Source organism: Chlorocebus sabaeus, chromosome 25 (genome assembly GCF_047675955.1).
Source record: "Chlorocebus sabaeus isolate Y175 chromosome 25, mChlSab1.0.hap1, whole genome shotgun sequence".
Classification (NCBI taxonomy): domain Eukaryota; kingdom Metazoa; phylum Chordata; class Mammalia; order Primates; family Cercopithecidae; genus Chlorocebus; species Chlorocebus sabaeus.
The window spans coordinates 3,503,699-3,575,602 of NC_132928.1; the positions used below are offsets into that span (position 1 = coordinate 3,503,699).

At 43.9% G+C, this 71,904-nt stretch overlaps 1 protein-coding gene and 1 long non-coding RNA gene across 2 annotated transcripts; both read right to left on the bottom strand.

The window, feature by feature from the left end:
- Positions 1-16,689: 16,689 nt before the first annotated feature.
- On the bottom strand, positions 16,690-26,067 carry H3-3A (H3.3 histone A). The gene is made up of 4 exons (XM_007990155.3): positions 25,936-26,067; positions 24,272-24,422; positions 22,944-23,097; positions 16,690-17,352 (listed from the first exon to the last, which is right to left on the bottom strand). The coding sequence occupies exons 2-4, from the start codon at positions 24,397-24,399 to the stop codon at positions 17,224-17,226; spliced, it is 411 nt and encodes a 136-aa protein (XP_007988346.2). The 5' UTR covers positions 24,400-24,422; positions 25,936-26,067; the 3' UTR covers positions 16,690-17,223.
- Positions 17,871-22,937, bottom strand: LOC140710227 (uncharacterized). Its single transcript, XR_012091166.1, has 2 exons — positions 21,423-22,937; positions 17,871-18,270 (listed from the first exon to the last, which is right to left on the bottom strand). It is a non-coding gene; the product is annotated as an uncharacterized lncRNA (long non-coding RNA).
- Positions 26,068-71,904: the final 45,837 nt, after the last annotated feature.

Genomic DNA, 71,904 nt, shown 5'->3' on the forward strand with positions numbered 1-71,904 from the left:
ATTCTACAAATATTTTAAACTCCTTATGTCATTGCAATTATTGGCTTATCCACATATTTACCTTTCTGTGTTTATGTGTGTTTTTTTGTTTCTATGTCTCTCTGGTATCATTTTTCCTCTGCCTGAAATATTCTCTTTCGTAAAAGGTATGAACCTGCTTGCAACACAGTTCCTCATTTTCTTTTCTTTCTTTTTTTTTTTTTTTTTTTTTTTTGCCCCCAGTCTTTAATTAACCTTCAGCTCGAAAGGAAAATATTGAGGCCTATAGAATTCTCGGTTAGCAGATGTCTTTAAAGTGCTCAGAGAGATGTTATTCCATTGTCTTCTGCATTCCATTATGTCTATTTAGAAGTCAGCCATAAGTCATATTATTGTTCCTTGGTAGGTAAATGTCTCTTTTGTTCTTAAGCTGCTTTTAACATTTTCTCTTTGGTTTTGGTTTTCCTCAGTTTGACTGTGGTGTCCTCAGCTGTGTTTTTCTTCACATTTATCCAGCTGGTGGTTTGTTGAGCTTTTTGAAGTAATAGGGTGAATATCTTCCATCAGTTTTGGAAAATTCCTGGACATTATGTCTTCAAATATTTTTTTCCTGCTCCATTATCACTCTCCTATCCTTCTGTGACTCCACTTTCGTACATTCTCTTACCTGATTTTTTTTTCCCATTCTTTATTCTCATTGTGTTTTACTTGGGGTGTTTTCCATAGATTCATATTCCAGGTCAAAAATCCTGTATTCTGCTGTGAAATCTACCTAAGAATCTGAGTTCTTAACATCAGATGATAAGTATTTCAGTTCTGGAATATTCATCTGATTCTTTTTTATAGATTTCTTTTTTTTCTTTTTTTCTTTTTTTAAGACAAGGTCTCACTCTGTCACCCAGGCTGGAGTGCAGTGGCACAATCTCAGTTCACTGCAACCTCCACCTCCCGGGTTTAGTCAATTTTCATGCCTCAGCCTCCCAAGTAGCTGGGATTACAGGCGCATGCCACCATGCCCAGCTAATTTTTATTTCTATTTTTTGGTAGAGACAGAGTTTCACCATGTTGGCCAGGCTGGTCTCGAACTCCTGACCTTAAGTGATCCACCCACCTCGACCTCCCAAAGTGCTAGGATGACAGGCATAAGCCACTGCACCTGGCCTTCTTATAGATTTCAAATCTCTCGTGTAATTCTCTCTGCTTTAATCTATCTTTCATTCTATTTTCTTAAGCATACTAATCTTACTTATTTAGAGACAGGGTCTTCCCAGGACAGAATGTAGTGGTGAGATAACTCACTGTGGCCTCAACCTTCCAAACTCAAGTGATCCTCCCAGTGATCCTCCCACCTCAGCCTCCCACGTAGCTGGGACTACAGGCACATTGCACCATGCTCAGCTAATTTTTGTATTTTTTGTAGAGACGGGTTTCACCATGTTGCCCAGGCTGGTCTGCAACCCAGATCTCAAGTGATCAACCCACCTTGGAATTTGCTGGGATTACAAGCATGAGTCACCATGCTTGGCCATCTTATTTATTTACCAATTTATTTATTTATTTGAGACAGGGTCTCACTCTATCACCCAGGCTGGAACGCAGTGGTGCAATCACGACTTACCGCAGGTACCACCTCCCTTGACTCAAATGATTCTCCCACCTCAGCCTCCTGAGTAGCTGGGACTACAGTTGTGCACCACCACGCCCAGCTAATATTTGTATTTTTTGCAGAGAAGGAGTTTCACCATGTTGGCCAGGCTGATCTCAAACTCCTGAGTTCAAGTGACCTGCCTGCCTTGGCCTCTCAAAGTGCAGGGATTACAGGCGTGAGCCACTGCACCCGGCTATCATGTTTATTTTAATATTCTTGTGTGCTAATTCAAATATCTGGATCCTCTGTAGTCTGATTTTTCTCTTGATCATCACTTACATATTCTTGCTTCTTTGTAGGTCTAACAAATCAACAAGCAAAAAACAACCCAATTAAAAATGGGCAAATGGGCTAGGTGCAGTAGCTCATACCTATAATCCAAGTACTTTGGGAGGCTGAGGTGGGTGGATCATGAGGTCAAGATATCACAACCATCCTGGCCAACCTGGTGAAACCCTGTCTCTACCAAAAATACAAAAATTAGCTGGGCATGATGGCACATGCCTGTAGTCCCAGCTACTCAGGAGGCTGAGGCAGGAGAATCCCCTGAACCCAGGAGGCAGAGGTTGCAGGGAGCTGAGATGGTGCCACTGCACTCCAGTCTGGTGATAGAGCGAGACTCAAGAAAGAAAAGTGGGCAAATGACACTGGAGGAAGAAAATGGCAAAAAGTAGAAAAGAAAAAATGGGCAAAGAACATGAACAGAACACTTCTCAAAAGAAGACATACATGCAGTCAACAAGCACATGAAAAAATGTGGTCGGGCGCGGTGGCTCAAGCCTGTAATCCCAGCACCTTGGGAGGCCGAGATGGGTGGATCACGAGGTCAGGAGATCAAGACCATCCTGGCTAACACGGTGAAACCCCGTCTCTACTAAAAAAATACAAAAAACTAGCCAGGCGTGGTGGTGGGCACCTGTAGTCCCAGCTACTCGGGAGGCTGAGGCAGGAGAACGGCGTAAAGCCGGGAGGTGGAGCTTGCAGTGAGCTGAGATCCGGCCACTGCACTCCAGCCTGGGCGACAGAGCGAGACTCCATCTCAAAAAAAAAAAAAAAGAAGAAAAAGAAAAAGAAAAAATGCTTGCTATCACTAATCATTAGGGAAATGCATATCAAAACCACAATGAGTGGCCATCCTATACCAGTCAGAATAGCTATTATTAAAAACTCAGGTGGGGTGCAGTGGCTCACACCTGTAATCCCAGAATTTTGGGAAGCCAAGGAGGGCAGATTGCTTGGACTGAGGAGTTTGAGACCAGCAAACCCCATTCTCTAGAAAAATTAAAAAATTAGTCAGTCATGGTGGTGTGTACCTGTAATCCCAGTTACTTGGTGGGCTGAGGCAGGAGGATCGCTTGAATTCAGAAGGTCGAGGCTGCAGTGAGCCAAGATCGTGCCACTGCACTCCAGCCTGGGGAAGAGAGGGAAACCCTGTCTCAAAAAAAAAAAAAAAAAAAAAAGTCATCCTATTGTTGCCACATCCAGTGAATAAAAAAATGAAGTCAAAAGATAACAAATGCTGTGGAGATTTCAAAGGAAAGGGAACACTTATACACTGCAGGTGGGATGTAAATTAGTTCAGCTATTGTGGAAAGCAGTCTGGAAATTTCTCAAAGACTTAAAATAGAACTACCATTCAGCCCAGTGATCCCATTACCAGGTATAGGTATATACACAAAGGAATATAAATCACTCTACCATAAAGATACATGCATGCATATGTTAATCACAGCATTATTCATAATAGCAAAGACATGGAATCAGCCTAGATGCCACCCATCAACAGTGCACTGGATAAAGAAGATGTGGTACATATATACCATGGAATACTAGACAACCATAAAAAAAAACAAAGCCCTGTCCTTTGTGGCAACATGGATGGAGTTGGAGGCCATTGTTCTAAGTAAATTAACGAAGGAACAGAAAACCAAATATGCATGTTCTCACTTTTAAGTGGGAGCTAAAAACTGAGTACACATGGACACAAAGAAGGGAAAAATAGATACCAGAAACTACTTGAGGCTGGAGGGTGGGAAGAAGGTGAGTATTAAAAAACTACCTATCAGAGCTGGGCACAGTGGCTCATGCCTATAATCCTAGCACTTTAAGAGGCTGAGGTGGGAAGGGTTGCTTGAGCCTAGAGTTTGAGACCACCCTGGGCAACATGGTGAGACCTTGTCTCTATGAAAAAATTTTAAAAATTAGCTGAGTGCCGTGGCGCATGCCTGTAGCCCCAGCTACTCAAGAGGCTGAAGCAAGAGGAACCCTTGAACCCATGAGGTCGAGGCTGCAGTGAGCAGTGATCATACCACTACACCCCAGTCTGGGTAACAGAGTGAGTCCCTGGATTTAAAAAAAAAAAAAGAAAAAGAAAAAGAAAAGAAAGGAAAAGAAAGAGAAAAAAGAAAAACTACCTATCAGGTATTATGCTGATTACCTGGGTGACAAACTTGTCTGTACATTAAACCCCTGAGACATGAAACTTACCTGTGTAACAAGCCTATGCATGCACCCGTGAACTTAAAAGTTGGAAAGGAAAAAAACAGGCTTCTTGAGTTCCCACTTTCTTCTTTAGTTACTGCCCATTTCTCTCCCTTTTTTTTTTTTTTTTTTTTTTTTTTTTGAGACAGTCTCACTCTTGTTGCCCAGGCTGGAGTGTGGTGGCGCAATTTCCGCTCACTGCAACCTCCACGTCCCTGGTTCGAGCAATTCTCCTGTCTCAGCCTCCTGAGTAGCAGTGGTTATAGGCGTCTGCCACCATGCCCAGTTAATTTTTGTATTTTTAGTAGAGACAGGGTTTCACCATGTTGGCCAGGCTAGTCTCAAACTCCTGACCTCAGGTGATCCACCTGCCTCGGCCTCCCAAGGTGTTGGGATTACAGGCATGAGCCACCACGCCCTGCCCATTTCTCTCCATTTTAAACAAAACTACTGGAAAGTTACCTATGCTTGCTGTCTCTAGTTTGTTTTCTCTAATTCTCATTCTGTCTCTTTTTTTTTCTTTTTTGAGACAGACTCTCCCTCTGTCGCCCAGGCTGGAGTGCGGTGGCATGATCTCAGCTCACTGTAGCCTCTGTCTCCCGGGTTCAAGGGATTCTTCTGCCTCAGCCTCCTGAGTAGCTGAGACTATAGACGGGTGCCGCCACGCCCGGCTAATTTTTGTATTTTTAGTACAGACAGGGGTCTCGCCATGTTGGCCAGGCTGGTCTGGAACTCCTGACCTCAGGTGATCCACCCACTTTGGCCTCCCAAAGTACTGGGATTACAAGCGTGAGCCACCTCGCCAGCCCATCCAATTCTCTTTTTAAAAGCATTTCCCCTAACTGCTTGCTTTGAAATCTTCTTTGCTTCCTTTCCTTTTTTTTTTTTTTTCTTTTTGAGACAGGGTCTTACTCTGTCGCCTAGGCTGGAGTACAGTGGTGTGATCTTGGCTCACTGCAGCCTCCAACTCCCAGGCTCAAGCCATCCTCCCACCTCAGCTTCCCAAGTAGTTGGGACTACAGGCATGCACCACAGTACCCTCTTTTTTGTTCATTTTGTTGTTGTTTTCTGTACTTTTTGTAGAGATGGGGTTTTGCCACATTGGCCAGGCTGATCTTGAATTCCTGGCCTCAAGTGATCTGCCAGCCTTGGCCTCTCAAAGTGTTGGGATTGCAGACATGAGCCACTGCACCTGGCTCGCTTGCTTGCTCTTTCTTTCTTTTTCTTTTTTCTTTTTTTTTCTTTCTTTTTTTTTTTTTTTTTTGAGATGGAGTCTCCCTCTGTCGCCCAGGCTGGAGTGCAGTGGCTGGATATCAGCTCACTGCAAGCTCCGCCTCCCGGGTTTACGCCATTCTCCTGCCTCAGCCTCCCGAGTAGCTGGGACTATAGGCGCCCGCCACCTCGCCCGGCTAGTTTTTTTGTATTTCTTAGTAGAGACGGGGTTTCACCGTGTTAGCCAGGATGGTCTCGATCTCCCGACCTTGTGATCCACCCGTCTCGGCCTCCCAAAGTGCTGGGATTACAGGCTTGAGCCACCACACCCCGCTCGCTCGCGCGCGCGCGCGCGCGCGCTCGCTCTCTTTCTTTCTTTCTTTCTTTCTCTTTCTTTCTTTCTTTCTTTCTTTCTTTCTTTCTTTCTTTCTTTCTTTCTTTCTTTCTTTCTTTCTTTCTTTCTTTCTTTCTTCTTTCTTTCTTTCTTTCTTTCTTTCTTTCTTTCTTTCTTTCTTTCTCTCTCTCTCTCTCTCTCTCTCTCTCTCTCTCTCTCTCTCTCTCTCTCTCTCTCTCTTTCTGTCTTTCTTCCTTTTCTTTCTTTTTTTTGGGATGGAGTCTCGCTCTGTCACCCAGGCTGGAGTACTGTGGCATGATCTCGGCTCACCGCAACCTCCACCTCTCAAGTTGAAGCCTCAACCTCCTAAGTAGCTGGGATTACAGGTGCGCGCCGCCACACCTGGCTAATTTTTGTATTTTTAGTACAGACGGGGTTTCACCATGTTGGTCAGGCTGGCCTCCAACTCCTGACCTCATGATCTGCTTGCCTTGGCCTCCCAAAGTGCTGGGATTACAGGCGTGAGCCACCACGCCCGGCCGGCCCTTTCTTTCTTTTTGAGACAGGGTCTCATTCTGTTGCTCAGGCTGGAGGGCAGTGGCATGAACTCAGCTCACTGCAGCTTCCGGCTCCTAGGCTAGGTTCAAGGGATTGTCCTGCCTTAGCCTCCCAAGTAGTTGGGACCACAGTTATATGCCACCATGCCCGGGTAATTTTTGCATTTTTTGTAGACATGGGTCTCACTATGTTGCTCAGGCTGTTCTCAAATGCCTGGACTTAAGCAATCTACCCGCCATGGCCTTCCAAAGTGTTGAGATTACAGGCAGGAGCCACCATGCCTGACCTCTAAATATATTTTAAACTGCAGCCGTTACGACCCTTTACCCCTTCAGCATCTACCTCAAAGAACAAGGGCATTCTCTTTACAATCATAATACTGTTATTATTATACATTCAGTAAATTTGAGAGTAATATGTTATTTAATATACAGTGCTTATTAAAATCTCCTCAATAATTTCCTTTTAATGTTAAAAAAAAATCCAGACTCTTATACACACTGGGCTCTCAGAAAAAAATAAACCTAGAATCCAATGAAGGATTGATTAATATGCAATTAATTATCATGTCTCTTAAATCACCTTTAATCTAGAACAGTTCCCCTGCCTTGTTTCATGAAATTGACTTTTTTTTTTTTTTTTTTTTTTTTTTTTAAGTTGAGATGGAGTTTCACTCTTGTTGCCTGGGCTGGAGTGCAATGGTGCAGTCTCGGCTTACCGCAACCTCCGCCTTCTGGGTTCAAGTGATTCTCCTGCTTCAGCCTCCTGAGTAGCTGGGATTAAAGGCATGCACCACCACACCTGGCTAATTGTTTATTTTTAGTAGAGACAGGGTTTCTCCATGTTGGTCAGGCTGGTCTCGAACCCCCGACCTCAGGTGATCCACCCACCTCAGCCTTCCAAAGTGCTGGGATTATAGGCTTGAGCCACCATACCTGGTCAACATTTTTTTTGTTTTTTGTTTTTTTTGGAGTTTAGGCAAGTTGCTTTGTACGATGTCTTACTTTTTTTTTTTTTTTTTTGAGACAGAGTCTTGCTCTGTCGCCCAGGCTGGAGTGCAATGGCACAATCTCAGCTCCCTGCAACCTTCGCCTCCCAGGTTCAAGTGATTCTCCTGCCTCAACTTCCTGAGTAGCTGGGATTACCATGCTGTGCCACCATGCCCAGCTAAATTTTTTTTGAGATGGAGTCTTGCTCTGTCACAGAGGCTAGAGTGCAGTGGCACAATCTCAGCTAACTGCAACCTCCACCTCCTGGGTTCAAGTGATTTTTGTGCCTCAGCCTCCGGAATAGCTGGGACTACAGGCACACACCACCATGCCTGGCTAATTTTTTGTATTTTTAGTAGAGACTGGGTTTCATCACATTGGCCAGGCTGGTCATGAACTCCTGACCTCAGGTGATCCACTGGCCTCGGCCTCCCAAAGTGCTGGGATTACAGGCGTGAGCCACTGCACCCAGCCCAATGTCTTACACTTTGGATTTATCAGGTTGTTTCTTTATCCTTATTATTATATTCAGTTTAAACATTTTGGCTCAATGTTTGGGTGATGTTGTGTCCTCAGTATGATGTCGGTTTGTCTCCTTTTTGATGACATGAAGTTTCATCATTTGATTAAAGCCCTAGTTTCTCTTGAATTCACTCTAATCAGGTTTTGTTCCCTCTATTTCATCAAAACTGTTATTAGGATCACCAATGACCTCTACAAATTCAATGGTCAATTCTCAGACCTCACACTCCAGTTGACTTAGTAGTATTTGACACCGTAGATCACTTTGTCTTCATTGGATCACTTAGACTTAGTAGTATTTGACACCGTAGATCACTTTCTTCTTTTGAATTCCAGATGATCACATATGTTGGGCTTTCTTCCTCTCTGCCTACTTCTTCTCAGTCTTCTTTGGAGCTGTCACTCAGTTCCTAAACTCTAAATGTTGAGTTCCTTTGCCCTTGGAGCTCCTCTCTAATTTCTATCAGCACCTACTTCCTTGGTGATCTCGGCTAGTTTTAAGACCATGTTGTTGATTTCCAAATTTATATCTCCAGCCCAAACCTCTCTCCTAAACCCCAGGTTCATATCCAATAGTCTACCTGAAATCACTAAAAAGTCTAATTAAGCATCTCAATCTTAACACATCCCAAACTGAGCTCTTTATATTTCCGAAACCTGTTCCCTCACAGTCTTCTCTATGTTAAGCAATAGCAACTTCATGCAGTTGCTCAGGTGAAAACCCTGGTCCCATTAACCACCACCACTCCACACTTTTTTTTTCTCATGCCTATATCCATTAAGTCCTAGCCATCTTCTTATCATTGTAAAATATCCAGAATGCCACTTTGCACACCTCCACTGCCATCACCCAAGTCCAAGCCACTATATCATGTCGCACTTAGGTTACTGCAATAGCTTAATTGGTTTTCCTTTCTGCTCTACCCTTATTGCCCCCAGTCTATTCTCCAGACAGCAGCTGGAGTGATTTTGTTCAAACATTCGTCAGACCGTTTTTATCCTTCTGCTCAAAACTCTCCAGAGCTTTCCCATCTCACTCAGTGTCCTTGCAGGACCTATAAAGCACTACATGCTCTGGCTCCCATTACATCTCTGGTTTCCCACCATGCTTCTCTGTTCATTTGCTCCGCTGTAGCATGCTCACCTCCCTGTTGTTCCTAGAACATACCAGGCTGGCTTCTCCAATGGGACCCCTCATAGGACCTGAAATACTCTTCTCTCACATCTATGTGCCTTGCTGTCTCATTTTTTTCAAGACTTGACTTGAAAGATACCTCAGTGATGTCTCCCTGGCTACCCTAACTTCCAACATCTCCCCACAGTCCACAACACTTGTTATCCACATTCTTTTTTTTTTTTTTTTTCCTAGCATTTGCCACTATCTGATAAACTATGTACAGATGGTCCCAAGTTATGATGGTTCCACCTACAATTTTTCAACTTTTCGATGATGCTAAAGTGACACACATTCAGTAGAAACTGTCCTCGGAGCACCCATACAACCGTTCTGTCACTTCGTTTAGTATTCATGAGCTCTTCAACATTTTATTTAAAAAATAGGCAGGGCACAGTAGCCCCCGCCTGTAATCCCAGCACTTTGGGAGGCCAAGGCGGGCAGATCACAAGGTCAGGAGTTCAAGACCAGCCTGGTCAACATGGTGAAACCTCATCACTACTAAAAAAAATATATAAAAATTAGCCAGGCATGGTGGCATGTGCCTGTAATCCCAGCTACTCAGGAGGCTGAGGCAGGAGAATTGCTTGAACCCAGGAGATGGTGGTTGCAGTGAGCCAAGATTGCACCACTGAACTCCAGCCTGAGCTACAGAGCAAGACTCCGTCTCAAAATCAAAAAACAAAAAACAAAAAGGCTGTTAGATGGTTTTGCCCAACTATAGGCTAACGTTAAGTGTTCTGAGAACTTTTTTTTTTTTTTTTTTTTGAGACAGGGTCTCACTCTGTCACCCAGGCTGGAATGCAGTGGTAAGATCTTGGCTCACTGCAACCTCCGCTTTCTGGGTTCAAGCGATTCTCCTGCCTCAGCCTCCCAAGTAACTGGGATTACAGGCACATGCCACCACGCCCAGCTAATTTTTGTTTTGTTTTAAGATGGAGTCTTGTTCCCGTTGTGCAAGCTGGAGTGCAGTAGTGTGATCTCAGCTCACTGCAACCTCCACCTCCCAGGTTCAAGTGATTCTCCTTCCTCAACCTCCCGAGTAACTGGGATTACAGGTGTGTGCCATTACGCCCAGCTAATTTTTGTATTTTTAGTACAGACGGGGTTTCGCCATGTTGGCCAGGCTGGTCTCGAACTCCTGACCTCAGGTGATCGATCCACCCACCTCGGCCTCCCAAAGTGCTGGGATTACTGGGGTGAGCCACTGCGCCTGGCGTAATTTTTGTATTTTTAGTAGAGACAGGGCTTCACCATGTTGGCCGTGCTGGTCTTGAACTCGTGACCTCAAGTGATCTGCCCATCTCAGCCTCTCAAGGTGCTGGGATTACAGGCATGAGCCAACATGCCTGGCCATTCTGAGAACATTTAAAGTAGGCTAGGCTAGACTGTGATGTTGGGTATGTTAGGTGTATTAAATGCATTGTCGATTTAGGATATTTTCAACTTAGAGCCAGTTTACTGGGAGATGGCCCTATCCTAAATCAAGGAGTGTCTGCATTTGCTTCATCTTTATTGTGTTTTTTCCCACTACAATGTAGCTCCATAACAATAGGGAACTTTGTTCACTTCTGTATCCCCACAACAGTGTCTGGCACATAGAAGGTACTCCATAAATACTGAATGAATGAATGAATGAATGAATGAATGAATGAGGCATAGGGGGACTGGGTGATTTGCCCAAGGTCACTCGGCTAGTACAGAGGCAATATAATTCCTGAGTGTGAACTGTTGCTTTTTGAAGACAAGGTCTCTCCTGCCCAGGCTGGAGTGCAAGTAGCACAGTCATGGTTCACTGCAGCCTCAACCTCCTGGGCCCAACAGATCTTCCCTCCTCAGCTTCCTGCGTAGTTGGGACCACAGGTGGGTGCTACCATATCTGGTTATTTTAAATGTTTTTGTAGAGACAGGGTCTCACTATGTTGTCCAGGTTGGTCTCAATCTTCTGGCCTCAAGTGACCCTCCTGCCTCAGCCTCTTACAGGCGTGAGTCACCACGCCCACCTCAGAGCCTAAACTCTTAACTGTGGAGCTACACTGCAAATAATTATTTCCTTAAAAAAATAATTTTTAGGCTAGACGTGGTGGCTCAGGCCTGTAACCTCAGCACTTTTGGGAGACTGCAGCAGGTGGATCACCTGAGGTCAGGAGTTAAGAGACCAGCCTGGCCAACATGGTGAAACCCTGTCTCTACTAAAAACACAAAATTAGCTGGATGTGGTGACTCAATGTTTTTGAGACCGAGTTTTTTTTTTTTTTTTTTTTTTTTTTGTTGAGACAGAGTCTCGCTTTGTCGCCCAGACTGGAGTGCAGTGGCCGGATCTCAGCTCACTGCAAGCTCTGCCTCCCGGGTTCACGCCATTCTCCTGCCTCAGCCTCCCGAGTAGCTGGGACTACAGACGCCCACCACCTCGCCCGGCTAGGTTTTTGTATTTTTAGTAGAGACAGGGTTTCACCGTATTAGCCAGGATGGTCTCGATCTCCTGATCTTGTGATCCGCCCGTCTCGGCCTCCCAAAGTGCTGGGATTACAGGCTTGAGCCACCGCGCCCGGTTGAGACGGAGTTTTACTCTTGTTGCCCAGGCTGGAGTGCAGTGGCGCCATCTCAGCTCACTGCAACCTCCACCTCCCGGGTTCAAGCGATTCTCCTGCCTCAGCCTCCCAAGTAGCTAGTGGTTAAAAAAAAAAAAAAGTATTCATAATGACTTTGAGAATGCCTCTTAAGTAGTTTCACTACTTGCATTGTTACTGATTCATTTGCTATCATGATAAAGTTGAAACCCACCTAGTTCTATTTCACTTTTTTCCATAAAATCCAGCTCCTGCATGATCTATTTCACTTTGAGACTAATATTCACTGCCATAAGAATTATAGCTATTCAGTAGGGATGCTACTTGGAAAGATAAGTTTGAAACCAGGTTTTGCCCTTCGATTCTGCAAGGAACAGTATGTATGCTGGCTTGCTTTATCAGAATTTTAGATTCTAGTTCACTTACTATTGTATCTGGCCTTTTTTTTTTTTTTTTTTTTGAGACAGAGTCTCGCTCTGTGGCTGGAGCGCAGTGGTGTGATCTAGGCTCACTGCAACCTCCACTTCCTGGGTTCAAGTGATTTTCCCACCTCAGCCTTCTGAGTAGGTGGGATTACAGGCATGCACCACCATGCCCAGCTAATTTTTATATTTTTAGTAGAGATGAGGTTTCATCATGTTGCCCAGGCTGGTCTTGAACTCCTGACCTCAAGTGATCCTACCACCTTGGCCTCCTAAAGTGCTGGGATTACAGGCATGAGCCACTTTGCACGGCCAGGCCCTGTGTTTTTGTATCTACTTTCATTTAGTCCTCAAAATAACAAATCAGTTACCATATATTAAAGTTACAGAAGCTTAAGGTTGACATGGAGGTGAGCAAGACCACTCATTCATTCTAGCATTAATTTGACAAATTTTTATTCAGATTTACTATATATCAGCACGGGGGCTATAATGGGAAATACAGCGAACCCCCATTCTTGTAGCATTCTAGCGGGAGCAGTCAATAAAACAGATAAATGGGCAGCGCAGTGGCTCATGCTTGTAATCGCAGCACTCTGGGAGGCCGAGGCGGGTGGATCACCTGAGGTCAGGAGTTCAAGACCAGCCTGACCAATATGGTGAAACCCTGTCTCTACTAAAAATACAAAAATTAGCCAGTCATGATGGCATGTGCCTGTAGTCCCAGTTACTTGGGAGGCTGAGACAGGAGAATTGCTTGAACCCTGAAGGCAGAGGTTGCAGTGATCTGAGATAGCGCTATTGCACTCCAGCCTGGGCAACAGAGTGAGACTCCATCTCAAAAAAAAAAAAAACCGACAAATTAACAAGGTAATTTCAGATTTTGGTAAATACTAAGGAATGTGAAAAAGGGTGTGTGAGCAGAGGGTTTGGCTGGAACTTAAGTGGTGGAAAAAGATTGGTAAGGTCAGATCACATTAGGTTTCTCCTGAGTCAGTGAGTAGTTTAGATTTTATTCAGTGTGCAATAGGAAGCCATTCGAGATCTTTAAGTGGGGAAATGACCTGAAACAATTTATGTTTTAAAAGTTTATCTGGAGACTGTGCAGTGGAGTCCAGAGGAGAGTAAGATGCATGGATGGATGCAGATAGATTTAAATTATTTCAAGAGTCCAGGTAAGAAAATAGCAGCTTACGCCTGTGATCCCAGCACTTGGGGAGGTCAAGATGGGGGGGATCACCTAAAGTCAGGAGTTTGAGACCAGCCTGGCCAACATGATGAAACCCTGTCTCTACTAAAAATACAAAAAAATTAGCTGGGCATGGTGATTGGCGCCTGTAATCCCAGCGACCTGGGAGGCTTAGACAGAATTGCTCGAACTCGGGAGGCGGAGGTTTCAGTGAGCCGAGCCGAGATCACATCATTGCACTCTAGCCTGGGCAGCAAGAGCAAAACTCCGCCTCAGAAAAAAAAAAGAAAGAAAGAAAAAAAAAGAAAGTGGCAAATAGCAGCTTGGATTAGGGCAGAAGCGGTGAGTGAAAAGTTTTGGATGCCCCTTTGAAGGAAGGAGCCTAATGGAATAGGTGATGACAGTGGAATTAAAGGGGGTAGGTTATGACTGAGCAGGTGATGAGCAGCATGGTTTTGACTGCATACAGGCTTTTCTTATGATTTCTAAAATATCACCCTCAATCCTAATTTTGTCTTCCCTCCCAACCCCCATTTGTTTCTACTACTGCCAAGACTTCAACTTCTACAATTCCTGGCAAAATTAACTGCTCTAATTTATTCTATGTATCACTTAAGAGAATGGCCTTCGATTTAGCCTACATGGGGACAAAGTCTACCTCCTTCATTTGCCGTTTCTTTACCTGTAAAATAGGGCATAAAACAGTACCCACTTCATAGTTGCTAAATTTTGAGTTGGGGCAAACTTTTGCATCCTCAGCATTTAGCAGGCCCTCGATATATTTGCAAATTTGAACGTATTTCCTCTTAAAGATTCTAGACTGTCAAAAAGGACAAGAGCTTGGGTATTGTTCAAGCACTTACTCACCTACTTGTAATATAATAGCTGAGATTCCCCCCATTTGCTTAAGAGGATGTTTTCAAATTCCTAAAGATTCTTCCAGTCATAGTATTCCCGATTTTCCTAAGACATTTACCTGAAATTATTATTATTATTTTTTTTGAGATGGAGTCTTGCTCTGTTGCCCAAGCTGGAGTGCAGTGGCCGGATCTCAGCTCACTGCAAGCTCCGCCTCCCAGGTCTACGCCATTCTCCTGCCTCAGCCTCCCGAGTAGCTGGGACTACAGGCGCCCGCCACCTCGCCCAGCTAATTTTTTGTATTTTTTTAGTAGAGACGGGGTTTCACCCTGTTAGCCAGGCTGGTCTCGATCTCCGGACCTCGTAATCCGCCCGTCTCGGCCTCCCAAAGTGCTGGGATTATAGGTGTGAGCCACCGCACCCGGCCTTACCTGAAATTCTTTTAATCTTAAAATATAATTTTCTGGGGTTTTTCATCTGTTAACTTACTTTAGTGAACTTTTCTGGAATCTTAAAAGGTGTTTATTGGCTATTTACTTTGCTATTGAAAAGTTGAAACAAAGTGGTGATTCTAGCTAGTCTCCATACATTTTGGGCCAAATTCCAATTCACTCTAGGTTTTTTTTTTTCTGGGTGGGATTGTCATATAGCAGCTCTGAAGCATCATAGGAAAGAGGATTATCAGCCTAACAGTTACTGAGCATTAACCCAGGGATTAAAGAGCTGGCAGATCCACTTACACCTGTCAAAGGATAGCCCTGAGCTCAGAACTACTATGCATATTAGTCAGGTCCTAGTAAATTAAAAATGTCTTCCCAAATTCCGCCGCCTCATTTGTAAATAGTAAAAAGTTACCTACTTCATAGGAATATATAAGAATACATGCCCAATATTAACATAGCATTGTATGAGACAAATTTAATAAATTGATCAGGCATCTGTGTACATACACTGAGTGCCAAGTTTATCTGTGCTTTTTTCTATCTGGCTCATTTTATAATGTTCAACTTTACACCTGGACAGTGAGCACATAGTACTACTTGTTTAAACAAATTGAAATTTTGTTTAAACAAGGGATTGTTAACAACCACTTCGTGGGGCAATTTAAAAAAAGGACTTTTAGAGCACTAAGACTTTTTGAGATTTTAGGATTCCAAGAACTCAACCAACCATATCGTCTACTTGTAAATAACTGGTCTTTATCAGATTCCAGCAGGTAACATAACTTTCTCCCTTACTGGAGACACCTGTTTCTTCTGAAGTGTTTTTCATGAAAAGGCCATTTGGTCCTTTGCACTGAAAAACTGAACAGAGAACATTCAACTACAATTGGCTTTTAGTAACTTATATTTAGGAAGTACCAAGTGTTACCAGTACTTCCCTGTACAAGTATATGCAAAAGATCACACTGAAAACTAGGATGCATGCTAATAAAATCAGACTCTTAAAATAATTAATTCTCCCATTAAATAATTTTGTAGTCACCTACAGTCAAAAAGATTAAGTTACGACTAAAAATGTTTTTTTTTTTTTTTTGAGACGGAGTCTCGCTCTGTCGCCCAGGCTGGAGTGCAGTGGCTGTATCTCAGCTCACTGCAAGCTCCGCCTCCCGGGTTCACGCCATTCTCCTGCCTCAGCCTCCCGAGTAGCTGGGACTACAGGCGCCCACCACCTCGCCCGGCTAGTTTTTTGTATTTTTTTAGTAGAGACGGGGTTTCACCGTGTTAGCCAGGATGGTCTCGATCTTCTGACCTCGTGATCCGCCCGTCTCGGCCTCCCGAAGTGCTGGGATTACAGGCTTGAGCCACCGCCCCTGGCCCTTACTGCTCTTAAAACATTTTTAGCCGTGCCGGGCGCGGTGGCTCAAGCCTGTAATCCCAGCACTTCGGGAGGCCGAGACGGGCGGATCACGAGGTCAGAAGATCGAGACCATCCTGGCTAACACGGTGAAACCCCGTCTCTACTAAAAAAAATACAAAAAACTAGCCGGGCGAGGTGGTGGGCGCCTGTAGTCCCAGCTACTCGGGAGGCTGAGGCAGGAGAATGGCGTGAACCCGGCAGGCGGAGCTTGCAGTGAGCTGAGAACCCGCCACTGCACTCCAGCCTGGGAGACAGAGCGAGACTCCATCTCAGGATGAAAAAAAGGGGGGGCGGGGAGTAAGAAGGCAAGCCCAATGTTGTATCTTATTGAAATTAGTCTATTCTTGGCATAGTTACTAACATTTCATATCACTTTCTAAGGCAGTTTCAAACACTCAAATGTTACAACTAATGGGATGTGTTTAAAGTCTTAGAAGGTTTAATTATCCTCATTTCACATTAATCGTACCAATACTAAATAAAACAGGGCTAAGGATTACTAATGCTTAAGTTCAGGGTTAATACAGAGCAACTTAAAATGGCCCGATCTTGAATGCATTAATTTTTGAGCTAAAGACTGTTACACACTTCGTTATTAAACATTCATGAAAGTTGAATCTGCTTACAGATTCCACTATTTCCAGGTGATCCTGTTGATTACCTTGCGAATTACTGGTTCAGAAGACAACATATCCAAAGAGTTAAGACCACTGGGTAGTGGCAAGCTTCTAAAAATCAGAAATAAAGCCAGTTTCCTTTTGCCACCAAGTCTATACTTTGCTCACCTCTCAGTAAGTCTTGTCTCAGATATATGTGACTTTAATAGCATTTAATATTGAAATTATTTTGAATGTAATTGTAGGGCAAGGTTGATAATAAAGACCAAAAGCAGGTATAGTTTAATGTATTTTAATAGCAAACTTACAGGAACAGCACAGAAGACAGACAACATTAAAAACATGTACTTGCATGTAGGACAACTCAGTTAGAAAAGTATAGTGAATGGATGGAATCTACTGTATGATAAAAATGCTACAAACACCATTTAGTTGCCGTCAATAAGAAATTTACTTGTTTTAAAAAAATCCAAATGCTGGCATTGTCCAGAAAAATTTAACAGGTTTATTTATAATTATTATAAAGTTGAACCGCTGAAACTTGTTCACTGAAACATTTTAACTTGCATTAATGCTTTACGCCTCTGCATTTATATTAAAAATTCACACACAAATGAAAATGGAAAAACTGCCAATACCTGATTTCTGTCCCCTATTTTTCCACTCGCAATCATATACTTAGGTACCTTTTGACCCCATGGAAAAAAAAATATCTAACGTTCAGAACTACCAATAACAGGAAGAAGAGAATTTTTTTTTTTTTTTTTTTTTTTTTTTTGAGAATGAAATGTTTCCCATCATAGCGGATTCTTAAGCACGTTCTCCACGTATGCGGCGTGCTAGCTGGATGTCTTTTGGCATAATTGTTACACGTTTGGCATGGATAGCACACAGGTTGGTGTCTTCAAAAAGGCCAACCAGATAGGCCTCACTTGCCTCCTGCAAAAGGAAAGAAGAAAAACTTATTGATGGTGTTATTTCCAATAGTTAAGACCCAACTATATGAATTAAAACAAAAAGGTTTTTGAACCCTTTAAAAAAAACGACTGGGCAAAATGTTGACAATTTTACCAAATGCTTACATTTTAAAACCTGTGAGATAAAGCTCAAAAGCAGATTAAAAAAAACAAAAGCTTAAGTCTTTTATGAAGTTACACAAGTCTAATTACTTCGTTACTAGGAAACTTCACTTTTTCTAATGGTAACATGATTTCTAATAAACTGAAACATCACAAATAAAGCAAGAAATCCAATTTAACACTCTCATTTTTATAAGCAGAATCATGTTCAATCCAAATACTCCATCCCAGCCTAGTCTCACTCTGAATCCCATTTACACAGTATGTAAACCTCTGCCTTATCCAGTAGTATAATATGGTGAACTGGTTTTTATCACATGCTTCTCATCTACCTTCCCTTTTATACCCGTTTTATCATGAGAGTACTTTTGATTCCAAAACTTATCATAAGTTAGTTCCGTATTTCTTTTTGAGATGGAGTCTTGCTCTGTTGCCCAGGCTGGAGTACAGTGGCGTGATCTCAGTTCACTGCAACCTCTGCCTCCCGGATTCAAGTGATTCTCCTGCCTCAGTCTCCCGAGTAGCTGGGACTACAGGGAAGCACCACCATGGCCGGCTAGTTTTTTGTACTTTTAGTAGAGAAAGGGTTTCACCACATTGGTCAGGCTGGTCTCGAACTCGTGATCCACCCACCTTGGCCTCCCAAAGTGCCAGGATTACAGGCGTGAGCCACCTTGCCTGGCAGTTTTTGTTTATTCATTCATTCATTCCATTTAGTCTCCCTTTGTCGCCCAGGCTGGAGTGCAGTGACCAGATGTCGGCTCACTGCAAGCTCCACCTCCCGGATTCACGCCATTCTCTCCTGCCTTAGCCTCCCGAGTAGCTGGGACTACAGGGACCCGCCACCACGCCCAGCTAATTTTTTTTTGTTTTTAGTAAAGACGGGGTTTCACTGTGTTAGCTAGGATGGTCTCAATCTGCTGACCTTGTGATCCACCCACCTCAGCCTCCCAAAGTGCTGGGATTACAGGAATGAGCCACCGCGCCCAGCCTGGCAGTTCCTTATTTATACACTTTGATCTATGCCCAGGAGACATGTCCCTGTCCTCTACCAAGTACCTTCCTCTATGTACCCCAAAATTAACAGCATTTGTTGCCTTCTAGTACTAATATCAATCTGTTTTTCCCCATTTGACTGTAAGATCCTTTCAAGTTATCTTATTCCTACTACCACTCAAAAACGACAGTGTATGAATCATTGATACTTAGCTCGTGAAGAGGAAAAAAGGGGCATTTCCACTTAGAATTAACTCATAACTCAAATTGTTAGTATACTTATAGCTGTCTGAAAAGCTGAAGAATCTTTTAGTCTAAGTCAAAACATCTGCCTTTTTTTTTTTTTTTTTTTTTTTTTTAAAGATTTGAGTCTTGCTCTGTAGCCCTGGCTGGAGTGCAGTGGTATAATCTTGGCTCACTGCCACCTCCACCTCCTGGGCTCAGGCAATTCTCCTGCCTCAGCCTCCCAAGTAGCTGAGATTACAGGCATGCACCATCACGTCCAGCTAATTTTGTATTTTTAGTAGAGACGGGGTTTCACCACGTTGGCCAGGCTGGTCTTGAACTCCTAACTTCAGGTGATCCGCCATGCCTGGTCTGCTTACTCATTCTGAAATGCAGAAATTACCATTTAAAAAAATAACCATAAATCTAACAGTTTTGGATTTGGAACATGAAATGATAGGTTAGTTGACTCTCCTTCTCTATAAGGAAAAGTTATTTCTCTGCTCAACATATATTAAGGGAGAAAAGAGTCTTATAGTTGTTATTTTTATTCTAACAAAAATTTCCAGGCCGGGCGCCCCGGTGGCTCACGCCTGTAATCCCAGCACTTTGGGAGGCCGAGGCGGGCAGATCACCTGAGGTCAGTTTTGAGACCAGACTGACCAACATGGAGAAACCTTGTCTCTACTAAAAATACAAAAAGTAGCCGGGCGTGGTGGCATTTGCCTGTAGTCCCAGCTACTCGGGAGGCTGAGACAGGAGAATTGCTTGAACCCAGGAGGCGGAGGCTGCAGTAAGCCAAGACTGCGCCACTGCACTCCAGCCTAGGTGACAGAGTGAGACTGTCTCCAAAAAAAAAGTACATTCACATTTACAGCTTCATCCTTTTTAGCACTATCACTACTCTTCTACAAGTTTCTTTCATTCAAATTGAACTATTTTCACATGTGTTTCTCCAGCATTTGTCATTAGCAACTAAGTCTTTACTTATCTACCCTTTAAGGCCCAGCTCAAGACTATTCTATGAAGGAGAAAATCGTATACTCGTCTCTTGCTCCTGTTGCCAGTGCAGGCAACGCTGAACTCCTAGTTCCTTGGCACTCACACTGACCTTGCATTATCAGCCATTTTTTGGTGCCCTTAAGTTACTTCATAGAAATCTCATTTTATACTCAAAATGCCTTGTCCTCAAGTAGATTTTCATTATTTGCTACTTTTAAAAAATGTTTCTATTCTATGCAATTAGTCCCTCGCATCTTACCTATTCTACAGGTATTAAAAGCAAAAGTCCTTAATATTCAGAGATTCGTTCTTAAGATATTCTAGAAGTGGATAGAAATCCTGGAAAAAATGGCATATTGTAGCCTCCTTAGGGGCTCACAACGCACATCAGCTATTGTATCAGGAAAGAAAACAGTTTAATTTTGCTTAACCTGGCACCTCGGGATTACAGAAACCTATAATGCTATTGTGGAAAGCGGTACAAGCTACTATGTGGGCAAACCACCAGGTACCATGATTCTGGTAGCCTTCTAGAGTGATCAATTAGAACTAATCAGATGTGGCATGTGGTAGCTGGGGCTCCCACTGCTGTCTTAGAACTTGGCTACTAGTTTATAAAGGTTGTGCCTGGTCAGCTCTGAGAGAAGATTCAACTCCTACAGAGGATCTGACCACGACCCATACATTTCCAATTCTATTACAAATAACCCAAAGTCCCTTAAAACATTAAGGCTGTAATGGGAATTAAAGACTGCCACACTAATTTCTGACTTAAAGAATTAATTTTGAGTTAATGGCAAAGAAAAAAAAACTACAAGAAAATATTAGTTTACAACATTTTGAGTATATTCAAAGTCTGGCTTTTTACCATTTCAAAGCAACACTGTCCACTTAACATAAGGATATTTGGGTTCAAGTTCTCAGATATTAAAGGCAAAGACTATTATTTTAAGTAAGTCCATTATTGATTATCTATGGCAAACTGAGACTAACTTCTCCTCTACCATTCTCTCACTGGACTACCTCCTATCCTTTAGTTGTAAAGTGTGTAATTCTAAGGCCAAAACCAAAGCACCTTTGGATTTCTACTTCAATTGTGATCTTCTGTCACCCTATTCCATTAACGAATTCTCCCAATCTTTTTTTTTTTTTTGAGACAGAGTTTCGCTTGTTGCCCAGGCTGTAGTGCAACGACGCCATCTCAGCTCACTGCTACCTCCGCTTTCCGGGTTCAAGTGATTCAGCCTCCCTAGTAGCTGGGATTACAGGTGCCCAACACCACACTCAGTTAATTTTTTGTATTTTTAGTAGAGAAGGGTTTCACCATGTTGGCCAGGCTGGTCTGAACACCTGACCTCAGGTGATCCACCCACCTCAGCCTCCCAAAGTGTTGGGATTACAGCTGTGAGTCACAGTGCCTGGCCCACCCTCTGTATCTTTAAGATAACTAAAATATATGCATAAAAAAGCAAACAGAGGCTGGGCGCGGTGGTTCACGCCTGTAATCCCAGCACTTTGGGAGGCAGGCGGATCATGAGGTCAGGAGATCGAGACCATCCTGGCTAACATGGGGAAACCCGTCTCTACTAAAAATACAAAAAATTAGCCAGGCGTGGTCGCAAGCGCCTGTAGTCCCAGCTACTCGGGAGGCTGAGGCAGGAGAATGACTTGAACCCGGGAGGCGGAGCTTGCATAAAGAGCTAACACTAAGAGAACTGTGAACAGAAGAGGTGAACATTTTGCTTAAAATCAATACAACCACACTTAATGACAAATATGCAATAGTAACAATGGAAGTTTATATGTGAATAATTTTAAAAAGATGAGTCTTTTACCCAGATTGTTTAGTAAATTCAATTTAAAAGGCTGTATTATTGACATTGAAGCTAAAAAATGCTACACTTTTCAAGTATGGTACTGTGTTCTTTAAGCACAGTTCTAACTAGAAAATACTGGCAGCTTTGTACCAATGCTTACGAATCTTAGTAACGTTTCTGTATTTAGTAATAAATGAGAACTGAAGATAATCGGCTATTAAAACAGAAAATAAAGTTTTAAGTAAAAGCATGGAAGATTTTAGTAGCTGAAATTTCAGCAACTGAGAATTTAATGGATGCCTACTCCTGGAATTCACCAATCAACTGAAGTTTAGACTAACCATAGAAACAGCTCGACCAATTACACTTCAGGGTGGAATCCACCTATCATATCTCTCTCACATATAAAGCAAAAGCCCGGCACAGCAACAGCAGCCTTGAAAATCCTCCAATGGGGTGTACTTAAGATTCTGGATGCCTCCTCCCCCACCCCCCCGGAGTTTGATTCAGGTCTGCAATGGTGCTTAGCAATCAGCATTTTTAACAACCCCCAACTGCACACTTCTGATGGAGGTGGTAGTTTTACTGTATTCTGGAATACTTGCATCTAAAGAATACAACTACACAATATAAAATAGGTTACTTAAGCGATTGATGTTAATGATGTCTACATAAGTTTATCAAGTATCCTGTAGGAATTTCAAGTTTTGGTCTTGTCTTAAACAACAAATATCTCTAGAACAGTATTTCTCTAAGTCCTGACATGCTAGAGATGAAGATTAAATTCAATATGCTCCACATTTAAGTGGCAATCCCTAATCCCCTTTAGGAAACCACACGGCAAATCCCGGCCCCTTTACATGTCCAGTATCACCTTTAAGCACTATTCCTCCCAACTTGCCAATCCAATCCTATCCTCCATTCACTGATCCTTTTACATCTTAATGCATAATTCTTTAATACTGCCTATTCCCATCCTAGCTCTCTCTACCTATATGTTTCTTCACCACCTGAAGACAGATTTCTTTTATTCTAGGCACTGTTGTTTGAAATTGTTACTACAAATACAGACCTCTAATCTCAACCTCTTCTTAATGTCCTGCAGCATCCATAAACCAAACCAGAGGATTTTCTTTATTGTTTTTAGTGCAATGTTTCAAAATTTTAAATGGTATAATGGAATGTGCACTAAGCCGTGGAGTCAAATGGGTTCAAATTATGGTTTTGTCGTTTTCTATGTGTATGACCTTGAGCAATTCAACCTTTCTGAAGTCTCAACAGTGAAGTAATGATATCAACTACCTGATGGGCTTGTGATTAAATGATATAAGCATATGCAACAATTTGGAACTGTTCTTGGTACACAACAGGAATACAAACTCTCTTGAGTTGTCCCCACCCACCATTTTACCTGCAAAGCACCAATAGCTGCGCTCTGGAAGCGCAGATCTGTTTTAAAATCCTGAGCAATTTCTCGCACCAGACGCTGGAAGGGAAGTTTGCGAATCAGAAGTTCAGTGGACTTCTGATAACGTCTAATTTCACGGAGTGCCACAGTACCAGGCCTTTAAAAAATTAACAATAAAGAAACTGTTACCAAAAATATAAATAGCACAAAAAGGTAAGTGGGCAGCTTTAATGAAATGCAGTAATTTTTCAAAAAATAAACCACCCAACAATTCTTCAGCTTCAGTATCAAATTTCACTGATCAACTTAAGATGTGAACATTCAAATCGAGTAACAATACCTTTAAAGCAAAAAGCATGAAATTAAAAATGCATTCTTAGCAAGAAGTTTATCAAAGTCCTATTTGTTTTCATTTTAAAAAGTTATTCATGTATATAAACCTTGGGAAGGTATTAGCTGTCAGGCTAAAAAAGAAGTTGGCTCCTCTCAATTTAGCACCACTCTCCTTCCCTACACCCTCTATTATCTTAAGAGCCCTTAAAGATGACCAACACAACCCAATGAACTTTATTTAAAAATATACTTGTGGCATTTAAGTTCTATTCCCCAGAATACCTCTGACTACCATTCATCCCTCATGAATTATTAAATTTGAATACACCCGATTGTGCAGTGTTCCTTCCACGTGGAAAAGTTTTTTTTTTAAAAACTAATTGTCAGCAAGAAATTTACCTCTTATTCTGACTTATTTCTTCCACTGCATGAGCTTTTATTTTAAGTTAATCGTAGTGTCTGCGGAGGCTACGTCTGGGCAACTTCTGCCCTCTAATGGCAGATGCCCTTAACAACACAGTGGCTCAGCTAGTTCACAATCAAAAAAGCCAATACAGAAGGAAATAAGCTAATCAAGTAAACGAGGGGGTAGGAACTTTATAAAACACCCAATTTCGATTAAATTATTATTTTGCCAAAAGCTAGGAAAGATATCCTCAAAAGTGTATTCAAGAAAACAACACGTAACTATTTTTAAAGAATTACTAATAGTTAACTAAAATGTCAACATATCCCATTAACATTATCAGTGATATACTAGGTCTCCTTAGACCTGTAGGTCAGTTTATGGCTTCAAAGTTAAACGTTTTCAATAAAACCCAATACTAAACGTTATATATAAATAATCATACAGTACATATATTTAAGTAGTAAAGTGTTCAAATGATAAAAAAAAGTCTCTCTAAAGCAAAAACTTTTCCTGTTATCCATCTTTTTGTTAAATTATATGGATACATACCAGAGAGACTTTGTCCCATTTTTTCCCTGTTTTTTAATACCTGTAACGATGAGGTTTCTTCACCCCTCCAGTAGAGGGCGCACTCTTGCGAGCGGCTTTTGTAGCCAGTTGCTTCCTGGGTGCTTTACCACCGGTCGATTTGCGGGCAGTCTGCTTTGTACGAGCCATGGTACAGAGACCTCCTTACTTACCTACCAGCATGGAAAAATCAAAAATCACCATATGCAACTACTAAACACACAACTTTTCCTGCCACGATCACCCCCTCCCCATATCTGGAAATTATGATCAATATAAAAAAAATGTTCGTATTGTTATATAATTTGAAAGGGTGCAGATTACGTCTACCCAAAATCTTCTTGAAACAAACTAGAGTACTAGAAAATTGTTAGCAATTAATATCAATCACCTCTCAAAATGCCAATTCTGAGCGACAAACGGCAAAACAAAAAGACCTCGAACAGCCTTTGATCCAATTTATTTAATTAAAGTAGAAATTAGAAATGTCTGTAAACATTCCATCCACAAACAAGTCAAAAGAACGAAGCCACAAACCACTGGAAGGTCTAGCCAAATTACAGCAAAAAAAGGTCTTCCTCCCCCCCCGACTTTGGCTGACCCCCCTTCGTCTGGCTGTTGATGGATTGCTGTAAATATCTGAAAATATTCTTGGTTTTGCATCGTTACAGTTATGTTGACAAAAAGGCGTCTCGAAAAAACAAGAGAGGAACAACAGCTACCACCAGCGAGCATTCTACAAAGCCCCGTCCTCCTCCAGTCTTCACAGGCTTCGCAGTGAAATGAAGTGCCCCGCACCCAGGCTTTAATTAACGCACGACATCCGCCGACCGGTCCACCCCAAGCACCACATAAACTTTTGGTTTTGCCTCCTCCGGGTCCCTCTGCACAGGGTCCCCTAACCTGCCCACCTCGCTCCCAGCGCCTCAAGCAGGAACCAACTCGCCTCCCAGACCATAACAAAATGGAAACAATCGCAAAACGTATCGGATTCCGTTCCAAAGAGACAAAACACCAAATCGCTCGAAAATACCCCATCCCCTGCCACGTGCCGCCCTCCAAAATGCAAAAGTTTTTTTGCATTTCAAATGCATCAAGTTTCCGCTTCTCCAAAAAAGGGAAAAAAATGTCCCTCTTTTAAAAATTCTTGCTTTTTTGAAATGGGGAAGAGAGAAACGGGGGAAAAAATATGGTCGGTGACCAGAGAAGAGAGACAAGATGGTGAAGCTTAGCAACAACTGTGGGGAGGCAGCAAAAAGCGAGTTACCCCAGGGTGCGAAGCGGCGGCGATTTCCACCCCTTTCCCGCTCGAAAACTGGGGGCTGGGGCCCGGGGGCGGTAGTTAAGAGGCCCGCGCGGGTCGTGGTGAAGGTTTGGGGTCCTGGGAAGGGGCGGCGGGCGGGATTTCACCGAAGAAAGAGGAGCCAGGGGCGCGGGGAGGAGGAGGGAGAGCAGGCTCGGCGCCGCGGCGGTTGCTGCTGTTGGGCTGAGGCGGCGAGAGACTGGGGAGCCGCCGCCGTCAGAGGGAAGAGGGAAACTCGCTCCTTACCTCCATTTCTGGGCCAAAAAGTTTGTGGGCTAAGCCGGAGGGGCTACGGGTCCCCTCCCGGCAAGGCCAGGGCCCGGCTCGGGGCTGACGACAAGCGGGGCTCGGTTCCGGGGAAGCGGGCAGACGGGGAAACTTACCCCCCTTCTCCTTCGGCTGGAGCTCGGCGAGCGAGAGGCGGCGCTGGCGTTAGAGAGCGACGGCGGCGCGGCGGCGGCTGCGAACACAATTGAAAGATGGCTGACACCGAGGCTATCCCCCAACACACGCCGCCCCGCCCCCGCGCCGCGCGCCAGCCAATCACACACAATGGAGGGAAGGCTCGGCCCCGCCCCCACAGCAACTCTCGCGCCCCGCCCCCTCCCCTCCCCCCGCGCGCCCGTTTGCTGGCGCGCGCTCGCCCCTCCCCCGCGCGCCGCCCGCTCCCTCCTCCAGGCCGCCGCGCGCCGTGTGTGTACAAACACAAAAGACACGCTGAGGGGCCGCCGGCTCCCGCCGAGACTGCCGCCCGCCCCCGGCCAGCCCCCGCCCCCGGCCCTGCACTCTCATCCCGCTCTGTGTGCGCACGGCGTCGAACCCCCGAGGCCCGGGTTTGGGGCGCCCGGAGGGAAGTAGGGGGAGGGGAAGGCGGGCGGAGGCGCGGCGGGTGAACGCCCGGCCTGCGGGCGTCTCGGGTCGCGGCGGGGGAGGGGAAGGAGGGGCCGCCCCCGCGCAGGCCCTGGCGCGCGCCTCGGAGGAGACCCGGGCGGCAGTGGGGGAGGAGAACGCGGTCGGCCGGGTCGCCGCGCCCCATTGGAAATCGCTCCCCAGCAGGAATCTGGCAAATAGGAATCCAGCGTCCCGTGCCCGCTGTCGGACGGGGTCGCTGCGGCAGCGGGAGGGGCGGACCGACGGCCTCCTTCCCGCCTGCGCCCTGGGCCAAGTGCGGCCGGGTCCTGCGGGGCCGGCCCGAGTCCGCCGCAGACAACTTGATCCGCTCAGACTCCTGGGCCGGCCGCCTGCGTGCAGGGCAGCCTTGCCGGTGTCGGCCTCCAGGATCAGAGGACGGGGCTCGCTCTCCTCCTGGGCCCGGGCCCCCGACGCAAGATGGCTGTGTCGCCTCGGCCTCTAAACAATGTGTGGAGCGAGCAGCTCCTGCACCAGGGCCCGGTGGCTTGTCCTGCCCGCCTGTGGGACCGTGTGATCTGTTTTCGGTAGGATTGCTTTGGAAAGGAATTGCCGAATATAGATCGTCAAATGTCCGCAGCTTCTGCATAGTTTAGAAGAGGCTGAAAACAGCAGAAAGAAGCCAAACATGGTTTGGGAATTAGTACATCTACCTGTTTTCCAATTCTCAGTAGTGTAGGAAACGGACTTTTCATGGCCCAAGTTATCCTCATGACTTGTCAGTTGATTGGCTTTGGAACCTCTGAACCGTCCCTAGATGGTATTGACGCTTCACAACTGTGTGTGAAGGTTTTCAATAGAAGGGTCATGCAAATATGCCCTAGGGTAGTGAAGGAGGAAAATTTCATAAATGAAGGGCAGTAACGATTTGTAATCTGAAGATCTCACAAAGCATCTTAGTCATAAACATTATCCCGAAACAGATACATGGAAATCAGATATGAGGAAAGAAATGGATTTGTCCAAAGTCACTTAAGTGAGGAAGAGACCTAGGAGAAACAAACAAACCAGGCCTCCCGTTTCATTATTACTTCATGAATGTTAAGTGTCCCTGGTTGCTGTGCAGAACACATGCAATCTCTAGTCCTATCCTAAAAGCACATATGCAATCAGCTTGGGCCGAGCTGCCAGCAAAGAATTTCCTATAATTCAAGCCAAGATGAGTTATTTTGCTTGTTTTTTGTTTTGTTTTCAGGAAACCAAAATATTTATTGTTGGTTTTATCCAGGAAGGCTGTTCTGCATTAGTTAAATCCATCATATCTTCAATAAATGTTAAATAACATGGGTAATGTTCTCTTTGTATGCTGGATTTTTCAATAGCTCCTACTTCTTGGCTTTAAAAAATATTTCTAACCAAGGGTCAGACCATTTTAGTAGAGTAGTTATGATCTTAGATTATTTGAACTAACTCAGCTGTCCATTTGTGAAATGGGCATAATAATATTTATCTCAATGAAGTTAGGCCACAAATTCTTTCTAGTAGGTTCAAGTACTTAAGCACCTGGAGAGGTGACTGGTTACCCTCCTAGTGGCTTCAGGAAGTTTTCTCACTGAATGAATATTTGAGTGCCAACTCTGTGCTCAGCACAATTCAGGGGTGCTGGGAATGCAGCAGTGGATAACACAAGCGCTGTTCCTGCCCTCATGGGGCTTATGATCTCTGGAAGCACTGCTTTGCACAGGGAAGTAGCACCAGGAGAGGGGAAAGAAAGAGGGACTTTGGAGCCCCAAGATTGGCAAAAACTATAGCTAAGGAGAGAGGTGAACTGTAGAGTCTAGATAATGGGAGAGGAGAGCTGCCAGAGCAAGAAGGGATTCTCACTGGACCCTAGGGGTCAGTCCTGAATTGGTTTTACTAGAACTCAGGCCCAGCACAGTGGCTCACGTCTGTAATCCCAGCACTTTGGGAGGCTGAGGTGGGTGGATCACTTGAGATCAGGAGTTTGAGACCAACCTGGCTAACATGGAGAAACCCTGTCTCTATTAAAAATAAAAAATAGCCGTCATGGTGGCACACGCCTGTAATCCTAGCTACTTAGGAGACTGAAGTGGGAGGATTGCTTGAATTCGGGAGGTGGAGGTTGCAGTGAGCTGAGATTTTGCCACTGCACTTCAGCCTGGGTGACAGAGTGAGACTCCATCTCAAAAAAAAAAAAACAATAGAATTCTTGGGCTAATAATGACCTCAACATTTGCAGTTAAGAAATGGGGGGGATGGGAGCAAAAGCTTTTAAGTTAAAATATTTTCCCTAGAATAGAGTACTTATGGCCACGAATTTAGATTTGTTTATAAGTAGAAAAGTAGAATGGAAAGGACTTTTTTTTTTTTTTTTTTTGAGGTCAGGAGTTGGAGACCACCTTGGCCAATATGGCGAAACACTATCTCTGCTAAAAATACTAAAATTAGCCAGGCGTGGTGGCTCACATCTGTATTCCCAGCTACTTGAGAGACTGAGGTAGAGAATTGCTTGAACCCCAGGAGGTGGAGGTTGCAGTGAGCAGAGATTGTGCCACTACAGTCTAGGTGACAGGAAGACTCTCTCTCAAAAAAAAAGAAAAATATGGATCATTTATCTTGAGGCTTTGGATTCACACCGTCTGTCTAAAACTGTCCTTTCCCTCAGTCTTGTCCAGTAAATAGCACTATCATTTACTCAACTGCTCAAACCAAAAAGTACAGAGCCTCCTTGAGCCTCCTTTTCTTTCACACCCATAGCCAGTCTATTGGTCCTGCTCTGAAATGCGTATCAGAATGACCTACTCCTCATCTCTTACCTGGCCTCCAACGGTAACTTTCTGTATGACCTTTCTCTTTCCCTTCCTGCACCTTTGTATTCTATTTGCTATGAAGCAGGCACAGATTAGATTATAGAATATAAATCAGATTAGGTTGCATTCTTGCTTAAATCTTCAGTGGCCTGCTACTGCTCTTGGTTAAATTCCACGTGTGTGGGCCCTGGCATTCCCCCCTCTTTCCCCTCAGCACTGTGCTGCAGACCAGCCACCCCGGTCCATCAAGTCCTCCTCTGCCTTAGGATCATCGCATCTGTTCTTTCTGAAGCTTGAATTCTCTTCTCCCAGCTCTTAATAGGACTGTCTCACCATTCTTCTAAGGCAAACTTTATAACCTTTCCCATGTCATTTTCTTCTTAGAAAATGATCATATTTGGCCAGGTGCAGTGGTTCACGCCTCTAATCCCTGCACTTTGGGAGGCTGAGGTGGGTGGACCACCTGAGGTCAGGAGTTAGAGACCAAACTAGCCAACATGATGAAACCCTGTCTCTACTAAAAATATAAAAAATTAGCCGGGCATGGTGGTGGGTGCTTGTAATCCAGCTACTTGGGAGGCCTGAGGCAGGAGAATCACTTGAACCTGGGAGGTGGAGGTTGCAGTGAGCTGAGATCGCACCACTGCACTCCAGCCTCAGATCATCAGCCTCAGGTGATCTGCCTTCCTCGGCCTCCCAAAGTGCTGGGATAACAGGTGTGAGCCACCACGCCTGTAATCCCAGCGCTTTTGGGGTGCCAAAACAGGCAGATGGCCAACATGGAGAAACCCTATCTCTACAGAAATACAAAAATAAGCTGGGCATGATGGCGGGTGCCTGTAATTCCAGCTTCTCAGGAGGCTGAGGCAGGAGAATCACTTGAACCTGGGAGGTGGAGGTTGCAGTGAGCTGAGATCACGCCATTGCACTCCAGCCTGGGCAGCAGAGTGAGACTCTGTCTCAAAAATATAAATAAATAAATAAATAAGCAAAGAAACAAGAAATTTAAAAAATAAATCTAAAATTCATTACAGGCATACCTCATTTTATTGTGTTTCACAGATGTGTTATTTACTATCTGAAGGTTTGTGGCAACCCTGCTTTGAGCAAGTCGTTTTTCTAATAGCATTTTGATAATTCTCACAGTATTTCAAACTTTTTTTTTTTTTTTTGAGACGGAGTCTCACTCGGTCACCCAGGCTGGAGTGCAGTGGTGCGATCTTGGCTCACTGCAAGCTCTGCCTCCTGGGTTCACGCCATTCTCCTGCCTCAGCCTCCCGAGTAGCTGGGACTACAGGCGCCTGCCACCACGCCCGGCTAATTTTTTGTAGTTTTAGTAGAGATGGGGTTTCACCATGTTGGCCAAGATGGTCTCGATCTCCTGACCTCATGATCCGCCCACCTCGGCCTCCCAAAGTGCTGGGATTACAGGCGTGAGCCACCATGCGTGGCCTTTTTTTTTTTTTTTTTAAATGAGACAGAGTCTCACTCTGTCACCGAGGCTGGAGGGCAGTGGCACTGTGTTGGCTTGCTGCAACCTCCGTCTCCTGGGTTCAAGCAGTTCTCCTGCCTTAGCCTCCTGAGTAGCTGGGTTTACAGGCATCTACCACCACACCTGGCTAGTTTTTCTATTTTTAGTAGAGTCAGGGTTTCACCATGTTGGCCAGACTGGTCTTGAACTCCTGACCTCAGGTTATCCACCCGCCTCGGCGTCCCAAGGTGCTGGGATTACAGGCATGAGCCACTGCGCCCGGCCTTTTCCATTACTATTATTATTGAGACAGAGCCTCACTTTGTCACCCAGGCTGGAGTGCAGTGGTGTGATCGTGGGTCACTGCAACCTCTGCCTCCCAGGTTCAAGCAATTCTCCTGCCCCAGCCTCCCGACTAGCTAGAATTACAGGCATGTGCCACCACGCCCAGCTAATTGTTTTTGTATTTTTAGTAGAGACAGGGTTTCGCCATTGTTGGCCAGGCTGGTCTCAAACTCCTGACCTCAAGTGATCTGCCTGCCTTGGCCAACCAAAGGGCTGGGATTATGGGCATGAGCCATTGCACCTGCCCTCCATTATTATTATTTCAGTTATGGTGATCTGTAATCAGTGATCTTTGATGTTACTATTGTAATTGTCTTGGGGAGCCATGAGCTGCACCTGTGTAAGATGGCCAACTTACTCCGTAAATGTCCTGTGTGTCCTGATGTCCACGGATTGGCTGTTCCCCCATTTTTCTTTCTCTCCTTGCGCCTCCAATTCCCTAAGACACAACAATATTGAAATCCAGGCCAATTAATAGCCCCACAGTGACCTCTAAGTGTTCAAGTTAAAGGAAGAGTTGCATGTTTCTCACTTTCAATCGAAAGCTAGAAATGATTTTGCTTAGTCAGGAAGGCATGTCGAAAGCCAAGATAGGCCAAAAGCTAGGCCTCTTGCACCAAACAGTTAACCAGGTTGTGAAGGCAAAGGGAAAGTTATTGAAGAAAATTAAAAGGGCTACTCCAGTGAGTACATGAATGATAAGAAACAGAATAGCCCTCTTGCTGATAAGGAAAACATTTTAGTGGTCTGGACAGATCAAACCAGCTACAACATTCCCTTAAGCCAAAGCCTAATCCAGATCACAGTCCTAGCTGTCTTCAGTTCTCTGAAGCCTGAGAGAGGTGAGGAACTACAGAAGAAAAGTTTGAAGTGAGCAGAGGTTGGTTAATGAGGTTTAAGTAATGAAGTCATCTCTGTAACAAAAAAGTGCAAGATAAAGCATCAGGTGATCCAAAAGATCTAAGATAATTGATGAAGGTGGCTAAACTAAAAAACAGATTTTTGTTGTAGATTAAACAGTTTTTATTTGAAGGAAATGCCATCTAAGACTTTCATAGCTAGAGAAGAGAAATCAGTGCCTGGCTTCGAGTTTCAAAGGACAGGGTGATTCTCTTGGTAGGGGCTAACACAGCTGTGACTTTAAGTGGAAGTCAGTGCTTATTTACCGTTCTGAAAATCCTAGGGCCTTTAAGGATTATGCTAAATCTACTCTGCCTGTGCTCTATATAAATGGAACAACAAAGCCTGGATGACAGCACATCTGTTTAGAGCATGGTTTACCTTTTTTTCTTTTTTTTTTTTTTTTTTGAGGCGTAGTTTCGCTCTTGTTGCCTAGGCTGGAGTACAATGGCACCATCTCCACTCATCACAAGCTCTGCCTCCCGGGTTCAACTGATTGTCCTGCCTCAGCCTCCCAAGTAGCTGGGATTACAGGCATGCGCCACCACGTCCAGCTCATTTTGTGTTTTTAGTAGAGATGGGGTTTCTCCATGTTGGTCAGACTGGTCTCAAACTTCTGACCTCAGGTGATCCACCCGCCTCAGCCTCCCCAAGTGCTGGGATTACAGGCGTGAGCTACCGTTTTTTGTTTTTTGTTTTTGAATCTCGCTCTTGTTGCCCAGCTGGAGTGCAGTGGTGTGATCTCGGCTCACTGCAACCTCCGCCTCCCGGGTTCAAGAGATTCTCCTGCCTTAGCCTCTTGGGTAGCTGGGATTACAGGCGCCTGCCACCACACCCGGCCATGTTTTGTACTTTTAGTAGAGATGGAGTGTCACCATTTTGGCCAGGCTGGTCTCAAACTCCTGACCTCAGGTGACCTGCCCACCTCAGCCTCCCAAAGTCCTGGGATTACAGGTGTGAGCCACTGCACCCAGTCGCATGGTTTACTATTTTAAGCTTGCTGTGGAGACTACTAAAAAAAAAAAAAGATTCCTTTCAAAACATTATTGTTCATTGATAGTGCACTTAGTTGCCCGAGAGCTCTGATGGAGATGAACAAGGAGATTAATGTTATTTTCATGCTTGCTAACACAACATTCTGCAGCCTGTGGATCAATGAGCAATTTCAACTTTTTTTTTTTTTTGAGATGGGGTCCTACCCTGTCACCCAGGTTGAATGCAGTGGTGCAGTCTCAGGTCACTACAACCTCCACCTCTGAGGCTCAAGTGATCCTCCTACCTCAGCTTCCCCAGGAGCTGGGACTACAATGTGCATGCCACCACACCTGGCTAATTTTTTTTGTATTTTTGGTAGAGGCAGGGTTTTGTCATGTGCCCCAGACTGGTCTCAAACTCCTGAGCCCAGGCGATCCACCCTGCCCTAATTTCAACTTTCAAATCTTATTATTTAAGAAATACATTTCAGGCCGGGAATGGTGGCTCATGCCTGTAATGCCAGCACTTTGGGAAGCTGAGGCGGGTGGATCATCTGAGGTCAGGAGTTCGAGACCAGCCTGCCTAACATGGTGAAACCCCATCCCTACTAAAAATAAAAAATTAGCCAAGTGTTGCGGCACACACCCATAATCCTGGCTACTCGGGAGGCTGAGGCAGGAGAATCACTTGAACCCAGGATGTGAAGGTTGCAGTGAGCCAAGATCACACCATTGGACTCCAGCCTGGGCAACAAGAGTGAAACTCTGTCAAAAAAAAAAAGAGAGAAAGAGAAGAGAAGAAAAGAGGTGAGACATTGCATAAGGCTATAGCTGCTATAGCAAGTGATTCCTCAGATGGATCTCGGCAAAATGGTTTAAAATCCTTCTGGAAAGGATTCACCATTCTAGATGTCACTTAAAACTTTCACGATTCATGGGAGGAGTCAAAACATCAGCATTAACCAGAGTTTGGAAGAAGTAGATTCCAACCCTTATGGATAACTTTTAGGAGTTCAAGACTTCAGTGGAAAAAGTAACTGCAGATGTGATGGAAATAGAAAACTAGAGCCTGAATTTGGCTGAATTGCTGCAATCTGATGGTAAAACTTTAATGGTTAAGGAGTTGCTTCTCATGGATTAGCAAAGAAAGTGGCTTATTGAGAAGGAATCTACTTCTGGTGAAATTGCTGTGAACATTGTTGAAATAACAAGAAAATATTTAGAATATTACATAAATTTAGTTGATAAAGCAGTGTCAGGGTTGAGGATCGATTCCAATTTTAAAAGAAGTACTACTGTGGGTAAAATGCTGTCATTCTTCTGGTAGATTGAGAATATTACTCTACAGAGATCACCTACCACAAGGACAAGGGACTTGAGTTACCAGGCACCCCCAAACTACCTGGTACATTTCATTGGTTGGTTGATTAATTGATTGATTGGCAGGGTCTCATTTGGTTGTCCAGGCTGGAGTGCAGTGGCACAATCATAGCTCACTGCATCCTCAAACTCCTGGGCTCAAGGGATCCTCCCACCTTATGCTCCTGAGTAGATAGTACTACAGGCATCTACCACCACAATCAGCTAATTTTTAAATGTTTAGTAGAGATGGGGTCTTGTTTTGTTGCCCTGGCTGGTCTTGAACTCCTGGGCTTAAGCAGTCCTCCTGCCTTGGCCTCCCAAAGTGCTGAGATTATAGGTGTGAGCCACTGAGCCTGGCCCTGGTATCATTTTTTAGTAGTAGTTCAAGCAGTGTTGTTTCCATTTTTCTAGTATTGAAAAAGAAAGTGAATTCTTTTTTTTTTTTTGAGATGGAGTCTCACTTTGTCGCCCAAGATGGAGTGCAGTGGTGTGATCTTGTCTCACTGCAACCTCCACCTCCCGGGTTCAATAGGGACCACATGGCTCCCTATTAAGACGGTAAGCTTTCCCAAGTCCACTTTCTACACTGACATCCACCCACAGCATGACCCATCCTGTATACATTGTTCCAAGGCCTCATGGAGGGAGTGCTCCCTACTGTTAGTCTCCAAATGCAGCCCAGGAAGTCACCTCCTGCTAAAGTTGCCAGATAAAATGGTGCGTGGGCATACTTACACTAGAAAATAATTCGTTGTTTATCTGAAATTCAAATTTAGCTGAGCATCGTATGTTTTGATTTGCTATATCTGGCAGACTTAACCCCCTGCTATAGTGCTGTTTCTTTCAACTCTCCATGGCGCCAGCTCCTGGTTGTTGACACTATTCTGAGCTGTTCATTAGCATCTGAACCTGGCTTCCTTCCATGGGCCTGAAGGGCTGGTGTCCACTTGCATTCTTGCCACATCCATCCTTCCCTTTCTAGCAAGAGAATTTTTCCATGTATACATCTCCATATTGCAGGTTAAGAGTTTCCAGGCCCTCTCAGGTCCCTTAACTGTTGTCTTTCATGGACATTTAGAACTCTCCACAGACAGGGCAGAGCTTATAATAGCTGAGATTACTCTGGTCTCCCTCCTAGATACTCTGCCAAGAGACCTACCCCATGGAGCCATCGGGTTCTTGTCACAGTTTATGGTACAAAGCTTGCTGTGAAAGTTGACAGTGCTATCCAAGTTCAATTCCTAATTAGTTCTTCACCAAGCAGAACCTACCCAGTGACAATCCCTAGGCATAACCAGGATAAAAGAGGACCAAATGGGAACGGCAGGGACTTTGAAGTCAAATGGGGCTGAGTTTGAATCCCAGCACTGGTGCTTATTACTAGGGGAGTATTAACCCCTCTGGATCCTAGATTCCTTGTCTGTAAAATGAGTAAAATTACCTTAAAGTACAATCATAGTCCTACCTTGTTAGGTTGCTATAAGGATTAGAGAGAATGAAGGTGGAGTACCTGACACAGAGTCCAGGCTCCACTAGTGATGATCCGTTGTATCATACCCATCTTTACTGCTTTCAAAAGAGTGATACAGTCTTTATTATTACAATTTAAAATAGCTGTATTAATGCTTCTCAAACATGTCTGTGAAATGTGACCTTTTTGAAGCATGAAGTTCAGGTTACCTTTAGGAGGATTTGTCATTCTTTATTTGACTTTGGTCCTTTGCTACATAGCTAGTCAGTGTCACACAGAGAATAGTATGGGCCAGTACTTCTACATAAGATTTAAGGAAGATGCTTAATTAAGCAATAGCTGGCTGAGTGTGGTGACTTACACCTGTAATCCCAGCACTTTGAGAGGCCAAAGTGGGTGGATCACTTGAGGTCAGGAGTTCGAGACCAGCCTTGCCAACATGGTGAAACGCTATCTCTACTAAAAATACAAAAATTAGCCAGAAATCACTTGAACCCGGGAGGTGGACGTTGCAGTGAGCTGAGATCGTGTCACTCACTCCAGCCTGGGTAACAGAGCGAGACCCAATCTAAAAAAATTAAAAAATTAAAAAAGCAATAGCCACATTATTAGAAGCCCCTCAGTGTCCCCAGTCTGTGAGGTAGAAAAGTAATTGCAGCATCAGGAGAGTAGAAGATTTCTCCAGACTGATTCCATAGGAGAGAGAGAAACAGACTCTGCCAAGGCAGTCTTCTGTCCTGTGAGTGGTATCCTTCCCTCTCAGTCATCAAGGATGCCCCACTGCTACTCAAAAGCGACAGGAAAAGTTATCAGTTATCTTGGGATTATAGTTTTGTGTTTCCTTGAGGGTGATCAGCTCTTTCTTCCTTCTAGGTTTCTTTTTTTTTTTTTTTTTTTTTTTTAAGACAGAGTCTCACTCTATTGTCCAGGTTGGAGTGCAGTGGCATGATCTTGGCTCACTGCAACCTCTGCCTCCCAGGTTGAAGTGATTCTCCCTGCCTCAGCCTCCTGGGTAGCTGGGATTACAGGTGTGTGCCACCCACACATGGCTAATTTTTGTGTTTTTAGTAGAGATGAGGTTTCACCATGTTGGTCAGGCTGGTCTCGAACTCCTGACCTCAGGTGTTCCACCTGCCTCGGCTTCCCAAAGTGCTGGGATTACAGGCGTGAGCCACTGTGCCCAGCCACATGTTCTTGAACACCCAAAGTAACTTAAGTCACACATATTTACCAGGAGTCAATGATGAAAGAGAGGTCCATTGGAAATAAGGTAACATTATTTCCATGAACATTAAATGCGGGTGATACAGATATTAGTAAAAGTCGCTTTTTTTAGTTTTTGTTTTTTGAGATGGAGTCTTGTTCTGTCACCCAGGCTGGAGTGCAGTGGCACCATCTCGGCTCACTGCAACCTCCACTTCTTGGGTTCAGTGATTCTTCTGCCTCAGCCTCCCGAGTAACTGTGACTACATGCGTGAGCCACCACGCCCGGCTAATTGTTGTACTTTTAGTAGAGACGGGGTGTCACCATATTGGCCAAGCTGGTCTTGAACTCCTAGACCTTGTGATCCACCCACCTTGGCCTCCCAAAATGCTGGGATTATAGGCGTGAGCCACTGCACCCAGCTAGTGAAAGTCATTCTATATCCACTATTGCCTCCATAAATTTTCTTTCTTTTCTTTTTTTTAAATAGTGACAGGATCTTGCTCTGTTGATTAGGGTGGAGTAACATTCAACTCCTGGGCTCAAGTCGTCCTCCCACCTAAGCCTCCTGAGTAGCTAGGATTACAGGCATATGCCACCATGTTTGGATAATTTTTAAATTTTTTTCCCATAGAGATGTCGCATAGAGATGGGATCTTGCTATGTTGGCCAGGCTGGTCTCAAACTCCTGGCCTCAAGTGATCATCCTGCCTCAGCCTCCCAAAGCATTGGGATTATTAGGTATGAGCCACTGTGCCCAGCACTCCTACAAATTTTCATGTGTGGATGTGAAATCACCTGACTCCCTAATAAGCCCAATGGTTGAAAATTTAAAGGTTAACATATTTATCAGAAATGAGAAAATAGGCCAGATGTGGTAGCTCATGCCTATAATCCCAGCACTTTGGGAGGCCAAGGAGGGCTGATCACCTGAGGTCAGGAGTTTGAGACCAGCCTGGCCAACATGGCGAAACCCTGTCTCTACTAAAAATACAAAAAATTAGCCAGGATGGTGACCTGTGCCTGTAGTCTCAGCTACTTGGGAAGCTGAGACAGGAGAATTGCTTGAACCTGGGAGGTGGAGGTTGTAGTGAGCCACTGCACTCCATCCTGGGCAACAGAGCGAGAGTCCATCTCAAAAAAAAATTATGTGTAATAATATACGTATAATTTGTGTTATTACATTATATATGTTATATATTATATTAAATAATAACATTATTATTAGAGAGTCCATCATATGGTTGAGAAAAACATAGCTAATATTTATTGTGCATTTATGGTGTGCCAGGCCCTGTGTTGAATGTTAGATGCGCTTTCTCAATAATGTGTTTATTATTCTGCCCCAGTTACAGTTGAGGAAATAGGCTAAGGAAGGTCGGTAAGGAAGGTAACTGACCAGGCTGGCAAGTGGCAGGGCTGGAACTCCACCCCTGAATATGCTCAGTAGCCCAGGCTCTGCTGTCCATATAATTCACAAGCATTTATTCAACTAAGATTAGTCACAGACAGTTATCAGAAATTTACCTTTAAAATCTTAAAAATGGCCACACTTAATTTTTTTCTTTTCTTTTCTTTTCTTTTCTTTTTTTTTTTTTTTTTTGAGACAGCCTTGCTCTGTCTCCCAGGCTAGAGTGCTGTGGTGCCATCTTGGCTCACTGCAACCTCCACCTCCCGAGTTCAAGTAATTCTCCTGCCTCAGCCTCCTGAGTAGCTGGGATTACAGATGCCTGCTACTGTGCCTGGCTAATTTTTGTATTTTTAGTAGAGACAAGGTTTCACCATCTTGGCCAGACTGGTCTCAAACTCCTGACCACCCGCCTCGGTCTCCCACTCAGCCTCCCAAAGTGCTGGGATTACAGGCATGAGCCACCACACCCAGCCTGATCATATTTTTACCTATCAAGAATTGGTCCATTTTTCTAGAGTGTCATATAAATATACTAATAACCTCACAACAAGTTGCTGAAAGTGATAAATATATATATATATATCTCAAAGATTATAATGCATAATGTTAAAAGCTGCAGTAATTTTCAAAGAAAGTACTACCTAGATACAAGAATCCTCCAGTAAGGAAGGTGAATAACCACCCATTTGCCATGAATCAGCAGTTAGTGTATTAGTGGTGCTTCACAAATACTTTTTTGTCATTTTTGAGGTGTAGAAGCACTGCTATTCCGTAGCTCCTAGAGAGATGAAGCGGCCAGGATAAACTCAGAAGCCCAGGGAGCCACAGCCATAGGATCCCAGAGCTCAGTCGCTCTGCTCCCCTGGAATGTGTTTTTCAAAACTGCAGTGTGAGGCTGAAGGGCCAGCACACTGGACCCAGGCTTATGAAATGGACAAGACCAATGTGAAAGGGTCTGGTTCTTTGCAGGTGCTCATTAAATGTGGTTTCCCCCTTCTCTTATTCAATAAACAGCTATTTGGTTTGTGTCAGCTCCTATTTATTGCTACATTAGAAAATAATAGCATTATTCTCACACAGAGCATCTATGAGTAGAGCTGACAAGACCAACATAGGGCAACAGTGCTTTCTGTGGCATTTGCTTAGAAAGTGCACCCTTCGAATAGGCAGTATGCCTGGAGCTGTTTGGAGTTTAGCCTGAGACTCAAATCTGCCAAAGTCTTTTCTTCTGAGAAAGCTACCCTGTTTGTGATTGCTATATTCCAGTTTATGTGACAGCCATTTTTCTGTTTCCTAGCAGTCCACAGATACATCATTGGAAATTGTGGTTTGGAGCATCATTTAAGGGTTTTTTTATTTTTTAATACTCACCTGGTTTAAATGACACTGCTCTTCCGTTTATCATCTTCAGTATAGCATCTCTTTTTTATTCATCTTGTATCTGTACTTTACCTACTAAAGTAGGGGGCCATTATTCAATGAAATTATCATGAGAATCATTTCAAAACTTTACCACTTTAGTTTGTTGGTGGCGATTATATGAAACAGACCCCTCAGATATTGTTGATGATTGTATAAATTGATAAAACCTCTTTTGAAAGCAATTTGCAAATGCATCAAGAATCATGAGCATATTCATACTCTGAGCCTATAATTCAGCATCTAGAATCTAAACCAAGGAAAAATAAAAATATAGAAAATGTATGTCTAATGGTATCTATTGCAGATTTATTAATAGTGCAAAAGTATAAACAAATAGACATATGATTAATATATTTTAGTAACTCCCAAGTGAAATAGCCTGCCATTAAAATGCTATCCTTAATAAGTTTTACAAGAAATGTTTTTAAAAATGTTTTTAAAATTGTAATGTTGGCCAGGTGTGGTGGCTCACGGCTGTAATCTCAGCACTTTGGGATGCCAAGGTGGGAGGATCACATGAGACCAGGAGTTCAAAACCAGCCTGTGCAACATGGCAAGACCCCATCTCTACGAAGAAAAAAAGACATTGTAAAGTGGGTTGGAGAAAATGAGATATAAAATTTTATATTTATTTTATGCTGAAAATTATACACAAGTATATACCCATATGCCAGGATGGTGATATTATGGGTGACATGTTTTTCTTCCTACTTTTCCAAAATTTTTTAATGTGATTACATTATTTTTATAGTGGAAAGATTTTTAATAATTAAAAAAAAATCATAAGTGCAAGTAGAACCATATGCCATTATGAGGAGAATTTTTAGAACTAAAGATACCAGGATACCTGGCCTGACTTACAGCCTAACAATAGGACACAGGGTTTGAAATTGAAACTATTCCCCCAAATCCAATACATACACATATCCATAGATAAATTGGCAATAATGTCTGTAAACCAAAAGTGATTTGGGTAACTCAAGCTTGTTTGAGGGAACCCCTCCAGACATTATGTTGGCAGGAACTATGGCCACCCATGGTGCCATACATAACCCCGGTACAAGCTGTCAGGGAACCAAATAAAATTGATATACCCTCATGTGGCTCAAACAGTGAGTCTTTTCAGCAGTTGTTCTGCCCAGGAAACTTCTCTGTTGGTAGTGTCATCATTCTATACAAAGGCAAGTCTGGCCAGTCCTAACTAACAAATACCAGTACAAAGGCATTACAATGTCTTATCCACGATTTAGAAGCTTTGTGTTAGTGTTCAGATGACCACATTCTTCTGCTTTTCCTCTCTCCCAGGACATTCACTCAGCCTGTCCTGGGAGAAGAGCCTTCCTCCTAGTCCCTGCATTCAGCAGTGCATCTGGGGTGATCATGCAGTGGAGAATGGCTCGTTATTAGTTTCTGGACACTGTCTCTCTCTCTCTATCTCTCTCTCTCTCTCTCTCATTGTATAAACTCCAAATTAAGTTTTAATAAAAAGATATTGGTGAATATCTTGAAGATTCATTCATTCATTTGGCCATTTCTTCATTTATTAAAGGATTCATTAAAACAAACATAATAGGCTGGGCACAGTGGCTCACCCCTGTAATCCCAGCATTTTGGGAGGCCAAGGTGGGTAGATCACCAGAGGTCAGGCGTTCAAGACCAGCCTGACCAATATAGTGAAACTCCGTCTCTACTAAAAATACAAAAATTAGCTGGGCGTCATGGTGTGCACCTGCAATCCCAGCTACTCAGGAAGCTGAGACAGGAAAATTGCTTGAACCTAGGAGGTGGAGGTTGCAGTGAGCCAAGATGGCACCACTGCATTCCAGCCTGGGCAAGTAAGCAAGACTCTATCTCAAAAAACACAAACAAACAAAAACAAAACAACAGGCATAATTTATTACATACTGGAATTAAAGAACACAGAAAACCACCACCCTTCTTTCAGTTTATAGGCTAAATCAGGCTCACATAAAAATCTAAGGATCTTTGGCATGGTATTTCAGAAATTGCTGGGGAAGCTGGCGGGGTTAGGGGGTGGTGGTGGAAGTAGGGGCTGTGATGGGTGTGCTTAGGACTTGGTAATGAGAGTGAGATGGGACCATGTGTTCCTTAGGGTGTAGGGCTCAGATAGGGGAAGGGGAGAGACTCTGGGAATTGCTGAAGGGTGTGGGACTCAGGGGAGTGGCCCAGGAAGGTCTTTCGAGGGCTGCTAACTACTGGTGAGCTGAGTTTAACTTGAAACTTAAAGGGAGATTCAGAAAAGAGACGAAAGAAGACAAATGTCACATACTAGACAATTTTGCTTAAGTCTCTCTCTTGAGTGAGGGAACAGTAGGACTGCTGCTTTTTCTTCCTGAATCCACCTAGGCAGTTTAGTCCCCTTTGGGTAGATCTGCAAATAGGGAAGTGTTCATGGCCCCCTGCCCAGGAGGCTTCCTAGGAATTTGTTGAGCAAATTTCTTTGATACCCAGGATTTGATATTTGCCAAGAGTCAGCCTGAGCAAATTCCTGTTGAACATGAAAGCAAAATTCTCAGAGTCGGCCAGCTCTGCTAATTGCATCTTTCCCTAGCAGAGACTTGCAGTGGTACAGGCTATTTCTTCATCCACTAAGCACATGCTTCTTGGCCTATGTGGTGGTCTAGCCTTTGCATTCTTGCCTTTGAGAAGATTTCTGGAGAGTACTAGGCAAGATTCTTCTCCAGCGTTGGAGGTGGGATGGCAGGCAAGAGGATGAGCTTTCCAGTTCTTTTTTGTCTGTATTAATTCTACTCCTCCCCTTCTAGGCTCTTCCTTTCTCTCTTCATCTCCCTTTTCTGCTCTTTTTTCTCTACCCTCTTACTCCCTATTCTGGCCAAGTGGATTAGGGAGTGGGGAGGGAATGGTCAGGGCTGGGAAGTCCATTCTTACTTATTTTTCTTTTTATAGCAAATACCAAGCTTCCTTCATGGAAGCACGTGGGAAATTACACCCCTGGGTTGCTGAGGCCACTTAATTTAAAAAATAAGTCCAGTCTGGAATATATCAGTTGGGTGAAGTGTCCATTCCTGGTGAATGGTCCTCAGACGCCTGCCATGTCTTGGAGAAAAGCTGGGGCTCACAGAGTGCTGCTCCCCCTGCCTTGCACACATGTGCAAGGGTTGGTGGTGCTGGGGACCAGGCTTAGGTGGAAGGGAGGTCAGCCCTTACAGAGGTGAATATTCTGAACTCAGCCTCTCTAACTCTAATTAACTTAAAATGAAAGATTTTGTCTGGGAGCAGTGTCTCATGCCTGTAATCCCAAAACTTTGGGATGCTGAGATGGGAGGATAGTTTGAGGGCAGAAGTTCAAGACCAGCCTGGGTAATGTAGTGTGATGGTTAATATTTGGTGTCAACTTGATTGAAAGATGCCTAGATAGCTGGTACAGTATTGCTTCTGGGTGTGCCTGTGAGGGTGTTGCCAGAGAAGATTAACATTTGATTCAGTGGACTGGGAGAGAAAGACCCACTCTCAATGTGGGTGGCACCATCCAATCGGTCGCCAGCATGGCTGAAACAAAGCAGACAGAAGAAGGTGGAATAAGACGACTTGCTGAATCTTCTGGCTTTCATCTTTCTTCTGTGCTAGATGTTTCCGGCCCTTAAGCATCAGACTCCAGGTTCTTTGGCTTTTGGACTCTTGCAGTTACACCAGTGGTTTCCCAGGAACTCTTCAGCCTTGGGCCACAGACTGAAGGCTGCACTGTCGGCTTCCCTGCTTTTGAGATTTTGTGACTTGGACTGAGCCATCTGGCTTCCTTGCTCCTCAGCTTGCGGACGGCCTATCGTGGGACTTTGCCTTGTGATCGTGTGAGTCAACTGTCCTTAATAAACTGCCTTTCATATACACATGTATCCTATTAGTTCTGTCCCTCTGGAGAACTCTGACTGCTGATACACATAGCAAGAAGAAAGACACATTGGAAAATAGAGAATAGATCAAGAAAACAATCCACTCATAATTCCATTACCCTATCACTACCACTAGTAGCATTCCAAAAAGGTTTTCATTATTAATTCAGTTTGGTGCTATAGTGGGTACATAGGGTCAAGGGGAAGGTACCTGCAAAGTCTAAGTGAAGCAAAGACTATCCTTTGAGAATGAAATTAGGAAGAATTGTTGAGATCAGCCCTCTATAGCAATGGCCCAATCTATGAAACTGAAATAAATTTGCTGAGACATTTCACCATTCTCATCTGTAAAATGGCAATAATATTTGAATTCCCTCCTTTTCAGATTTGTTGTGAGATTAAAATAAAATAATAAAAAAGAACAAATTGTAAAGTCATTAGTAAATGAAGGTACCCTACTGTGTCATGATTATCCAATTTATTTAAATGACATAGGCAATCAAATTTCATAATTCAGGATTTAAAAAATTGTACTTGGGGCCTCTCAATTCCTTTCCTGTCTGATTCGGTGAAATATAAAAGGTAGGTAATTGGTGAATAAGTCTTGTTTCTCACAGGTCATATACATCTGGTTGGAAATAAAATAAAGATATGGCAGACTAATGCCTATTTGTACGCGCTTTTAGAACTTCTCTACCGTACTGTAGCACCATGAGATGATTAGTGTTAGTAACTAATGCTATGGAAGTATGAGAATAATAAAGTAATGATGAAAACAAGAAGAATAAAGAAAAGTAGAATACTTATACTTTATTACAGTTTTGTATTCTTCTAATTAAAAAATTTTTATTATAGTCACACTGAGAAACAGTTTATTAAAAAATGAAAACAATTCTTAATTTTTAGAGACAGAGTCTTACTCTGTTGCTCAGCCTGGAGTGCTGTGGCATGATCATAGCTCACTGCAGCTTTGAACTCCTGAACTCAAGCAATCCTCCCACCTCAGCCTCCTGATTAGCTAGGACTACAGATGCACACTACCATGCCCAGCTAACTTAAAAATTTTTTTTGTTTGTTTTTTGTAGAGATGGAGTTTTGTTTTGTAGCCCAAGCTGGTCTCAAACTCCTGGCCTCAAGCAATCCTTTTGCCTCAGCTTGCCAAAGTGCTAGGATTATAGGTATGAGCCCAACACCTCCAACTTAGGTTTGCATTATAAAATTAACCTCAGAAGCAAATCACTGCTCTAGACTCTGTGAAACCATGTGATCTTAGTCTATTTTGTGTTGCCATAGTGGAATACTTGAGACTGGGTAATTTATAAACAAAAGAGGTTTATTTGGCTCACAATTCTGCAGGCTGGGAAGTTCAAGGGCATGGCCCTGGCTTCTGGTGAGAGCTTCCATGCTGCAACATAACATGGTAGGGAAGGTAACACAAGTGAGGAGGGAGAACCTGAGGGATGTCTCAGCTTCATAAACAACCCACTCTCACTGGAGCTAATCCTTTCCCACAGGAACTTGCACCAAGCCATTCATGAGGGATCCTCCCCCATGATCCAGACACCTCCCACTAGGCCCACCTCTCAGCACCACCACATGGAGGATCAAATTTCAACATGAGTTTTGGTGGGGACAAACAAACCATGTCCCAGCCATGGCACATGTGGCACACCAAAGCAGAAACATAAACATATGAACAGCTGTTTTAGAGAAAGTCTGATTTCTATGCTGCCAGAAATACAAAGCAATGGTACTTATTCTGATGGATTCTTGAGTTATTTCAATCTTTTCCACATATTTCCTAAGCGTCATTCCTCATATACAATTAGATGGCCCTCAGGCTTCATCCCATTGGAGATCAGAGTCAAATCACTATGAAATGAGTTGAATTTCATCCTCCCAAAATTCACATGTTAAAATTCTAACCCATAGCACTTCAGAATGTGACCTGATTCAAAAATAGGGTCATTACAGGACAGGTGCAGAGGCTCACGCCTATAAAGAGACACAAGGAGAAGACGGCTACCTACTAGTCAAAGAGAGAGGCCACAGACAGATTCCCTTACAGTTCTCCGAGGACCAAGCAGCCCTTCCGACACCTCGATTTCAGACTTCCAGCCTCCAGAATGCAAGACAATACATTTCTGTTGTTTAAGCTATCCAGGCTGTTGCACTTTGTTATGGCAGCAAAAGAATACACCTTTCTTGTAGGAGATACCTATTTGTGATTAGTTCCAGAGGAAGAACTTCCTGAAGAAGGTGGGCAGGTCAGTGGGAGCTCAGTCCCTGTTGACCTTCAGGCTGCCAAGACCCACTCAACACTTGAGATGGTTAATGGCACCCATGTAAGGCCAGGGATTTGGGGAAAATGATTTCCCTCCATCTCTGGCGCAGACTGATCCTGGCCTAAAGTAACTCACATTATGCTTCCTCTCTTGGCCTACACTTGACTGCCATTCCTGAGACAAGACCAGCACATGGCCAGGCACAGTGGATGGCTCACGCCTGTAATCCCAGCACTTTGGGAGGCCAAGGCGGGTGGATCACTTGAGGTCAGGAGTTTGAGACCAGCCTGGCCAACATGGTGAAACCCGTCTCTACTAAAAATACAAAAAATAGCCAGGCATGGTGGTATGTGCCTGTAATCCCAGCAACTTGGGAGGCTGAGGCAGGAGAATTGCTTGAACCCAGGAGGTGGAGGTTGCAGTAAACCAAGATTGCACCACTGCACTCCAGCCTGGGTGACGGAGTGAGATCTCAAAAAAAAAAAAAAGACAGGATTTTGTTCCGTCAGAACTTCCTCTGGTCACAGAGTCAAGTCATTTGTAAATCATCATCACTTGTGCAAATCTGAAAACTGGGGACTCTGCAGAGGTTGACAAAGGACACAGGATGTGGACAGAGGAAGTTGTGATGAAGTAAAAAAATCCCTCAGTGTCCAAAATCAACCAAAGTGTCCATTTCTACTTTGATACTGTTACATGAGAGTGGAAGTGCAACTTATTTTATAGGAATACTAATTTTGCAATGAGTTTGCTAAGGTGTATGCCCTGCCTGCTGCTGACAGACCAGGGTTGGGGATATGGCCCTGAGACCAGCCAGTCCACTGGATAAAGTGTGCCCTAGATGCCCTCCCTTGAACATTTTCACTCAGGTCTGCCAACATTCTGTGGATAAGAGGGACAGAGAGATGCCTTTTTTTTTTTTTTTTTTTTTTTTGAGACAGAGTCTCGCTCTGTCACCCAGGCTAGAGTGCAGTGGTGCAATCTCGGCTCACTGCAACCTCCGCCTCCTGGGTTCAAGCAATTCCCCTGCTTCAGCCTCCCGAGTAGCTGGGGTTACAGGCGCCTGCCACCATGCCCGACTAATTTTTGTATTTTTAGTAGAGACAGGGTTTCACCATGTTGGTCAGGCTGGTCTCAAGCTCCTGATCTCATGATCCGCCTGCCTTGGCCTCCCAAAGTGCTGGGATTACAGGCGTGAGCTACTGCACCCGACTGAGAGATGCCTTTTAAGAGAAAGCTAGGCGGCAGAAGACACTGCTCAGGAGAGATGAGTGGAGAGAAGTGGAGCTGAAGGACCCCGAAGTACAGAAAGCAGAGGGGAGCCTCCTTTTCTATTACACTGTGGTCCCCTAAGGCGCATCTTTTCGCCCTGTTTCCCGCTCTTTGAATCCAGCAATCCAAGATTGCCTGCTGTGTCCTAGTTATGCCCACTGCTGGCCCCACCCTCTCTGACCTGAGCTAGCTCAAGTGGATACCTGTTCGTTGTAACCCCTCACCTTGCCCAGAGCAGCATCTTGCCCCTACCCAGGGAGCAGTCCAGCCACCCCGTCCCTGGGCTGCCGAGCACCTGGAGAAACAGCAGCCGGAAGACTGGACCCCACGACTGTTCATATCCCTGTCTGCATGGATTGAAACTCTGTTTTATTCACTGCTGTGGTTCTAGACCCTAGTGCAATTCCTGCCACGTAGTGAGCACTCAAAGACAGTGTTTGAATGAATGAAATACATTGCTTCAACCTCCACTGGGCTATCTGAGCTCTCTGTCTTCTCTCAGCACTTTTCACCTGTCTTTGCTTAAGTCCTTTTTGTTTCCTGCCCTGGCTCTTCCACTTGCTCAAGTTACCCTCCTGCTGCCTCTCTCTTCAGCAGTAATAGCTAACGTTTACTGAGTGCATACTGTGGACTGGGCACGGTTCTAAGTGTTTTATACGTGTGAAATCCTTTAATCCTCCCGAAACCTATGAAGCAAATCCTATTATTATCACTCCTATCTTACAGATGAGAAAGCTGAGGCATGGAGACTAAGTGACTTGTCCAAGTTCACAAAATAGCGATAATGAGGACTCAAACTAGACAGTCTGGCTCTAATCAACATCCTTAACCCTTCATTAGCTTTGTCATAATAAAACCCAGCAGTGCTCAGCAGCTTAACTAAAAAAGCAGAGAAAACTCTTTCTTCATCAGAAAAGAACAAGACTATTCTTTATAAAATCGTTGTGAAAAGGGGTGATTGGTCTCTAGTTTGGGGGCCTAGCACAAGTCACCACCCCCTGGTTCACCAAGGAAACGGAGGGAATTGGTTATGAATTCTGCAGACCCTCCTGCTTGCAGACATCTTTGTCAGACCATTCTGCTGCCTTCCTCTGGTCTCAGAGAGCTGGGTCTGCCCTCGTTTTAGCTCTTGATCTAGGTCCCTCCTGACTGTTTTGGGGGTTGCCTCATTAGATGCACCCATCAGGTCCTGGCAGAAGAGAGGTGGTGCACTCAAAACTTGGGCTGCTGAGCACTGTCAGAGTTTAAGCAGGGTTTGATGAAGAGCCCACCCACGGGGTGTGAGCAGAATTGGACAGGGTGTGTGGGCACAGGCAACAGCAAGGAGCCACAAGGGGGTAAACGGTGACCCTGGGGCCTGGCAAAAGTGGGCTCTGTGGAGAGTGGGGGCCTGGGAGTGAGGTGGAGTAGAGTTGTATTTGACAGCAACAAGCCTTGCCGCTCTCTCTCCTGCCCATCCGTGGTGCAGAGGCTCCCGGAAGCTGGAGGGCAGTGGAGGCTGCCTGATGGAGTCTCCTGGAACACGGAGCAATTGTGGAGAAGGGAGGGTCTTGGGTAAACGGAGCATAGCCAGCGCATGGCTTCCCCATCCTGGGTGCTCAGCCTCCCCTTCTCTGTTAGAATGCTGTCTTCTCTCCTCTGCTAGCCCACCTCTCCCCTTCCTTCCAGGCACAATTCGTCAGAGAATAGTTTCTAATAATCGTCTCCACTTCCTTACTACCTATTATTTATTTATTTATTTATTTATTTATTTATTTATTTAGACAGAGTCTTGCTCTGTCACTCAGGCTGGAGTGCCGTGGCACAACCTTAGCTCACCGCAACCTCCTCCTCCCAGGATCAAGCAATTATCCTGCCTCAGCCTCCCAAGTAGCTGAGATTACAGGAGTGCACCACCACATCTGGCTAATTTTTGTACTTTTAGTAGAGACAGCGTTTCACCCTGTTGGCCAGACTGGTCTTGAACTCCTGACCTCAGGTGATCCACCTGCCTCGGCCTCCCGAAGTGCTGGGATTACATGCGTGAGCCACTGTGCCTGGCCAACTTTTAAAAATCCTTATTGCATTTTAGATTACAAATACAACATTAAGTTATGTAAAATTTGAACACTACAGGTCGGTTGTGGTGGCTCACGCCCCCAGCACTTTGGGAGGCCAAGGCAGGTGGATCACCGGAGGTCAGGAATTCAAGACCAGCCTGGCCAACATGGTGAAACCCCGTCTCTACTAAAAATACAAAATATTAGCCAGGCACAGTGGTAGATGCCTGTAATCCCAGCTACTCAGGAGTTGAGGCAGGAGAATGCTTGAACCCGGGAGGCGGAGGTTGCAGTGAGCCGAATTGCACTGCTGCACTCCACCCTGGGCGACAGAGCAAGACTCCATCACAAAAAAAAAAAAAAAAAAAAGAAAGAAAAAAAGAAAAAAAGGCACAGTAGCTCATGCCTGTAATCCTAGCACTTTGGGAGGCCAAGGTGGGTGGATCACGAGGTCAGGAGATTGAGACCATCCTGGCTAACATAGTGAAACCCCATTTCTACTAAAAATGCGAAAAATTAGCTGGGTATGGTGGCAGGCACCTGTAGTACCAGCTGCCAGGGAGGCTGAGGCAGGAGAATGGCATGAACCCGGGAGGTGAGCTGACCCCATCTCAAAAAAAAAAAAAAGAACACTGCAAAAGTAGATAATATATAAAGGAGAAGTCTTCCTTTATATTAAGCCATACATACACTAGAAACCACCACTGTCAAGAGTATAGTGCGTGTTTGTCTAACTTGTACAAAGTATATGTATGATCAGAATGACTGAAATAAAAAATAATGACACTATTAAATGCTGGCGAGGATAGAGAGAACTTTGATCACTCACATGTTGCCGGTAGGAATATAAAATGGTATGGCCACTCTAGAAAAGAGTATGACTGCTTCTTACAATATTAAATATGCACTTGCCATATGATGCAGCAATTACACACCTGGGCATCTACCCAGAGTAATGAAAGTTTATGTTCCTGGCCATAAATGTTTGCAATCGCTTTATTCCTAATTGCCCCAAACTGGAAACAACTCAAATGTCCTTTAATGGTGGAAGGTTCAGTAAACTATGGTACATTCATACCATGGAATACTACTCAGCAATAAAAGGGAAGGACTTATTGATACGCATGACAATCTGGATGGGTCTCCAGAGAATTTTGCTGAGTGAGAAAAGCCCGTCTCAAAAGGTTACATACTGTGTGATTCCATTTAGATAATATTCTTGAAACAATAAATGTATAGAGATAGAAAACAGATTGGGTCAGGTAGAAGGGAAGAGTGACTGTGGCCATAAAAAGGTAGCATAAGGGGTCTGTGTAGTGGAACTGTTCTTCATCTTGACTTTGGTGGTGGTCACATGAATCCACACATGTGGTAAAATTGCTTAGAATTAAATACACACACATGAGTGGCTGGATATGGTGGTTCGTATCTGTAATCCCAGCACTTTGGGAGGCTGAGGCGGGCATATCACTTGAGGTCAGAAGTTCAAGATCAACCTGGCCAACATGGTGAAACCCCATCTCTACTAAAAATACTAAAATTAGCTGGGTGTGGTGGCGCATGCCTGTAATCCCAGCTACTCGGGAGGCTGAGGCAGGAGAATCGCTTGAACCCAGGAGGTGGAGGTTGCAGTGAGCGGAGATCATGCCACTGCACTCCAGCATGTGCAGCAGAGTGAGACTCCGTTTCAAAAAAAAAAAAAAAAAGAACTAAATACACACACATGAATGTGTGTAAAACTGATGACATCTGAGTAATGGTGAAGGGTTCTATCAATGTCAGTTTCCTGGCTGTGATATTGTGCAATAGTTATATGTTACCATTGAGGGGACATGGGTGAAGGGTAAGCAGGATCTCTCTGTATTGTTTCTTTTTTCCAATAAGTTTTATTGAGATAAAATTCAAGTAATATTTACCTTTTTAATGTGTAAAATTTAGTGGTTTTTAACATATTTACAGAGTCGTGCAACTTCAGCACTATCTAATTTTAGAACCTCTTCATCACCCCCAAAAGAAACCCTGTATCCATTATTAGTCACTCCCTGTTCCTCTCTCCCCCAGCTCCTGGCAGCCACTAATCTACTTTCTGTCTCTGGATTTGCCTACTCTAGATATTTCATATTAATGGAATCATACAGTATGTGGCCTTATGTCTGGCTTCTCTCACTTAGCACAAGGTTTTCAAAATCCATCTATTAATATTTTATAAAATGTGTCTGTACTTCATTTCTTTTTACAGTCAAATGATACTTCATTGTATGGATCTACTTCCGCATTTTATTTATCATGTTCATAAGTTGATGGACATTTGGGTTGTTTCTACTTCTTGGCTACTATGAATAATGCTGCTGTGGACATTCATGTACTAGTTTTTGTGTGAACATAGTTTTTAATTCTCTTAGGTATTTATACCTAGGAGTGGAATTGCGGAGTCACATAAGCTCTGCCTCCCGGGTTCACGCCATTCTCCTGCCTCAGCCTGAGTAGCTGAGATTACAGGCGCATGCCACCACGCCTGGCTAATTTTTGTATTTTTAGTAGAGATGACCATGTTGGTCAGGCTAGTCTTGAACTCCTGACCTTGTGATCCACCTGCCTCAGCCTCCCAAAGTGCTGGGATTATAGGCTTGAGCCATCGCACCCGGCCCTCTATGTTTAACTTTCTAAGGAATCACCAAGCTGTTTTTCAAAGGGGCTACACTGTTTTGCATTTCCATAAGCAATGTCTGAGGGGTCTGAGTTTTCCACATTCTTACCAACATTTGTTATTGTCTGTTTTTTTGTTTGTTTGTTTATTTATAGCCATCCTAGTGTGAAATGGTAACACACTGTGATTCTGCATTATCTCCCCCTTTTTTTTTTTTTTTTTTTTTTGAGACAGGGTCTTGCTCTGTCACCCAAACTGGAGTGCAGTGGTGTGATCACAGTCCACTGCAGCCTCAACCTCTTAAGCTCAAGTGATCTTCCCATCTCAGCCTCCCAAGTAGCTAGGGCTACAGGCATGTACCACCATGCTTGGCTAATTATTTTCTTTTTTTTTGTAGAGACAGGATTGTATTGTCTCTTATAATTGCATGTAAATTGGCCTGGTGCGGTGGCTCACACCTATATTCCCAGCACTTTGGGAGGCCGAGGTGGGTGGATCACTTGAGGTCAGGAGTTCGAGACCAGCCTGGTTTACTAGAGGCAACCAGCCAACAGATTTAGTAGAAACCTGTCTCTACTAAAAATACAAAAATTAGCCGGGTGCGGTGGCACGTGCCTGTAATCCTAGCTACTTGGGAGGCTGAGGCAGGAAAGTCACTTGAACCCAGGAGGCGGAGGTTGCAGTGAGCCGAGATCTCACCACTGCACTCCAGCCTGGACAACAATAGTGAAACTCTGTCTCAAAAATATTGAGCCACCACACTCAGCTAATTTTGTATTTTTAGTAGACACGGGGTTTCACCATGTTGGCCAGACTAGTCTTGAACTCCTGAACTTGTGATCCGCCCGCCTCTGCCTCCCAAAGTGCTGGGATTACAGGCGTCAGCCATCACACCCGGCCTACCTGGTGTTTGTTAAATGAACACTTGGGTGAACTGAAAACACCCAGCGATGCTCCAGAAAGGAGCACAAGTGCAGTAGGAAGGGGAGGAGTTTTTCATATTAGCAAGAGGCCTCATGGAAACTACATCATGGTAGAATTGGTAGAATTGGAACTGCTCTGTGAGCAGCAGAAAGAAGGAAAGAGAGAAAGGAAGAGGGAAAAACCTTGGGGCTATTCCCTGGGGGACTTAGAGCCAGTAGGAGATTCTTCTTTCACTGCTGCCCACAGGCAAAGAGGGAAGTAAAAAGGTGAAGGAAGATATAGAGAGCTCCTCTGTCTCTGCTGTGCCTCCTTTGCTGAATTCAGCACCTACATGGTAAATGCAAAAGCCTTTTATTTACTCAAAAGACGTTTGCAATCAATGGTCCCAAACACTTGGCATCTCTTTCCTCCTCAGGTAGAATGAGAATCTCTCTAAACAAAGCTGGATAACGTCTTTACTATTTCCACGAAACTTTACCCTCTGGGAATAATGCCCTTCTCAATTATATGGGCATTTTCAGTGTACACCTCTTTGGAAAAGGTCAAGAACAATCCATATAAATATAATCTTTTCTAATTATACATTTATATTTGGGTAAAAGTTCTTTCATAGTAGGGATGAAAGAGAATAAATTATACAACTCAAAGACAGAGAAAACTCTCCAGAAGAAAGTCTGAACTTACCTAAGAAAAAGTTAGATGAACAGCATTAGTTTTTTTTTTGTTTTTTTTTGGGTTTTTTTTGCTTATATATATTATATATGTCTTACTTTCAATGAATATGTCTTACTTTCCTAATAGGAGAAAAAAGCAATACGTTTATTTAAACCATAAAAATTGTTGCTGGGTGTGGTGGTTCACACCTGTAATGCCAACACTTCGGGAGGCCAAGGTGGATCATTTGAGGCCAGGAGTTCATAACCAGCCTGGGGAACATAGTGAGACCCCACCTCTACCAAAAAAAAAAAAAAAAAAAAACTATAAAAATTTGGGTGTGGTACACACCTGTGGTTCCAGCTACTCAGGAAGCTGTGGTAGGAGGATCACTTGAGCCAGGGTCGAGGCTGCAGTGAGCTATGATCATGCCACTGCACTCCAGCCTGGGCAACAGACGGAGATCCTGTCTTAAAAAATAAAATACAATAAGATAAAAAAGAATTGCGCATCACCAGACATGGAGTAAAGGTTATCAGAGGAAAAAGCAGAAGGGCTGAGGCCACCTTGCTCAGATTGGAGGCTTATAGGACAAGGGAGCATATTTGTTTCCTATGCTGCATAACACATTACAACAAACGTACTAGTTTAAAACAACTTCCCTTTATTATCCCACACCCTGTGAGTCAGGGGCCTGGGCATAGTGCAGGCTGCAGGGCTGTCATCTTGGTGTCGGCCATGGCTCAGCTCCATCTGGAGGCCTGACTAGTGACAGATCTGCTGCCAAACTCATTCGGGTTGTTGGCAGAATTTGGTTCCTTGTTGCTTTAAGACCAAGGGCCTGGCTTTTTGCTGACTGTTGGCTGCCCTTAGCTCTATGAGGCTGCTCACAGTTCCTTGCCATGTGGACCTCTTGATAGGTCCTCTTACAAAATAGCAGTTTGCTTCTTCAAAGCCACTAAGGGAGGAACAGAGCTAGTGGGGTGGAATTGTATATAATGTAATCTAATCACAGACTAATAGCCCATCACCTTTGCCATATTCTGTTGGTTAGAAGTAGTCTTAGATTGGGAGGCTGAGGCAAAAAGATTGCTTGAGCCCAGGAGTTAGAGGCTGTAGTGGGCTATAATTGCATCTGTGAATAGCAACTGCACTCTAGCCAAGGCAACACAGTGAGACCTTATCTCTTAAAAAAAAAAAAAAAAAAAAAAAGAAACAGAAAATAAAAAAAAATAAGAAGCAGTCACTGGACCCACCTACACTCAAAGGGAGGGGATTATATGATTATACAAAGGTGTGAGTTACTAGGAGGTGGAGATCATGGGGACCACTTTAGAATCTGTTCCTTAAAGGGAGCTTAGAAATTCTTTTGGGATCCATATCTCCTTGTCACTCAGCATTCCAGTATGTTCTAGTGGTTATCCTACTGAAAGCACCTGGGATTCTTCACCTGACAGTTTTCCTTCCACCTGAGACACAGACATGCTGGAGAATTACCGACCCTATGAGCAGGCCTCAGCCAATGATGGATGGAAACCAGAGGCTCCCCTTCTTCCTCACCTCTTGGGTAGGAAAGCTCAGAGGCATGTTCTGCACTGTCTCCCAGGGTCCCCAGTAGGACTGAACCCCAGTTGCAGTTACACAGCAGCAACTTGCTTAATAATGTTCCTTTTCTTGGCTTCCTTCCCTTTCCTGCCTTACTTCCTCACTCTAGCCTTCCTGGAATCACCTCTTAAAGAAACTAGTTGAATCCAGAAACACAAAGTAGAGTGATTGCTAGGGGATAGGGGAAGGAGGGAATGGGGAGTTAACTGGTTTAAGGCATATGGTTCAGGTTTACAGGATGAAAAGGGTTATAGAGATGGATGATGGTGATGATGGCATGACATTGTCAATGTGTTTAATACCACTCAATTGGACACTTAAAACTTTTTAAGATGGGGCTGGGCACGATGGCTCACTCCTGTAATCACAGCACTTTGGGAGGCCGAGGCGGGCAGATCACGAGGTCAGGAGTTCAAAACTAGCCTGACCAACATGGTGAAACCCTGTCTCTACTAAAAATACAAAATTTAGCGGGGCATGGTGGCACACTGTCTGTGTGATTACAGGCACACACACAGATTATGCATGTAATCTCAGCTACTCAGGAGGCTGAGGCAAGAGAATTGCTTGAACAGGGGAGGCAGAGGTTGCAGTGAGCCGAGATCGTGCTACTGCACTCCAGCCTGGGTGACAGAGCAAAACTCCGTCTCAAAACAAAACAAAACAAAACAAAAACCCACAAAAACAAACAAAAAACAAAAAAAACCTTATTAAGATGGTAAATTGTATATGTATTTTACCACAATTTTAAAAAATGGAACAAAACAAAATATACAGAACAAAACTAGTCGCACTCAAATCCTGCCTTAAGGTCTGATTCTGGGACAACCTAACCTAAGATAATAGGAATCTATATTAATTTTGGGTAGCAGAGAAAAAAAGCACTTACAAGCTGAGTTTAGGATTACATGGAGTCCAACTAAAAGAAACCTGAAATCAGCAAAGATTAGAAATGAGAGAAAGAGTCTAGCAGGCCTGGGGAGGAAAATGAAGAATCAGACACCATCTTCAACAAGTTAGTCAAATATGACTGAGCTGGGAATGGTTAAATTTCCCAGCTATAGATGGATGATATCCTAAGATTCCTCACAGTGTAATAAAGCAGATTTTTGCATCCTAAACCTGAACGTGGCAATTTGGACATGTCACAGAGGCAGGGCACAGAAGAGGCAGCAAGACGTCAGCCCTCCAGCGATTAGTAAGTAGAAGTGACCAGCAGTTTTGGGCTGCCCAGCATCTATTGCCACTATCTTGTTAATTGTACCCTGATTTTCCTTGAATGTCTCCAAGATACCTTAAAATCAGTAAGTCCAAAACCAAACTCATGATTCTCCCTGCCAGACCTAGGCTTCTTTGAGCATTCCATAGGTCAAGATGGTGCCATCATCTATCCATGTAAGCAAGCCAAACACGATGACCCCAGCCTAGTTCCCTTCTCTCCTTCCCTGTAAACAATCTGTCACCAAGTCCTGCAATTTTACTTCCTCAATTTCTTGTGGGTTTTTGTTGTTGGTTGTTGTTTGTTTGTGTTTTTTTAGATGGAGTTTTGCTCTGTCACCCAGGCTGGAGTGCAGTGGCACAATCTCGGCTCCCTGCAGCCTCCTCCTCCTGGGTTTAAGCCATTCTCATGCCTCAGCCTCCCGGGTAGCTGGGATTACAGGCATGCATCACCACGCCCAGCCAATTTTTTCTTTTCTTTTTTTTTTTTTTTTGCATTTTTAATAGAGATGTAGTTTTTTCATGTTGGCCAGGCTGGTCTCAAACTCCTGATCTCAGGTGAACCACCCATCTCGGCTTCCCAAAGTGCTGGGATTATAGGCGTGAGCCACCGCGCCAGGCCTACTTCCTCAATTTCTGTTAAATTCATCCATTTCTCTCTGCATCCACCACTATGACTACTCCAGTCCAAGTCCCTGCCATCTCAACTTCCAAAATAGTTTCCTAGCTGTGTCACTCAGTAACAGGGCAATCCCCGTGTGATGGTTAATTTTAGGCATCAACTTGACTGCATTAAGGGATACTCAGCTGGTGAAGCATTATTTCTGGGTATGTTGGTGAGGGTATTTCCATAAGAGATGGGCATTTGAATCAGTGGACTGAGTAAGGAAGATCCACTCTCACCCAGTGTGGCTGGGCACCATTCAATCCTTTGATGGCCTGAATAAAACCAAAAGGTATAAGAAAGGCAAATTCTCGCTTTCTCACTCCTGAAACTGGGACGCCCTCTTCTCCTGCCCTTGGACATCAGAACACTAGGTTCTCTGGTTCTTTGGACCCAGGAACTTGCACCAGCAGCCAGTCTGTTTCTCAGGCCTCTGGCCTTGGACTCAGAGTTACACTGTCAGATTCCCTGGTTCTCTAGCTTGCAGACAGCATATAGTGAGACTTTTCAGCCTCCATAATCATGTGAGCCAATTCCTCTAATAAATCTCTCGGCTGGGCGCGGTGGCTCACACCTGTAATCCCAGCACTTTGGAAAGCCAAGGCGGGCAGATCACCTGTGGTCAGGAGTTTAAGAGCAACCTGACCAACATGGTGAAACCCCGTCTCTACTAAAACTACAAAAATTAGCCTGCGTGATGGTAGGCACCTGTAATCCCAGCTACTCGGGAGGCTAAGGCAGGAGAATTGCTTGAACCGGGAGGCAGAATTTGAGTGAGCCGAGATCGTGCCACTGCACTCCAGCCTGGGTGACAGAGTGAGACTGTCTCAAAAAAATAAAATAAAATAAAAAATAAATCTTATCTCCTATCTATCTATCTATCTATAATAAATCATCTCTCATCTCTGTCATCTATCTATCCATCCATCCATCTCTCTCTCCTATTGATTCTCTGTCTCTCTGGAGAATCCTAATACACTCTGGGCATACAAAGCCCTCTGACACCCCCTCAGTTTCTTCTTAGGGAAGCGCCTCTGGCCACACTTCCCAACCTCAGGACTCCTACACATTCTCACAGTCCATGTACTCATTGTTTTCAGCGTTCAATCATAGTTGTAACATAAAATATTTGTAAATATATTTTTATTGTGAGAACATTCAGTTTGACGAAATACAGAGAACAACATATCAAGCACCTATGTAGTCATGACCCAGAATTAACTATATTAACACATGTTAACCTTCTGCCATATTTATTTCAAATTTTGTTTTACGTTTAAAAGAAATCAAACATAAAACAGATATGGCTAAAATCCACTTGACCAGTGTTTCCCTTCTACTCCACTTCTGTTCTCTCTCCCTCTTCAGAGGAACTAGCAACAAGAATTTCAATGTATTTCTTTCCCATTCATGTTTTTATGCTTTTAATAGATAAGATGTGTTTTCAAAACCATTGGTTGTGTTCCTATTGTTTTTTGTTGTTGTTGAGACAGAGTCTCGCTCTGTCACCCAGGCTGGAGTGCAGTGGCGCTATCTCAGTTCACTGCAACCTCTGCCTCCTGGATTCGAGCGATTTTCCTGACTCAGCCTCCTAAGTAGCTGGGACTACGGGCAAGCACCACCGCGCCTGGCTAATTTTTGTATTTTTTTTTTTTTTTTTTTTGAGACGGAGTCTCGCTCTGTAGCCCAGGCTGGAGTGCAGTGGCCGGATCTCAGCTCACTGCAAGCTCGGCCTCCCGGGTCCACGCCATTCTCCTGCCTCAGCCTCCGGAGTAGCTGGGACTACAGGTGCCCACCACCTCGCCCGGCTAGTTTTTTTTGTATTTTTCAGTACAGACAGGGTTTCACCGTGTTAGCCAGGATGGTCTCGATCTCCTGATCTCGTGATCCACCCGTCTCGGCCTCCCAAAGTGCTGGGATTACAGGCTTGAGCCACCGCGCCCGGCCCCATTTTTGTATTTTTAGTAGAGATGGGGTTTCACCATGTTGCCCAGACTGGTCTTGAACTCTTGAGCTCAGGTGATCCGCCTGCCTTGGCCTCCCAAAGTGCTGGGATTACAGGCGTGAGCCACCGCACCTGGCCTATTCCTACAGTTTCTAAAAGCAGATATAATTAGTTTTAATTTAAACCACTTTGATTTCATTCAAGCCAAGAATATCTTGGTCCTCAGGTGGTGGATTCAGAAGGGAACCAAAGAGGGTTTTCATTCTGTCTCATTGTGGAGAAACAGCAGCAAGAACAACCAGCTCATTTTTCTTCTTCTTCCACTTTCCCCCAAGTATCAGAGGGGAGCTGGGGCCAGCAGTACCCATCAGAGAATATCAAAGCAGAAGCACATAATGCTTTGGCACCTGTGGGCTTACCTGGTAGCATCATAAACATCTAACACCAGTGCTGAGAGTTGAACATTTTTAAAATAGGCAAAAATACAGTGAATGAACAGGTGGCCTCAAGTTTCTGTGCCCCCTGGTCCTGGAGACATGGTGCTGTGCTCAGGTTGGCTTCTAGCCTACTTCTGGTCTGCTTCCTGTCTGCTTGAAGCATGTGGCCCTGCTGCTGGAGGCTTGGCATCTGAAGATGTGAAGCTTTGGGTTAAGAGGCTCAAAGTGCCTCCAAGTTGTTACAGGGAATCAATAAGGGTGAGCAAATGCCTGCGGCCTTCTCTGGGACACTTTGCCCTCTTCGGTTTGTTACAGAAGATACGGCTAAATAAATTTTAGATTGTTTGCTTCCAGATACAAAGGAGGGCATCAAAGAGGAGTAAACTCCTTTCCAAGTGATAGTGCCAGCCAATCTGTCTAGTCTAGATTGAGAATTATACCTTGCCGTGACAAAGGGTCCAAAGAACAACTCATCATCCTTGGCTAGGAATAAAGTTATTGCTTCTTAAGGGGCGGAGAATTCTCTGGCTTCATATCATTAACATACTTGTCACCTCTAACTAGACCCAGTCAGGCCCAATGAGCTCCATTAGAGTGAAACTCAGAACCTGCTAATACTGAAGTGTGGATGGACAACAGTATTTGTTTATGTGTAAAACTGGTACTTTTTTTTTTTTTTGGTGGAAAATGAGGAAGTGAAAAGAATGTGACCTTTGGAGTTACGCAGACCTGGGTTTCTCTCCTGGCACCGCCTCTGACCTGCTGTGTCACATGAGCTTTCTGAGCTTTAGTTTTCACTTCTATAACACAAGGAGAAAATTCCCATCTCATAGGGAGAATTTAGTGAAAGGACTGAGCATTTTCTCTGGGACATGATTGATCCCTTCATCTGATTTTTTTTTCTTTTTTTTTGAGACAGAGTCTCGCTCTGTTGCCCAGGCTGGGGTGCAGTGGCACGATCTCAGCTCACCAAAACCTCTGCCTCCCAGGTTCAAGTTATTCTTGCACCTCAGCCTCCCAAGTAGCTGGGATTACAGGCACGCACCACCACGCCTGGCTAATTTTTGTATTTTTAGCACAGACAGGATTTTGCCATGTTGACCAGGCTGGTCTCGAACTCCTGACCTAAAGGCCAAGTGCCTTGGCCTTCCAAAGTGCTAGGATTATGGGTGTGAGCCACCGCACCCCGTCCCTTCATCTGAATTTGGAGAGGGCAAAAGTTGGAACCCTGGGTTGTGCCTGGGAAAGGTGGATATGAGGTGAAGATTAGATTGGGGCAACTATAGGAGTCGCCAGAGTCTGCTGGCCCTGCCACCATTTAGGAACTGGTAGAAGGCTGCTGCAGTGAGAGCTGGCTTTGCTTCGATCCTGTTAAGTAAACCATGAGGATGCTTCAGTGTTTGGAGCGGCCTTCTTTGGTCACCCACTGTATCACCCTGGGGCAGAAAGCTTCCAATCTCAGTCCCACAGGGGTGTTATTCACGTTAGGAAAGAGAGTGGTTTTCATTTTCAGAAGAACATGAACACATTGGCCTCCAGATGAATATGCAACTTCAAAGCTTCTAAAATAGCTGGCTATCCCTTGTCCTGAGTTTTCACTCAAGGTTTATGACACTGTTGTCGGATATTCACTGTCCCATATTGGCTAGACTGGAAAAGCGGAATCTCTTCTCCCTGTCCACATCTGAAAGAGCAACACTGTCTGCTGTCCTACAGAACCTGTCATTGATCTATGATTTGGCCTCTCACCTTAGACTGTTCTCAATAGGTAGAACAATGCTCCACCTTCACCCGTGTGTAACATTAGGCTGGATAAACACTACCAAAGGAAACATACATTATTCAGGGAATGTGAGCGTGTAGGTCCCATGCCTATAGTGTGTCATGGACTCACCAAGAGATGTGTTGCAAATAATGAGTGGCATCTTGTTTCAAACAATGCAAAGCCAACAATAATAGGAAAAATGACACTTCTCTGGATTCTCCAGCTAAGAAAACACAAAGCAGTTTTGGTGGATGGAGTTCAAGCTGATTACTTTTCTACCTAAATTATTCTTTTATTTCTTTCAAGCTGGTTTCGCAAGGTTTTAAGGAAGCCACCCAGTTGTGGGTGGAGCATTTTCTTCTGGGAACTACTCCCAGGTACATGAAATACCATTCAGAAATGAGCAAGACATGTTCACAAGGCCAAGGGCTTCTTTGGAGCCATAGTTACTCTCCACTGTATGCTGCTCACACATGGATTTTTGGTTTGACTTGTAAACCCTAGCCTGTTGTTGCAGGCTTTAAAAAATATGTGTTGGCCAGGAGTGGTGTCTCATGCCTGTAATCCCAGCACTTTGGGTTGCCGAGTTGGGAGGATCACTTGAACTTAGGAATTTGAGACCAGCCTGGGCAACAGGGCAAAACTCCATCTCTACACAAAATACAAAAAATTAGCCGGGTGTGGTGTCGTGTGCCTGTAGTCTCAGCTACTGGGAGGCTGAGGCAGGAGAATCTCTTCAGTCTGAGAGGTCAAGACTGCAGTGAGCTGTGATCATCCCATTGCACTCCAGCCTGGGTGACTAAGTGAGACCCTGTCTCAAAGAAAAAAGAAAGAAGGAAAGAAAATATGTGTTAATTATGGGGAATCTGGTCATTAAAAAAAATATATGTGGAATCATAAAGTAGATGATATTTATCCTTCCCTTGTTTGTTATGACAGTATTTCCCCGGAGCTTAGGTGGCAGGTATCAGAGTGTTTTACGTGTAGTCCACATCCTGTATTACATGCTCATTCTCGGAGCTGGGCTTTGGCAGAGATGCTAAATGCACAGATGCCAATTAGGAAACTAAAATCCAGTCATTACCCAGAGATTAAATATTTCAACACAGTGTCTCAAACTATAATTAAAGGCAGTGAGCTTTGTTACTGGGAGAACAAAAACAGAGAGAGGCAGACAACTATTTTTGGAATTGTCCTTATCTTCGACATGATCTACTCTATACATTTATCAAGTTGTTTACCATACTTGCAACTTTACAAATCAGTCTAAATAGAACATCATAAAATGACATGTTTGCCGGCCAAGTGCAGTGGCTCATGCCTGTAATCCCAGCACTTTGGGAGGCTGAGGCAGGAGGATCATTTTTTTTTTTTTGAGATGGAGTCTCACTCTGTTGCCCAGGCTGGAGTGCACTGGCACGATCTCAGCTCACTGCAACCTCTGCCTCCCGGGCTCAAGCAATTCTCCTGTCTCAGCCTCCCGAGTAGCTGGGACTATAGGCAGCCACCACCACGCCTGGCTAATTTTTGTATTTTTAGTAGAGACGGGGTTTCACCATGTTAACCAGGCTGGTCTTGAACTTCTGACCTCAGGTGATAGGAGGATCATTTAAAGCCAGAAGTTCAAGACCAGCCTGGGCAACAAAGTGAAACCCCATCCCTACAAAACATTTGGTGACACACATCTGTAGTCCCAGCTACTTGGGGAGGCTGAGGTGGGAGGATCACTTGAGCCCAGGAGGTTGAGGCTGCAGTGAGCTAAGATTACGCCACTGCACTCCAGCCTGGGTGACAGAGTGAGACTCTATCTATAAAAATAAATAAGCAGGCACTTGTAATCCTAGCACTCTGGGAGGCCGAAGTGGGCAGATAACTTGAGGTTAGGAGTTTGAGACCAGCATGGCCAACATCGTGAAATCCCCCCCTCTGCTAAAAATACAAAAATTAGCCAGGTGTGGTGGTGGGCGCCAGTAACCCCAGCTACTCCAAAGGCTGAGGAGGTAGGAGACCAGGAGGCAGAGGCTGCAATGAGCCGGCTTGAACCCGGGAGGCGGAGATTGCAATTAGCTGAGATTGCGCCGCTATAGCCTGGGCGAAAGAGTGAGACTTCGTATCGAAAAATAAATAAATAAATAAATAAACAAACAAACAAATAAGTGATGCAGCTGTGAAGTGGCCTAGGGAGAAGTAGGGAGGAAGCAGGCAAAAGAAGAGATGGTAGGAACAAGAGAGAGAGAGAGACAGACCTCCTTTCCCCCCACCCCCAGAAAGGTTAAGAAAGAAAATTAAAAAAAAAAAATGTTCAGCACAGTGGCTCACACCTATAATCCCAGCACTTTGAGAGGCCGAGGTAGGCAGATCGCTTGAGGTCAGGAGTTCGAAACCAGCCTGGCCAACATAGTGAAACCCTGTCTCTACTAAAAATACAAAAAGTTGGCTATGTGTGGTGGCGGGCACCTGTAATCCCTGCTACTTTGGAGACTGAGGCAGAAGAATTGTTTGAACCCAGGAGGCGGAGGTTGCAGTGGTTGGAGATTGCACCACTGCACTCCAGCCTGGACGACAGAGTGACACTCCATCTCAAAAAAATAAAAAATAAAATAAAATAAATCAATGAAAATCCATAGTCTTTGCATCCAATGTTAAGTGGTAGTACAGTTCAATTTTGCCCTAAATTTACTATTTGTATTTTGTTATATCTTCTAAATCAAAGTATAATTGCAAGAGTATAAAGTAGACATACACTATGTGCATGTCTTGAGCATATACTAATAAAATTATTTACTTTATAAATATCAAAGTTTATCATTGAAGAAATGACAGGTCATATATAACAATATCTATCTATCCAAGTCAGAAAAATTTACTTGCTGAAAGAATTAAGTTTAAAAAACCATTTCCTACTACCTAAACATTTGGTCAGCTAGCTTATGATTTCATTTGTCTGTTTTTATCCTGTTGTTTTTGCATCATGTAAGTCCATTCTTAATGGCTTTTTAAACAAACTAAATGAGTAAATAAAAGGCTTAAGAGTGCTATATAAATGTGTACATTATTATTACTTCTGACTCTGGAAATTAACAGAGCTAAGAATATTTTAAAGGTGCTGAGAACATTTTACTATATTTTTATTTATTTATTTTAAATTTTATTTATTTATTTTTTTGAGATGGAGTCTTGCTCTGTTACCCAGGCTGGAGTGCAGTGGCACGATCTCCGCTTTCTGGGTTCATGCCATTCTCCTGCCTCAGTGTCCCAAGTAGCTGGGATTACAGGCGCCCGTCACCACACCCTGCTAATTTTTTTGTATTTTTAGTAGAGATGGGGTTTCATCATGTTGGACAGGCTGGTCTCAAACTCCTGACCTCAAGGCCTGCCTTGGCCTCCCAAAGTGGTAGGATTACAGGCATGAGCCGCGGTGCCCAGTCTCATTTTACTATATTTTCTATACCCATTTTGGGATAATAACAGAACAGGTATTTCCAAGGCAGTATCAGGAAACACCACACATTTCCCTAATACTTTTTGCTGAGTACACAGAGAATGGAGCAGATAACTATTGACACATGGCAGGGAGTTGTACTTACAACTAAGATTTATCTGATTAATTACATTTTCTGACAACTAGCATAATGTCACAGTATCCAAAATGGAAACTCATGTTACAGATTATATCCAATCCATAGATAATAAAGAAGGATTCCCCTCCCCCATCCAAATACTTCTAAACTTGTTTATGTATAAAAGGAATTTTTTTTTTTTTTGAGACAGAGTCTTGCTCTATCACCCAGCCTGGAGTGCAATGGTGCGATCTCCACTCACTGCAACTTCCACCTCCTGGGCTCGTGATTCTCCTGCCTCAGCCTCCCGAATAACTGAGATTACAGGCACCCACCACCATGCCCAGCCAGGAATATTCTTTTTAAGAGACATTTTACAAAGAAAAAAAATCTCTAAAGTTTTTTCCATCTTAGTTTTATTGTTTTAAGTGGGTATCATAGAAAACAGCCAACTATAATATAATTAAATAGACTGCACTTTAATGATCAGAGATATTTGATTACAGTTTGGGTATTAGGTGAAAATAAGTACTGTTCATCCTGTTAGGTGTGAAATTGACATTATGGTCAAAGAAGAACATATGCACATTTTTAAGAGACACATACTGAAATATATATGGGTGAATTGAAATTTTAAAAAAATATTTATTTATTAACCACGGGGTCTTGCTCTGTTGACCAGCCTCCCAAAGTGCTAGGGTTACAGGCGTGAGCCACCACGTCTGGGCAATTGAAATAATTTCTAGAATTAAAAAAAAAATTCAGAGAGAGAGAAAGTGATAATGTGGCAAAATCTTGATAATTGTTAAATCTGATGATGGGTATATGCAGGTTTATTGTTCTGTCTACTTTTGTGTAAGTTTAAAATATTTATATAAAAAGGGTTTGTTTATTATATTTTAAATTTTAATCTATGTATTTATTTATTTTGAGACCAGGTCATAAGACTGGCTAATTTTTGTATTTTTGGTAGAGGTGTGGTTTTGCTGTGTTACTTAGGCTGGTCTTGAACTCCTGGGTTCAAGTGATCCATCTACCTCAGCCTCCCAAAGTGGTGGGATTACAGGTGTGAACCACCACCCCTGGCCAACAAAAAAAGTTCTTAAAATAATTCAAATAATTGGTTTAACAGTTTTGTTTTTTATTTTATATGCAAAACATAAATTGGATAGAGAGAATTCTGGTACAGTGTTTATCTGCTAAAGGGATTATTTATCTAGCTCACTAGTTCTCAAACTTGAGTGTGCTGTTTAAAGTTCAGATTGCTGAGTCTAGCCCCAGAGTTTCTGATAATAACTCTTGCAGGGGCCCAGCAATTTGCATTTCCAACAAGTTCCTAGTTGATGCTGATGCTCCAGTCCAGGGACCACGTTGAGAGAATTACTTCTCTGGGTAAACCATCTCTTCTAAGCTATCATTCTTCATTCTTTCTGCAGCCAATTCCATTCCTTTATTATTTCATGTCAAGCATGAGCTTTAACTGTCCATATGGGCCAGTTTCTTATCTTAATTTATTCTGGAATACACTGAGAGTCAAAATCTTGAGAATTTGATAATTAAGTCTCCTCCTTGTTTGGTTCTGACTTACCCAGCTTTTCAATCTTTTCTTCCTTTATTCCCCTGACTCCAGCAATATCAGGATATTTGTACTCTAAGTGAGTCATGCATATTCCTACCTCAGTACCTTTACCCATGCCACCATCCCCTCCTGAAATGCATACGTTGTGTTCTCACACACACACACACACACACACACACAAAATGAGTAACCAAAATGTCCGGTCCAAATCTCCCATTCTCTGTGAAGTTGATTATCAGCATCCATGGCGATCCTTCCTGCTGAAAACTTCTCATTTTACACTAGTCATACCATCATGTAATAATTTATATTTTTTTATATTCGTGCATTTTTTTTTTTCTTTTTGAGATGGGGTTTTGCTCTGTCACCCAGGCTGGAGTACAGTGGCACAGTCTCAGCTCACTGTAGGCTCGACCTCTTGAGTTCAAGCAATCCTCTGACTTCAGTCTCCCTGGGACATAGGCACACACCACCATGCCTGGGTAATTTTTGTATTTTTTGTAGAGACAGGGTTTTGCCATGTTGCCCAGGCTGAGTATTCATGCTCCTTATCTCCTCAATAGACTTGTCAATTCCTTGAGGGCAGAGACCTTGCCTTATACAGAAATTCTTTGTGCAGCCTACAGACTTTGGCCCAGAGCTATGTTCTTAATAGGTATTTTCATTTTCTCTGCAAACTGGGGGAAATACGTTTTTTCTAATAATAGATGGAACCTGAAGTCTACAGATGTAGAATAAGCACCAGGGAAAGGCTCATAGAATCCTAACATCAATGCACATCCAAGCAGTGCTATAAGAATAATTAATTATTATGCGGGTCTTCAAGATCTTCAGATGAAAAGGGCTTTAAAAGAGTCCAGAATTATTATAATGATCCATGTCACCTTTTTTTTTTTTTTTTTTTTTGAGACGGAGTTTCGCTCTTGTTGCCCAGGCTGGAGTGCAATGGCGCGATCTCGGCTCACCACAACCTCCGCCTCCCGGGTTCAAGCGATTCTCTTGCCTCAGCCTCCCCAGTAGCTGGGATTACAGGCATGAGCCACCATGCCCAGCTAATTTTTGTATTTTTAGTAGAGACGGGGTTTCTCCACGTTGGTCAGGCTGGTCTTAAACCCCCAACCTCAGGTGATCCACCTGCCTCAGCCTCCCAAAGTGTTGGGATTACAGGCATGAGCCACCACGCCCAGCCCATGTCACCCTTTCAAAGCCTCAAATCAAATTTCACAGCATCCCTCAGGTTTCCTCAGACTGGGAAGAGTTCAGGGCTACTCCTCCAAGGGTGACTAAAGAGTGACTTCTCCACACCCACCACTCAGGATTTTCAGGAAAGACAAACTTTAAAATAAGGCTGGAGATAGCAAAAGTCCCAACAAAACAAACTCTTGGCTTCCTGAGAAAAAGTGAAATCGAGTTACTATGTGTCGTCCTCCAGCAGGAAGAGTTGGACTCCAGACCAATCATCTGTGCCTGTCTTCCTATCTTGTCCCCTTGGCTAGTGGCACTCACAGGCTTTCAGCTGTTGGAGTCTACCTGCAGTCATCTAGATAAGAACCTGCATGTTCAGGCCAGGCGCTGTGGCTCACACCTGTAATCCCAGCACTTTGGGAAGCCGAGGCAGATGGATCACTTGAGGACAGGTATTCAAGGCCAGGTGTTCGAGGTCAGCCTGGCCAACATGGCAAAACCCTGTCTCCAATAAAAATACGAAAAGTAGTTTGGTGTGGTGGCAGGTGCCTGGAATCCCAGCTACTCAGGAAGCTGAGGCAGGAGAATTACTTGAACTTGAGAGGCGGAGGTTGCAGTGAGCCAAGATCATGACGCCATTACACTCCAGCCTGGGCAGCACAGCCAGACTCTGTCTCAAAAAAAAAAAAAAAAAAAAAATAAGAACCTGCATGTTCAAGTTGTTATTTTTGTTCTGAGTATGTAAATTTTGGCCTGAGTTCTGCTTCCATGAAGCACTATGAATGAATCTCTCTCTCTCTCTCTCTCTCTTTCCCTCCCTCTCACTCATGGAATAGGTCAAGTCATCTCTTGATTACCACTTGAAAATCTGTTATGACCCAAGCTCGGGAATATTGCTTCAACATCGAGGCTTAGGTTTTCTTCAACTTCATTTTCCTTGATAGCACGTTTCCTCTCTCTGTTCTCTTTGCTTTATTCCTGCATCCTTGTTTTGGTTGACTTGGGTTGGTACCACTTTACCAATAATTCACTAAACATAAAAAATGTCTTCTCTGAGTCTGTAGCTATGACTGCCTACGTTAGTGGGAACTAAAAGAGCTTCAATACTTTTGCAGGCCCAGGCAAACATGGATACAGTTATAATTAAGCAGTAAATCACAACAAGATGCTGTTAGAGCATGCCTCAGATGTGTTGGCGAAAGTTGAATATCCTCACCTGCCAGCAGGAAAGAAAAAAAAATGAAAAGCCCAGCCAAGCTTAACCAGACAGGGCTTATACCCAGTGTGATCATAAAGCCACTCCTGGCTTATATTTCCAGGAATGAAAAATCCAGTGTACAAAGAGCCAGGGTTATGTTACACACCAAATGCTAATTCCCTCTTTAGCTGATCGGGTTAAACCATTTCCTGGTTTGCAAGGGGCAACTTTGATTAGACTAATTGTGAGATTAGAAGTCCCCAGACCTTTATGACTGGCATACCAAAACAGTACAATTTATTTAAAACAATGACCAAAAAATCACATATAAAGACTTCATTCCAGATCCTAAAATAGAAGGTGTAGGGTTTTTTTTTTTTGGACAGAGTTTTGCTCTTTTTGCCCAGGCTGGTGTGCAATGACCCGATCCTGGCTCACTGTTGCAACCTCCACCTCCTGGGTTCTAGTGATTCTCCTGCCTCAACCTCCCGAGTAGCTGGGATTACAGGCATGCGCCACCAGACCAGGCTAATTTTTTGTATTTTTAGTAGAGACAGGGTTTCTCCATGTTGGTTAGGCTGGTCTTGAACTCCCAACCTCAGGTGATCCGCCCACCTCAGCCTCCCAAAGTGCTGGGATGACAGGCATGAGCCACCACGCCCGGCTAGAAGGTGTAGGGTTTTAACCTGGATTTGCCATCAACTAACTGAGTACTTTGGCCTCATTGTACCTTGCTTTGGCCTTGGAGGCTCATTGTTGGTTTTGGTCCCTACACAGCTAATGTCAGTGTGGACAGCCCTTGATTCCCAACTCAGACTTGGAAAACAAGCAAACAAGTACTGGAGGGGGCACCGACTCTCAGTCTCTAACTACCATTTGAACCCAATTCAGGATATGCTTTCATGGAAGAAGGAGGTCTCGCTTCTGGGCAAAGATATACATATATATATTCTATTATATATATAATATATAATTTTTTAGAATGAGTCTCACTCTGTTGTCCAGACTGGAGTGCAGTGGCGCAATCTTGGCTCACTGCAACCTCTGCCTCCCAGGTTCAGGCGATTCTCCTCCCTCAGCCCCTTGAGCAACTGGGATTACAGGCCCCTGCCACCATGCCCGGCTAATTTTTGTGTTTTTTAGTACAGAAAGGGTTTCACAATGTTGATCAGGCTGGTCTCAAACTCCTGACCTCAGGTGATCCACCCACCTCGGCATCCCAAAGTGCTGGGATTACAGGCATGAGCCACTACACCTAGCCCTAATTTTTGTATTTTTAGTAGAGCTGGAGTTTCTCCACGTTGGCCAAGCTGGTCTCGAACTCTTGACCTCAGGTGATCCAACTGCCTCGGCCTCCTGAAATGCTGGGATTACAGGCATGAGCCACCATGCCCAGGAAATATATCTGAATGATGTATCTTGGGCAAATATATCTGAACAACTTGATGACGTCTCCTCCCCAAGCCCCTCCCTAGCACACACAGTGACTTCTACCGAGGCTCAGCTGTTAACAGCCCCTTAAGCTGGAAGAAGAGATGCAATGAACCAGAGGGAAAAGAGAATCTTTAGTCAGTTATAGTTGAAACAATACTATAAATCCATGTAAACCATGGGCTAAAAGGCTTTTTGGGATTTGGACTGGGACCTTCACCCAGTACCTGTAACCATATTTTTGCTGGAAAATATTTCCTGAGGTGTACACAACTGGCTTATTGACTTTGGGGTACAAATTCCTCAGTAAATTGCTGACTGTGCCCTCATAATAGAATATGATTCTGGAAGAGACCTTAGAGATCATATAGTTGAACTCCAGATTTTCCAATGCCTTCTTTTAGAATGTTCTAAGGTATGGGATCAAAGGATTTGTCACAACTATATTGCTCATAATCTGTAACATGTTCTCTAAGTGTGGTCCCTGACTATCTGGCAATGACAGCATCACCTGAGAGCTTGTTATAAATGCAGATTCTCAGGCCCCTCTGCAGACTTACAGAATCAAAAGCTCTGGGAATGGGGCCCACCAATCGGTTTTAACAACTCCTCTGTGTGGTACTAGTTTGAGAGTCACTGGTGTACAGGAAAAACGTATTTATCGAGGGAGAAACTTGTGGGGAGTTGCTTTATTGTCTACCTTGAGTGTGCTTAATATTAAATATGGGTGTAAGTAGCCATTTTTGTCTTATCTTTGCAACCTGATTTTTGCACGTGAAAAACAGAAAAGACTTCATTTTGCCCCCTCCATCAAAAGTGGGTTGACGATGTCATATTTGAACATTCTCTCTCTACCTGTCTTTGATCTCACGATGGAGCCAAGATTCTGCTCAGAGAAAGGTGCTCCTGCCAGTACCAATCCTCTCAGCCCTGGAGGTCACCAGGCAAGGTGCTTCCCGTACAATTCAGAAGCAGGCTGGCAAGCTGAGGTAAGGGATTTGACGGCTTGGCCACCACCTGACAGGGAGGAAATCTGCTCGTGCACTCAGGAGTCCTGCCTGGTCCTGCTGGGGAGCTCCCCAACTCGGGAAACACCTGGTCCACATATGGTCAGAGAGCTGAGGGCCAGGGCCTCACAAAGCAAGGACAAACATCCTCAATAACCTTCCATGGGCTGTTATCAGAATTAATGGCAAGGCAGGGGCACCCACAGGGCTCCGAGCCCTTTCAGAGAAAAGCATAGTATTAAGACTTTTCACAGAAATGCGTGTTTATTACATGTGGGTGACTTTTTCCTATTTATCTCTCTACTGGACACAGGTTCAACTGGGAGTTCTTGAGGAAAGGGCCGTTGCCTCACTTAATATTATATTGCTACGATTCAACCATATTGTTATCTATAGCAATAGTTCATTTGTTTTTTGTTTGTTTATTTTTTTCAGAGCCCACTGAAAGAATAGTTCATTTGTTTTAATTGCCGAATCACATTCCATTGCAGGAATAAAACACAACTTACTTATCTTCTCTCCTCTTGATGGGCATTTGGATTGTTTTGGGGTTTTTGTTACTGTAAACAGGAGACAAGACGTTCCTGTCTGGAAAAAGATCAGTAAGGAGCAACTTAACCTTTTGATAACAAAACCCATTATGAAATATAATAATTAAAGCAATGCAGTACTGGCCTAGGAAGAGACAAACTGACCAATGGAATAGAATGGAATGGTATGGAACTTTGGCATATGCCACAGGTGGCATATAAAACCAGTGGGAGGGCCAGGTGTTGTGGCTCATGCCTGTAATCCCAGCACTTTGGGAGGCTAAGGCAGGAGAAT

What these genes read in the sequence shown, in the direction of transcription:
- H3-3A (XM_007990155.3), bottom strand. Translation starts at nt 24,399, where the DNA reads ATGGCTCGTACAAAGCAGACTGCCCGCAAATCGACCGGTGGTAAAGCA. An exon ending in AAGAAACCTCATCGTTACAG is followed by an intron (nt 23,098 to 24,271) that starts GTATTAAAAAAC and finishes AATTTTTTAAAG; the next exon opens with GCCTGGTACTGTGGCACTCC. An exon ending in CAGCTATTGGTGCTTTGCAG is followed by an intron (nt 17,353 to 22,943) that starts GTAAAATGGTGG and finishes TTCCTTTTGCAG; the next exon opens with GAGGCAAGTGAGGCCTATCT.